The sequence below is a fragment of the Vigna unguiculata genome, chromosome 11 (assembly GCF_004118075.2).
Source record: "Vigna unguiculata cultivar IT97K-499-35 chromosome 11, ASM411807v1, whole genome shotgun sequence".
NCBI classification, from domain to species: Eukaryota; Viridiplantae; Streptophyta; class Magnoliopsida; order Fabales; family Fabaceae; genus Vigna; species Vigna unguiculata.
The window spans coordinates 5390020-5456961 of NC_040289.1; the positions used below are offsets into that span (position 1 = coordinate 5390020).

Below are 66942 nucleotides of genomic sequence, written 5' to 3' on the forward strand. Positions count from 1 at the left end.
CAATAATCAATGATACATACTAAGTCACATTAAAAAATAAAGGATAAGAATAAAATATAGGAGTCATAGTATCATTGTCCATAAAAAATAGAAAATAAAAAAGATTGTTTGATTTTCAAATCTTTAATTCTGCTGAAATTATAAGATAGCTAATTTTATTATTTGATATAAAGTTTTGATTTTAAACTTTTAAAAAGTTATATAAATTAAAGAAAAAAAAAACTGATGAATTTGGTCGGAGAGGAACCAACAGGTTTTGATGGTGATAGGTGCAATTCATTCTGTGAATTGAAAATGATGTGTCGAAATGAATGGCAGTTCAAATTTCCTCTTGCAGAAATAAAATATGTGATTTCTATTTTGTCATTAGATGTTTGGTGAGTGTGAAATGTGTGGTCAACATAATAATTATCTTATGGATTGATGGATTCATTGGTGTTACTTTAAAGTTGAGTCCTGCAACTAAGGAACCTGTCTTTCTATTCATTCTAGCACGTGAAAATAAATATTGGTACCTCATCAAAATTAATGAATCAACAAACTACAGAAACAGATGTTCTCTTCTCACCAATGTTGCTGATATGGATCGTATATTCTCATAAATGGTGAAACTATTTTAGTTGTAAAGTTGTTCTGAACAAAGCTATTCATGTACAGTCAATAAACGTGAATGTACTTGTGTTACTATCTAACGTTCAAGTATGGTACGAAGGTTGATACGTTGCAAACATGATTCAGTCAAACTCACATTTCAGATACATCAGATAAAATTAAACATTATATAAGATAAAAAGAAATTATAACTACGTTATTTTATGATTTTGGGATTTTGGATTAAAAAGTAATGTCAAATAAATTCGTGTACCATAAAATTATTATGTCGACCATTATTCGTGTAGCATAAATTTAAAGGAATGGAAATCGTGTTAGATACAATGAAGGAGCAGTAAGTTGGTGTAGCATAAAATTGCAAAGTTGAAGATGAACTCTTCATTAACGACACTGTTTTTCGCTGCATGCTATTTTTCAAGCAAACAGTAGTATTCAAGTAATGGACCCTACTTGACGAGAGGAATACAACAATTGCACTACATAGTGCTGCAGAAAGGAAAAACACCATTTTGTGAGCATTCATCTCTTACCTCAAAGTCCAACATGATGTTAACAAAGCTTGTAACATTTCAGTTTATTCTCGTCACCTTTTTCTTCTCACTTTTAAGGTTCTCTTCCTCGGAAGTTTCTGGTGTTTCTTTATCCAACGGTACTGTTATGTTTGGCCATGAAGCTGTCGAAGATAAAAACATTGAAGCAAGTGCTCTATTGAAGTGGAAAGCCAGCCTTGATAACCAAAGCCAGGTTTCCTTGTCTTCTTGGTCTACTTTCACTAGCCCTTGCAAGTGGAAGGGCATAGTTTGTGATGAATCCAACTCTATCAGCACTATAAATCTTCAAAACCTTGGACTAAGAGGTACACTTCTCAATCTAAACTTCTCATCCTTTCCTAAGCTTCTGAGGTTTCATGTAAGTTACAACAACCTCGGTGGACCTATTCCTCGTCAACTTGGTAACATGTCCAAACTTTCTGAGTTGAGAATGGATCATAATTACTTTAGTGATTCCATCCCCCAAGAAATAGGGGCACTGCATAACTTGGAGTATCTGTTCTTGAGAACAAATCAACTTTCTGGTTCCATCCCCCTCACAATAGGAATGTTGACAAATCTTGTTACACTTGATTTATCATCCAACCATCTCTCTGGTACAATCCCTTCACTAAGAAACTTGACAAATTTACAAGAACTTATCCTCTTTAACAACCTTCTCTCTGGTCCTATCCCTGAGGATTTGGGAGGACTTCATCATCTCACAACAATCAAATTGTTAAAAAATCATATTTCTGGGCCAATCCCTTCTTCCATAGGAGACCTGGCTAATCTGATGAAACTTCAGCTCACTCGTAATCAACTACAGGGGTCAATTCCTTCCTCTCTTGGAAACTTGACAAAGCTCGTCGAACTGTCCATATCTGAAAACAAGCTTTCTGGTTCAATTCCTGCTTCCATAGGAAACTTGGTCAATCTAGAAAAGCTTAACCTTGCACAAAACAAACTTTCTGGACCTATTCCCTCTACCTTCAGAAATGTGACTAAGCTTACCGTCCTATTACTTTATGTGAACAAACTTACCGGAAATTTCTCAGCAGCAACAAGTAACCTTACCAATTTAGTAAATTTACAACTAAGCTCTAATCATTTCACTGGCCCTTTGCCACAATATATTTGCCTTGGAGGGTCACTTTCAAATTTTTCAGCCAATGAAAATCGTTTCACTGGCCCAATTCCATCAAGTTTGAAGAACTGCTCTAGTCTTAAAAGGCTCAGCCTTGCAGAAAATATGTTGACGGGAAACATTAATGATTTTGGTATGTATCCAAATTTGGACTACATTGATCTGAGTAGAAATGCGTTCAACGGTCACCTTTCATCAAATTGGGTCAAATGTCATAATCTCACAAGCCTGGTTATCTCATACAACAGATTATTCGGTGGTATACCCCCAGAGTTAGGCCAGGCACCTAAATTACAAAGGCTTAAACTTTCTTCAAACAGCCTAACGGGAAACATTCCAAAAGAACTTGGGAACTTGACCCAGTTGTTTGAACTCTCCATAAGTAACAACAATCTTTCAGGCAACATTCCCATCGAAATTGGTTCCTTAAAGCAACTTCGGATCTTTGATCTTTCAACAAATGTTTTAAGTGGTCCAATCCCAAAACACCTCGGAAGGTTGCTCAAGTTAAATCACTTGAACTTAAGCCATAACAAATTAAATGAAAGCATTCCGTCTGAATTTAGCCAACTGCAACATCTTCGAGAACTTGATCTTAGTTGGAATTTGTTGAATGGAAAAATTCCAGCAACACTTCGAAAATTGAAGATGTTGGAAAACTTGAACCTCTCCCACAACAATCTCAGCGGAAACATTTCCTCAAGTTTTAAGGATATGCTCAGTTTGACAAACGTTGACATATCTAATAACCAATTAGAGGGTCCAATTCCTAACAATCGAGCCTTCCTTAAGGCTCCATTTCAAGCATTGCAGAACAACAAAAACTTGTGTGGCTATGCTTCTGGGCTGATGCCTTGCCCGCAGTTGTTGAGTCACAATCCTCATCGTAAGAAGACCAAGATGTTACTCTTCCTTACTTTGGGTGCATTATTTGTTGTTGGAGTTTCACTATACATTCATCGGCAAAAAGCAAGAAAAATCAAAAAGCAAGAGAGAGAAGAAAAAAATGGAGATCTTTTTTCTATATTGCATTATGATGGGAAAATAGTGCATGAAACAATCATCGAAGCAACGAATAATTTCGATGAAAGATATCTCATCGGAAAAGGAGGGTTTGGAGGTGTTTACAAGGCCATCTTACCCTCTGGCCAGATTGTTGCTGTGAAGAAACTTCAGGTTGAAGTTGACAGTGAAATTGTTGATTTTAAGGCTTTTACATCTGAAGTTCGAACCCTGACAGAAATCAAACATCGTAACATTGTGAAGTTGCATGGGTTTTGTGAACATCCACGCTATTGTTTCTTGGTTTATGAGTTCGTAGAAGGTGGCAGCTTGGACAAAGTACTAAACAACGACACACATGCATCAATGTTTGATTGGAATAAGAGGGTTAACGTTGTTAAAGGTGTGGTAAATGCTTTGTATCATATGCACCATGGTTGCTCTCCTCCTATTGTTCATCGTGACATATCAAGCAAGAATGTTCTCATAGATTTGGAATATGAAGCTCGCTTATCTGACTTTGGAACAGCAAAGATTCTAAATCCTAATTCACGTAATTTAACTTCGTTTGCAGGCACTTATGGATATGCTGCACCAGGTTAGGCCCTTTAACTCTTTTCCATCTTAAGAAACTCTTCATTTGTTTCAATAATAAGCATTGCCACCTTTTGTGTAACATCATTTCATGCATATGCAGAGCTTGCTTATACAATGGAAGTGAATGAGAAATGTGATGTGTTCAGTTTTGGGGTGCTCTGTTTGGAAATAATAATCGGAAATCACCCAGGAGATTTGATTTCTTTGATGCATTCACCATCTTCAACATCAGTAACAGCTAATTTGCTATTGAAGGATGTGATGGACCAACGATTACCTTTTCCAGTGATGCCAGTTGTTAAGGAGGTGGTAATCATTGCAAAAGTGGCATTTGCTTGTTTGAATGAAAGACCACTTTCTCGTCCAACCATGGAAGATGTTTATAACAAGTTTGTGATGCCTAAGTCACCTTTAACGAGGGATACACTCAACACCATTGTTCTTGGACAACTTCAAAATTATTGAACATGGTTTCCTTGTGTGTTCCAATAAGTTTAGAGTTCTTTTTTCCTCTCTCATGCTGCTTATCATGTGTTGTTTGGAAATATTTGGCAATAAATTGGTGGTGGGCAATAAATTGTTTAAGTTATGAAATTTTATCAGTATACATTATATATCAATATCTTGCAAAATAAATTTTTGCATGTTTTATCTATCGTTTATCTTTAGCTGTCTAGAAATAGAAGTTTGGAGAAAATCATAAATGGTTTTTTACCACAAGTATGTATCTAATTTTTACCCAATGTTTTATTTGTAATAAATATATTTAATTTATGCTGAAAGGCTAAAATCATTATTTTTTCCTCATATTCATTTTAATTATTTAATTTTGGTCTTTTTATTTTTTTTCCAATTAAGTTTTAATTTTTTTTAAAACGATTCAATTAGATATTTTTGTTAGATTAGGGTCAATAATGTCTTTACACAGTATTATATAATGAGATAAGATGGGTACAATAAAATAATTTTGTTAAGAAATTTGGGGTAATCTAATTTAACAAATTAGAATATCAATAATTATATGAATTAGTATTTTATTATATAATTAAAATTAGAATAAATAAATAAATTTAAACGTAAAAAACATATTATAGTTAAAAGTTGTAAAAAGTAAACATTTTAAATTATAAATTAAATTTATACTTATATTAATTAAAAGATTGTATAGCGATATAATTTATTTTAAATTATAGCTAATTTCTTTTAAAGATATTGAAACTCAAATTAAAACTAATAAATTAAAAAAAAATGTTAAAATAGTTGTATATATTTGTTGCAATTAAATTGTGTAAGAAAATCTTAAAACAGTGAAATATAGAGTATATACAAAGTAATTAAATGAAGTTGATGATAGAATAACACAGTTTTTTATTAGTGTTTGATCAGATTCATTTAAACATACAAAAATAAACAGTTTTATATCATTATGAATCAATCAGATTCATATGTAGTTTGTGTAATTAACTATCGTGTTATCTAGCATTTTTCTTGTAAAATGCATAGTACATGAAACAGTTATCTTTAAAAGAAATTGAGTTCTGCATTTGATTCCAATTCTTGACAACAACAGCATTTAAGATATGCTGCATAGCCTCTGGTTGAAAGACAGAATAGCATTAATTTTGACTGTGGATATTCAAAATGGAAAGTGTTGTTTCCCTTCTATTTCACACCTTCAATTCACTCAAATAAAACATACAAATCCTTAATAACTCAGTCAAGCACCTTATCTGATTCTCTTATTGTCCTAGGGTCTACCTAATTTCTTTTGTAGTGTCTATCTCCTCCTTTGGTTTGGTTTCCTTCTCTATTTGAAACAAAACAAAATATACTTAGAAAAATATTTCATTGGTTGAAGCCTTTAGTCAGAGGATTCATTCCATATCAGTCCACCAAACATCTTCATAGAGAGTAATTTTTATGCAGATGCCCTTGCAAAATAAAGGGTACATCATTAATTCTTTAATGCTTTTAGCTGATGAAACAGTTACTATATTAATGCTTGAAATGTGTGGTTGAACAGGTTAGAGTTTTGCTTGTTTTGGGATTGGTGCACCTTACAAAACCTGCCTTCTATTAACGTTTGCAAAAGGAAAATATCAGGTAACTACTTTTTTTTATCACTTCTCTTACCACCTAACGTGGATTGAACTTTTGCATTTTAATTTTAACTTTTAATATACTTTTAAGTTGTAAAAGTGTTAGTGGAAATAAAAAAGTACATTCCATTCCGCTCGTGGGTGATCTTTTGGACAGAAAATCTCCATTCTATTAGGCTTTTTAGAAGCTGCCACTTTCGGACCCCATTTCTTCGCACCCACCTAGAAACTTCACACATAACCCATTTTTCCCTTCTTCTTTGAACATTGTCACCCATAAGGTAAGAAAACAAAGCCCCTTCCCTTCTAATCAGCACATTGCAACCCATAAAGCTAGCAAACGAAGCCCCTTTTTGTTGTACTCATTACATTACAAACCATAAACCTTCTACCCTTCTTTTCTTTGGACTGAATTTTGCAAGCCCTAAACGAAGGGTTTTGGTCATAATTTTTGTTCGTCCGATGCACAAGACATTGGGGGTTTTGCAGAGGTGAATATTGTTATTGATTTACTTCGTCACATAGGATTAGGTTGTAAGAGGGAGAATTGTGTGTTCTTATATAATTTCAAAATCTGTCAATTTTAATTTGTGCAAAAGCACTTTCGTGGGTTACACCTTAATTGCTCTTGGGTTGCAAGATAAATTTAAAAATGTTGCAGGCTAGTTTTTCCCCAAATGAACTTACACCCAGTTTTGAAGAAATGGGATGGGGTCTGGTATTTGTGTGCACAGCTCGGGTCCACCCTTTTAGTAAGGGAGAGAATTGTGTGTTCTCATGCACTTCAAGAATTTGTCAATTTTATTTTGTGCAAAAACTCTTTTGTAGGTTACACCTTAATTGCTCTTGGGTTGCAACATAAGTTTAAAAATGTTGCAGGCCAGTTTTTTCCCTAAATGAACTTACACTGGTTTAGAAGAAGTGGGATGGAGTCTGGTATTGGTGTGCACAGCTGGTGTCCACCCTTTTAGTAATGGTGAAAATTGTGTGTTCTTATGCACTTCCAAAATCTGTCAATTTTACTTTGTGCAAAAACTTCCTTTGTGGGTTACACCTTAATTGCTCTTGGGTTGCAAGATAAGTTTAAAGATGTTGCAGACTAGTTTTTCCTTAAATGAACTTACACTTGGTTTAGAAGAAGCGGAATGGAGTCTAGTATTGGTATGCACAATTGAGGTCCACCCTTTTAGTAAGGGAAAAAAAATGTGTGTTCTCATGCACTTTCAAAATCTAACAATTTTATTTTGTGCGAAAACGCATTCGTAGGTTACACCTTAATTATTCTTGGGTTGCAACATAAGTTTAAAAATATTGCAGGCTAGTTTTTCCCTAAATGAACTTACACATGGTTTAGAAGAAGTGGGATGGAGTCTGGTATTGATGTGCACAGCTGATGTCCGCCCTTTTAGTAAGGGAGAAAATTGTGTGTTCTCATGCACTTCCAAAATCTGTCAATTTTATTTTGTGCAAAAAATCATTCGTGGGTTACACCTTAATTGCTTTTGAGTTATAGATAAATTTAAGAATAATGCAGATTAGTTTTTTCCCAAAGGAACTTACACTGGGTTTATAATAAGTGGGATAGGGTCTGGTATTTGTGTGCATAGTTGAAGTCCACCCTTTTAGTAGGGGAGAGATTTGTGTGTTCTTATGCACTTCCAATATTTGTCAACTTTTTTTATGCAAAAACTCCTTCATGGGTTACATCATAATTGCGCTTGGGTTGCAAGATAAGTTTTAAAATATTGAAGGTTAGTTTTTTTCCAAATGAACTTACACTTGGTTTAGAAGAGTGGGATTAGTTTTGGTATTGGTGTGCACAACTAGGATTCACCCTTTTTGTAACGGAGACAATTGTGTGTTCTCATGACTTCCAAAATTTGTCAACTTTATTATGTGCAAAATCTCCTTCGTTCAAAAATGGGAGGGGCTTCATTCACTAGCTTTATGGGTTGCAGTGTGCATAGTAGGAAAGGGGCTTCGTTTTCTTACCTTATGGTTTGCAATGTTCAGCAAAGAATGGAAAATGGGTTTTATGAAACTTGGTGGGTGCGAAAAAATGAGGTCCCAAAAATGGCAACTTCCAAAATACCTAAGAGAATGGGGATTTTTTACCTAAAAGATTACTCACGCGCGGAATGGACTTTTTTTTATTTTCTCTTACACTTCTACAGCTTAAAAGTAAATTAAAAGTTAAAATTAAAATGCAAAGGTTAAATCCACATTAGGTGGTAAGAGAAGCAGTAAGAAAAAAGAAGTAGTAAGAAAAAAGTAGTCAATTAATCATTTCCCATTTGATCATATATATGTTTAATTTAAGTGGCAGCAGTATAACAAAAAATTAGACTTAAAAAATACATGCATACTATTTCAACTTACCCACATATATAGTATCACTCTCTCATTCCTTCGCAAAGCACCCTCTCACAGATTAGCCTTTCCATATTTAAAGCATCCTATGAGGCTTATCTTACAGAAACTTCTGCTTGCTTTCATGCACTTGTGGTTGTGTTGGAGTTCTTCTGTTCATGTTCACGCAGCAGATGACAGTTTAAAGCCCGGTGATACACTGAATTATTCTTCACCATTACTATATTCAAAGAGTCGCAAATATTTTCTTGAATTTTATTCGATTATAATTCCGGATGAAGATTTTACTTACTTGGCAGTCCAAAGTGCATATGACAATCAGATAGTTTGGGAGGGTAATAGAGAACAATCGGTCGACCAGAGTGATGCAGTTCTGTCCCTAAACTTCTCAGGCGTGCTGAAAATAGAATCTGGATCTGTGAAGAAACCAATAATTTTGTATTCTCCTCCTCAACCTATCAGCAACACTGTGGCTACTTTGTTGGACACAGGGAACTTTGTGCTTCAACACCTTCACCCCAATGGGACAAACATTCTTCTGTGGCAGAGTTTTGATTACCTCACTGAAACTTAGGTCCCCACCATGAAGTTAGGTGTTAATCACAAAACAGGCCAGCGTTGGTTACTTGTTTCACAGATCACCATTGAGCTTGCGACCCCAGGGGCCTTTAGTCTTGAATGGGAACCGACGGAACAAGAATTGATAATAAGAAGACGAGGAAACGTTTGTTGGAAAAGCGGGAAACTGAGGAACAATAGATTTGAGAACATCCCAGGAGTTGCACAAGTAGTGTTGATCTACACCATAGTGTCGAATGAGGAAGAAGACAGCTTCTCTTTCACATCTACAAATGAAAACCTTACACGTTGGTGGTCCCTTTCGGATACTGGGAGGTTATCTTACAATAATAAAGAGGGATATGTTGCAAGGGCTGATTTGTGTTATGGATATAACACAGAAGGAGGGTGCCAAAGTTGGCAGGGTATACCTAAGTGCAGGAGTCCTGGTGATGTGTTCACCAAAAAGAGTCTTCGCCTTAATTACCAAAATAAAACATATGATGACAATCAGAATATTAGTCACAGTGATTGTGAGGCTGCTTGCTGGAGCGATTGTAATTGCAATGGATTCACCGAAATCTACCCTGATGGAACTGGATGTAGATTCTATAATTGGAATTCGTCCAAAGATTATATAGTTGACGTTTCGGGTGTTGACTTTTACATACTGGATAACAAAAGGGAACATAACCCCTCTTCATCATGGTAGGTCTAATGCCAACTTCATTTCATTTTTCATGCACAAAAAAAACTTTCATTTCTAATGATTCCAATCATACCCTATAATATTTACAGCAAAGTCTACTGATTCTAATCATAACCTACATTACATAAGAAGAGTGAATAGTTTTGTTTGTACAACTTCAGTGCGGATCTTCAGGGAATTGCGCTGAAATTGTTTTCTTCTTTTGACACTCTTTGGTCTCCATATAGAAACACAATACAGTCATATGCTATAACGCTTAACAATGGCTTTGAAAAAATTATAAAACCATAAAATTAATAATTGACTGGAAGATTTTTAATTATTGTACGCAGGTACAAAAAGGTGGATATGGATAGGTACAATAATAGCAACTACTTTGCTGATAACATGCACATCCATTCTATTGTTAGCCATAAAGAAACGAAAACATGTTCTTCAAGGTAGTTACATACTTCAAACTCATTGTCGAATAATCTCCCGATCATCTTTCTATATTTTAATATTTCTCATTTTCATCTGAACAGAGAAGAAAAGGAAACAAATGGCGGTGAAATTCTCTCTAATAGACGATTTTCGAAATGATTTGAAAAAGGGACACGGTTTAAAAGTATTCGATTATACGTTGGTTATGGCGGGCACAAATGAATTTTCATCTGAAAACAAGCTAGGACAGGGAGGTTTTGGACCAGTTTATAAGGTGATTTAAACTACTCAAATTATGCGTTCATAACTTTGCTTCAGAGGACTTGACTAATCACCTTGTGTTCTCATTTCAAAGGGGAACTTTGCCGACAGGAGAGGTGGTTGCTGTAAAAAGACTTGCAAGAAGTTCTGCACAAGGAATTGTGGAGTTTAAAAATGAACTAACACTTATATGCGAACTTCAGCACATGAATCTTGTTCAACTACTTGGTTGCTGCATTCATGAAGAAGAGAAGATTCTAGTTTACGAGTATATGCCCAACAAAAGCTTTGATTTCTATCTTTTCGGTGAGAAATGTGTTAATCATTATCTAATTAGCTGTCGTTTTGGATGACAAACAGATAAAATTTGTTTTTATTATTATCCAGCTATCCAAACACATATAGGTGAACATTGATCTTTCTAAACCGCAATTGTTTCTTACTATATATTTACTATAGTTACTCATGTTTATCATCGTAAAGAAAGTCATTTTTGCCTTTTACATGTGTATAGTATACATTCTAACGTACATATCACTATAATATGAAAGGGGAAGACTGCACAAGAAGCAAATTACTAGACTGGAATAAGCGGTTTAACATAGTACAAGGAATTGCTCAAGGATTATTGTATCTTCACAAGTACTCAAGACTCAAAGTCATTCACAGAGACTTGAAAACCAGTAACATACTTCTTGATGAGAACATGATGAATCCAAAAATTTCAGATTTTGGAATGGCTAGAATGTTTACCCAACATGACTCCATATCAAATACGAACAGGGTTGTTGGGACATAGTAAACTTGCTAAATCTCTCTTTTATTTTTGTATCAACGTGTAAATAAAATTTATTTTTCATCTAATACTTCTTTCAGTGGTTATATGTAGGACTGGACATAATTTACTAAACTATACTAAGCTATACTTAATTGTACTATATTAAACTAAAATATACTAAACTATTCATAATAATAATAATTGAATTGTATTATAAAATAGTTCAGTTTTAAGAAATTAAACTTATGTTAAGATAACTAAGTTAACTAAATTAACTATTGAACTATAGTAGATTGAAAGAGCAAAATACTTCAAATAAAATATTGGTATTAGGATAAGAATTGGACTTATATGTTTTACATCTTACGTTCTATTATTTCTCTTTCATATTGAAAAATTTATTTTATTTTGTCTTAATTTTTTTCTTTACTCTTTCTTTGAAAAAAATATAAAATATTTATAATTAATTTATTAAAAAATTATAAATTAATTCAATATCTTATTTTATTTTGAATGAATTTTACTATGTAATGTTATTTTTATGTTATGATTTTACGTAAGTTATTTTTAAAAATTAAATTTTGTGACAGCTAACATTTTTATAATTTTTTATTTATATTAATTTTTTTGTAACTTAAATATTGAAATTAGTATAATAAATATAAATATTGGTACTAACATATTTTTATTTTAAAATCTTATAGAATATTATTTTTTAGTTTTAAAATATTTATTACGTGGCATTAACTTTTTTAAAGAGAATTTATTTTAAAAAATTCTTAAAATATTAATTTTAAAACTTCATAAAATTTCTAGAAAATTTTTCACACAAATTTTAATGAATATAAATGTTAAAAAAATATTAATTTTGAGAATTTTCTAAAATAAATCCTTTTAAAACATTTTACGCAACATAATAAATATTGTAAAACTAAAAAGTAATATTACATAAGATTTTAAAATATAAAAAATAAGTTAATACAAATATTTATATTTATTATATTAATTTTAATATTTTAATTACATTTTAAGTTACGGAAAACTTTAATATAAATTAAAAAATTATAAAATGTTAATTGGTGTATTGAAGTATGATGCATATTTCAATTATTATTTTCTAAGCACTTTCAAATTATAAACTTTAGATTATTATTGCGTAGTACAATCATATGTAATTAGTGCAATTCGATTCAAAATAGTGTAATTCAGTTCAAAAATAGTGCAATTCAATTCAAAATCAATGCAATCCGGTTCAAAAATAGTACAATCAGTTCAAAAAGAGTGAAGTTTATTCAAAATCAGTGCAATTCGGTTCAAAAACGGTTCAAAAACAATGTAGTTAAGTTAAAAATTAGTGTAGTTCAGTCCAAAAATAGTGCAGTTCAGTTCTGACGTAGTGCAGTTCATAAAATAGTTCAGTTTATAACAGTTCAGTTCAGTTTATATTATAGTGCAGTGCAGTTCAGTCCAGTTTATTTTTAAGAATAACAGTTCAGTTCATCTGAATTGTTTTACAGTTCAGTGCAGTTCATGCGAACAAGAGTGAAATAGTGTCTTTGCCTAAAAGACCAGCATTCTATGTTCAAAGAGAGATGCTTAACCAGAATTTATCTTCTGTAGAGTTGTGTACTGCTTCTACAATAGAAATTACTACTTCATTGGAAATAGAATAAGCTGATTGAGTTAGCACATCATTGCACTTTATCCATGATCCCAAATAAGAGAAAAATATGGGTCAAGGGTTGGGAAATGGGTTTGTTAGGCTTATCGATCTGCTAACTAAAAAAAATAATTAATGAGTGTGAACTATATATACAATTATTCTGGGTTTTAATAAATACACACACAAATACAATTTAAAAACATACCTTGTTTGATATTTTCTTTAACAAATATTAATGGACTTACTAGGTTTTTAAATATCTATCATAATAAGTCTGACTTACTATTGTTGGTTTTTGCAGTGTCATAGAAAGTGTATATTTTCTATGACCAGTGGCGGAACTATATGGTGACAGAGGGGAGCCACGACTCCCCCATTCTTTTTTTTTATTTTTTTTATATATTTTTTTATTTTTTTAAAATTATATTTATATATTATATTAAATTTATATTATAAAATATTATAATACAAAATAAAATAAATTAAATTAATAGAGACATTGATTTATAAAAGAGATTAGATTTTTTCTTTTTTTTTCTGGCTATAAGATCTTTGTAAATTATTGTGTGAAAAGAAATAAATACAAAGAGATAGATTGGAAAATAAAGGTTGAGAAACACATAGATTGAAATTGAAGTATACATTCTTACATGATCTCTCACATATCAAGATTAGTATCTTATTATGATTTATGTATATTAAATTTATGATTCTTTTTAGGATGCTTCTCCCAAATTAAGTTTATCTCAAATTAATATAAACCCTAATTATGATTTTAAGGACTCTTTTATGAAATTGGTATGAACCCTACTTATAATTCATCCCAAATTATTATAAGCCTTAATTATGAAATTTAGGGATTTTGTGTTCTTCGGTGCCTATGGTATTTTTTTTTAAATTTTGAATTTATACAATGTTACTTATTCAATTAAAGTGGTATGAGTTTTGTTATGTTTTGCACTGTGATTTGTGAATATAAATTTTAGTTTTTCTAGATATGCGATAGGTGATAAATTTACATTAGAAAGATTATGATAAAAAGTAAAAAAATTGATTCTTTTTTTTAAAGAGGAAGGTTTATGATAAAGATGAAAAAAATGCATTTACATTAACTGAACTTGAGAAATTTCATGAAAACCAACCATTCAAGACAATCTAAAACAAATATCTAAAGTTCTTAGACTTACATATAATGAATTTAAAAATTCATTAGAACACGATCTGGGAAAAACGACCTCAAATTTGACAATACCACCAAATCAAATTGATGAGGTACGGAGGACTTATCTAAAATAATATTCATGGTTTGTTATTATGATATAATAGCGAATGATAGTAATATTTTTTAAAATTCTACTATTATGTGTCCTTGTTTTAAACATAGGAAATAAAGAGAAAAGATGATGAGTCTTTTTTTTTCTAACTAAAAACAAATTATATATAATAAATCTAATTTGGCACCCCTACATTTTTTATCCAAGTTCCGCCACTGTCTATGACTCCTGCAATTATGATGTTAGAATACCTATTATAGTAAACATGTTTTACTTGTCATAATAAACCCATTTTTCACTAGTGTAAGCCACTACTTGGATTTCATCACTGGTTATACGTATTGGCACTTGAGCTTACTATATTATTGAATATCACTACAAAAAAACATGTAAATACCGACGTTTATTTTTGTAATTTACGTCATTTTTAACTGTCGTTATTTACTTGAGCGACAGTTTCCTGAAATGTCATAATTCTTACCGTCACAAAGTATAATACGGCAGTTATAGATGAACCGCCGCAACAACCGTCATTTTATACAACGTATAAAGTGGCGACTTAAAGAGGCAAAAAGCGTCAGTTAAAGCTGACATAATATTTTTACTGGATGACAAATATAATGTGAAAAACGACGCTTTAAACTGACACTATTATCATTATATTATGACATTTTTAAATGTCACCAATTTAATTAATTACAATTTATTCTGAGATTAATTACGTCATTATCAAATGTATCAAATGACGTAATTTTAATATTTAATTATTTATTCTTTTTTAATATTTCTTATACTTTCATAATTCGATAAAATTATTTTTTCATGATAATTTAAAATATATAAAAAATTATAGCACTATTAAATAGAAATTGATAAACTAAATTGATTCATTGTCAATATAACATAACTACATCAAAGCACCAATTCAAGCATTTGGAAAAAAAAAAAAGACAACATTAAGAGTACCAAAATATTCAAGCATCTAAGGAAGAAAAAAAGACAACATTAAAAGTCCTAAGTCTAAGGTGTTTTGCTTCCACCACTTGATCCTAGTATTTCATGCAGAGATGGCACACCACTTTCAATATATGGTGCCTGCAACGAAGAAATAATATAGTATATATGAGTAAGGGTAAAGAGTAGATTACTCCTACAATACTAAAAACAAGCTTCAAGACATAAACTTCAATATGACATTTCTGCTTGCGTGGAAAGTCCCCGTGGGAGGGGGGGCCTATAGCCTATTGAAAGAAGAACAGAAAGATCCCTAAAATGGAAACCAAGATACGTAGTACAACACACAACACAGGTATGACGACGATTGTGTAAAAATATATAAAGTGCAAAGATTTAGATCACAATACTAATTGCTTTATAATTACATAAATATACCAATAGTCAATATATGATTTATTACAATTTCAAAAGTGTTCACATATGTGTGTGTCCATGAGTGTGTGCAATTTTGGTGCATGAAGAAAAACATAAATACAAAATATTGGTAAATGTGTAAAAAAAAATTAATGGTTCAACACTGCACATACATATCAAAAGTCCATAAATGTTTATCACAATTTATGAAAAGAAAAAAGGTTGTAGTCATAACGAATAAGCAAATTATATATCTTTCACCCACCCATATAAGAATGTATTTCTCCTACTACGAACATGTAACAAATCTATAACTTTTCTTTAAGGAACTCTGATTAGATCCTTGAATGCATGAGAAGAACGAATAAAATATATGAAAAAGAAAGTCCAATGTATGATAGATGGGACCTTTGGTTTGATCAACTTATTATACAAACGATTGTGTAATTGTTACTATATAAACTATATATCTTTCCTTAATTTATAGATATACTGTTAAAAATGAAATCAATAAGGATTTAAACAAACTATATTTAGAAAATAACAGTTTTAAAATGAAAATTACCAAAATACAACTAAATAACCATACAGATTAAATAATACTAATTTATTGAATTCTTGAACTAATATGGGAGCAATGTCACTTACAGTTTCAAACCCAATTGATCGCTATGTTGTATGAAATTGATATGCCTTAGTAACTCAGAAAACACTTGGATTAGATCTGGAAAATTGAAATGGTTCAGACACACCAATCATTAACATATACAATCAACACTAGTAAGATAATTTCACATAATTAAATAAAGTGTGAGTGGAAAAATAAGCAAACAAAACTTAAATGTTGTTTCTTATATATGTTCTGGTGTCTTTATTATATACATATTTGAATATTTTATCCGTGGAGAAATATTCATTTTGTTGATTCTCTCCTTTAAACAATAATTAAATGTCAAATATTGCTTCTGTGGAAAAAGGTAATTGAGATATTACCATCAACTTTAATCCAACCCATTCCATTGTTAACGCTGTGTTACTAAACAAAGTGAAATGTACAAAAAGCATGAGAAAAACAGAAGAAAAGAATAGCATCTTGAAAGCTAAAATGCACCTTTTATAGGATTTATTCAAATTTATAGTGCTTGTCCACACCAACAGGCACATCTCAAGTGCAACTCATCCCTTTGGGAAACACAACAAAGTCACCAGCAGAAATTTGAACTGATTCATTTAACCCACACCTTCACTTTTCCTTCCACAAGATAGTAAATCTCTTTTTCTTCATATGACCATGGGAATTTGCCTAGAGGGCATCCCCATCTGTTATACATCAAATGTGTGTCACACCAAATCAGAGACAGATCAAATGACACGAAAAATTGTAAATTAGAAATATAGCTTCTTGCAGCCTTTCAGGAACATAAAAATATATATTCAACCATATTGGAATACCATGTCCACGAAGAGACTGCTGAAAAATACTATTGAAGAACCCATACTAATCTTTTAGTGTACTTCTGGACCTACAAATAAATTAGTTAATGCATGCTTAAAAGTAAAATTAATAAAAAGAGCATGTTTAGGAGTTTTATTTTCATGGACAATGTTAGTGGAAAGATAATTTAATACATGATTTACCTAGCAAATATCATTCTCAAATAAAAATGGTAATGCTTAAAAATAATATAGGCAATAAACAAACCATATTAAAGTAATTTTCCAATTCTCCTCTCCACCACAGAAAAGGAGCAGGGCCTAAACATACTACTATTAAAAGATCATAACAAAACCATTATCAAGGTCTTGGAGTTCAAGAATTGATCTTAAATAGTGAAGATCACAAAGGGATAATTTAAAACAATGCAAACAAGTCGGTTGTTACCACCCAAAATATTTATACTTTGACATACAAAAAAATGTTGATTACTTCTCCAATAAGACTGCTCTGGTAAGTCAGAAACCTTAGAAAACAACTGGAACTAAAATCTCAAGATCTACAAAGCATGATAACGATAACAGAATTGCATATGGAAAGTGACGCTCAAATTTCGCCATTTGTCCTGAAAGAGGGGGAGTTTTAAGAACCCTAACCCAATTGTAATAGGATTGAAGAAAAGAAAAAAGTGTTGGTTGTTAAAGGATTTACCTTGAGGTCGATGTTGGAACGAGAAGTGAGAAAAGGGGCGAATTGGGGATCTTTGAGAATGTTCTTCCACTTTCCGAAACCGTGCTTTTCAACTCCGGCGATGAGCGCGTCTTCTTCGTCTTGCGTCCACTTATGCTTCTGATTCCCCATTCACATTCACACTCAAATTCACATTCGCGCGAAGGAATCAAACAGAAAACCCTAATCGTACAATTGGCCACTCAAATCAAAAATAAGCAAAATTAAATTAAAAAATGCAACAATACTTTGATGAATGTCATACCAGAAACAGAAAAGGAGTGGACTGAGGCGCAAATGCGAGCAATCGAACCTTTCTCCTTCAGAACGAGGTTGAATAACCCAATCGAGCAAATGCGAACGGCGGCAATCGTGGACTGAGGCGCAAATGGAGGCGAAGGAAGGAGAAAGGAGAAACGGAGAGCAAACGAAGACGTGAGGGAACGTGAGAGTGAAGTGATTTAGGGTGAAATGAAGGAGAAAGGAGAAAGAAAGAGGCGAACGGGGAGAGAGTGAACGCAGAAAGAAGAAAGTGGCGAACGGGGAGAGAGTGAACATAGAGAGTGAAGTGAGAGTAATGGTTTCAGTCATTTGGCTGTGATTTTGGAAACTAAAAATTTTTGAAAAGTTAAAAAATATATTAAATTGTTGAGTGGGAAAATGAAATAGCAAAAAGAGGGAACAAAGTTTACAAAAAAAAAGTAAGTATTGAGACAAAAATGAGACACGAAATAATTTCATAAAATTATAAAAATAATATTTTATATAAAGTGGCATTTTAAAATGACATAACTTTAAATATAATATGATAATGTAAAATATGGTAGTTAGAAACGTTATATTATACATGTACATTATGGCTGTTATCAAACTGACGTATTATACTGCGAAAAGCGACAGTTTTAATTAACCGTCGTATTTAAAACATCGTTATATACATGAATTTTTGTAGTGTATCTTCAACCATCACCCTAACATAATCTTTTTTCCAATGGTAAGAGGAGGGCAATCTTCTTTTTAACCTAATCCAACTCAATGTTCATGAATGCCATAGACAAGAAGATTTCATTTAAATCCACTACTTTCTTACTATATACCCTTTTCCCGCTAGATGCATCTTGTACTTGATATCATCATCACAAATATGCTGCAAAATGTTTAACTTCAACATTAAACATTTCAAAGTTAGAATTTCCAACCTTTTTTCTTGTAGATCCATTTTCATCCTACAACCCTTGTTCCTTAGGGTAGTTCCATTAAATCATAAATTTCATTTTTCATAAGGGACTAAAATTCCTCATGTATAACTGCAACCCAAATTATTAAAGTTAATCAAGTTGATTATATGAAGGTGTTTGAAGATTTTGATGATGAAGATCTAATAATTGTATTTGAGATATAAACAATCATGAATGAATGTGTGTGATCATGAATATAGCAAAGGCTATATATCTTGAAGATCTCACGTCGAATAAGAATAAGGTCAAATTATAACATATAATTGGGGTGCAATTATCATCTTAAAAGTTAATTTTATAAGGTTAAGTTAGAAAATAAACTCATTTTAGAATGTATTAAAGTCATTAAGTGTCTATCCTAGTCAAGTTTGTTGGGGCTTACAAACTTCTTCATGGTCCCTTCTACGAATAGATGTCGTAAGTCTTTATGTACCTTCTCCTTGAGACTAACCTCCCCTTGTTCTCACCATCTACATATATTAGACAACACATTTATCTCCGCAAGTAAAGTAGTGAAAATTTGACATACTTAATCACACAACCCATAATGTGTTTTGGGATTTTTAAAATACTGGATTCTACAATTTGGCATGAGATTTCATATTCAAAAGCTTTCCAGACTGTAGTCCGATATTTATTTGTACGTGTTGGATTGTACAATCTTGAATGCTTTTAAATCTGAAATCTTGTGTCGAACTGTAGAATCTAATATGTATTCATAATCTAAAAAAAGTGCATCGTAAAGGTTACATCCAACGAATATACCCCTAGCTAGCAATAGTACATGCCAAAGACAACAAACCATATAGCTCTCACTCTTCGGGACACAAAACAAGGACAACCTGTAACATCCCTAAGGAATATTACTTAAAAATAAATATTAAAATAAATAATTGCATTAATAGCCATCTCGATAAAAATCCCAACGTGGGAAAATTTCAATTTATTAAGATAGTGCGCCAAAACTCATAACTGAATTCATAAAGAGTTACAAGTTCCCAAAATTTGCTTTTAAAATATAAAATACATATGAGTAAAACTCTAGCTCTAATCCCCTGCTAGCCCTCACTCTGCCATCTGAACATCCTCAGCACCACCTGTATCAACATCTGCTCCCGTGTAACGAATCACACGATCATCGTCAAACACAAACAGAAAGGGTGAGCTGAGAAAATAAAATAACAAGCATATAATCACAAGATAGATCGTTTACCCATCTTATTCATTATCTATAATTATTGGCCAAGACCCTAACCCCAAGACTTAACAGTCTTTAAATCATACAATCGGTTAGCCTTGGACTCGGGAACATGATGCTCACACGAACCTGCCCGCTCGTGGTCCTGCCTCTACGAACCTCCCCGCTCGTAGTCCTACTCTACGGACCTACCCGCCCGTAGTCCAACACATGTGATCCACCAGCCCCCGTACCTTCCCGCACGTGGCATCTCTCAACGTGAGCACGGAACATACGAACCTACCTCGCTCGTATCCCCACGTGAGAGTTACTTGATATGAACCTCCCCGCTCATATCATCACATGTCACACCATCCATGAACCTACCCGCTCATGGCACAGCATCCCCCGATCCAAGCAAAACATCATTATCAGTTAAAACAACACACACAGCTCATAACCTGCCACGCAAGCGCCTGGCGCACCCACCAGTACCGCCTGGCGAAATAGGTTCAGGCCGCCTGGCGGTTTACGTCCCACCGCCAGGCGCTATGGCCTCTAACAGGAGCTCACTGTCACTCATCCGCCTGGCGGATCTTGTCTCACCGCCAGGCGCCAGCCTCTACAGACCCCCTTAATGGGTCTCCCACCGCCTGGCGCACCCAAACCAGCCGCCAGGCGCCGTGACAGTACAGTACCACTCACTGATTTCACCTCTCTTTCAGAGTAACTCACACCCTCCTAGTCTCTCCAAAGTAACAAAACAACCTTGGTGAATCCCACTCTCATTCTGAATTCCTAACCAGCCTCATGTCTGATCGTAGTGCCTATAACTCCCATTCCCAATCTCCCTATCACTCTTCCGATTCATCAATTCCCTCCAACTCTATACCATAAGTTCTCCAAATTCCTAATGAAACCACACAGTACCTTTCCTCATACCACATTCCCTACTCAGATGGCATTATCACAGTACCACACCCTCTACTCAGTTAACTTATAATTCGTTGTACGCAAATCATGGTACTACCTCGAATTTCAATCTCACTATCCCGTATTCCAGCGATACGATTTCAAAAAGTATGTTCATTCAGACCTGTGACTTGTCATTAAACTCTTATTCTTATATTTACAAACTAACCTTCTTACAATTTTCCCACATCATGCCCATACCTTCATGATTAATCCAATTTCCCTAGTTATATGCTACAGCTTAATTATCTCATACCGTTTTATCAATAGTTGACTAAAAAAAACATGACTCATCCAAGTTCTATTCCTTTCCATCATGTTCTCCCCCTTTTTAAACATACAACGCTAGACCTGCACCCATCGCCGCCTGGCGGCACGTAGCACACCGCCAGGTGGTACACCAGTGTTCTACAGCAGCGCAGATTCCCATTTCCTATGGCATACCCCATCCATTTTCCAGTTTCCATTCCTATCAATTCCAATCATCAGGACGCAACAGACCTGCATTACGCGCTAGTTCTATTCCCAATTTGATTCATAAAGGTGTCTCTATGTTTACACTCATGCGTAACCCCAATCGATTCATACACAATCGTCTCTCAACCTTGCCATACTCTAAATTGGTATTCAATTTCGGTCTAGCAAAGTATTCGATCACACCCACACACATCAATCACAGAAATCACATACACTCTTGTACAAATAGCATCAAAAACATCAAAAGGAACGCGATGTTGTCGCACCGCCTGGCAGGAATTCATCGCCGCCAGGCGGTTCAAGCCAAAACAAGAACAGACGCTCATCTCTGATGAGCCGCCTGGCGATAGGGGCCAAACCGCCAGGCAGTTTCTGGGAAAAACCCAGAAACCTAATCGAACAGTGCCGAAAACAGATGGCAAAGGTTGCAGTTTCAATCAAACAAGGCACAACGCAATATACATATATCTAAAACATCAAAGACAACTCCCCTTACCTGGATTCTTTGCCCAAATTCGAATTTGTATGCCTATCCTCTCACTAAGCCTCCTTAGCCTTTGTTTCCAGTCCAAGCCTTGGTGATTTCAGCCCTACCACTTCTCTCAATCAGCCCCAAAACTCAGAAAAAAACCTTGCTTATGGTGAGTACGAATTTTACAGTGCACTCTTCCTCTGCTTAAGGATTACACCTATGCTAGTCAAATGTTCAATTAACCCTCTGTTTTCCAGCCCTTAGGTTACCTCTTCTTTGGCTGCTAGGTTTCTAGTCCTTTCACATTCATGCAAAAGAAAAATTTGGCAAAAGGGACTTATTTAGTTCTCACCAAGGTTTGAACCCATACCCATGCATATACCCAATCAAGACCAAACCATTCAACCAATCCTTATTTCATGATAAATCCTACAATATTAAGAGTTTATCATGACACCACGCATTCAATACATAATTACATAAAAATACATAATTTAGTAACATCCAAGTGACACACATAGGACTCGAACCCAAGTCCTCACACACAATAAAGTACTCTCAACCGAATGAGCTAGCACTTTCCACGTCATAGTCCCTCACATTTATTGCTTTAGATGTTCTCGCTACCCATCCTAATTAAATAATTAATTAAATAACTATTTAATTTTCCCGGGTCTTACACAACCCACTTTTTCTCCCACAAGCTTTGAGCAATAGGTGCAGAGCCTTGAATATATGGAGGTGTAGAACGTTGCAATGGAAATGTGATGGAGGCAAAGAAAGTTACAATGGAGATTTCCACCAATGAAGATGCAAGTTGTTGTAGCCTTCCGACAATGGAAGTGTGGCTTCTAGCGGTGGAGATGCACAAGCTATGCATGAAGGTGCATAAGTTATGTATGAAGATGCGACTAAGTTAAATATAGCGGGAAATGTTACTTTCATATTATCATTTTTAATTTTTAATAATTTTTAAATTTAGGGTATTTAGGTCTTTTACTATGAGCTATGGGGTGCAAGAAGAAAATATGGGGTTGTAGGGAGAAATAGGCGAAAAAGATAATCAGAAAATGGGTATGAGCTTAGCACAATCTTGTTTCTCTCTGTAGACTATCTATTTGTTATACCTACTTTGTTTTTGGTTAGGTTGGGCCATACTACACTTCGCACACATGAGCTTAGCCCAATCTTTAAACTTTGTTTCCATCTAGTTTCTCTCTTTAAATTGTTTGTCTATTATACCTACTCTTTCTATTTTTTGTTAGGATAATGATACAATGTCTCGCTTTTTTGACCCCAATTTTACTCGTCTACGTGGCATAGGTTATTTAATTTTTTTTAAGTGTTACTGTAATTGGAGGCAGCGTGCAGACTTTTTTGCGTGGTATGCATGCACATGAAATTGAAATAACATTTTAAAAAAATAAATTGAGTTGTTGCAGTTTTCCCTCGTTCTTCTTCTTCCGCAACGTTCTTCTTCCACAAGCTTACACAAACACAAAGCTTTTTATTCCCCAAAAGCCTCTTCTTCCACAAAGGTTATTGTTGTTGATATTTGGTGTGGGTAGCAGTCAAAGCGGAGAGCAGACTTCTCGAGAGTGGTTTGGGTTGTTGGACGTGGTTGGTTTGCTGGAAATTGGTGGGTACTGTTGGGCGCATTGCCGCAGTCTTGGTGGCGTAGTTCTTGGTTCATTGAAGGCCATTCACACAAGGAATCTTTGCCCGGTAGGTTTTCATCAGAAACCCCTGTTTGAAGGCGGTTAGTTCCGAAATAGTTATTGGTTGAATGTATGATTTTGATTCCATAGTTGAATGAGTTGTTTAATTTTCTACAGTAATTTGCGGATGTGGTTGAACATTGTGTATGTGGTTGAATGTGGGTATTTTTTTTACTTTGTTGCTTCTACTTTCTTGATTTGTGGTTGAACATTGTGTGGGAAAGGATATTTAAACAGTTTAGCATCTTCTGCCATGATAATTGATAATTGTAGTAGGTATAAATGGTCCAGTGAAAGGAAAATAGTAGTGGGAGCTTTGCAATGAGTTTGAAAATAAATACAAGGCCAAATTCTTGTTTGGTGTGTTGATCGAATATCAATAATTGGAATGCAACCCTTAAAGCACTTGCATGCAGTTCTTATCCCCACCCCCTTCTCCTAACCAGTGTTTTTGTAAAAAGACACTTCAAAATCAGTTCCAGTACTGGTCGTACCAAATCTAGACTTGAAAAAGACATTTATTCACGCAAAAAAGTACAGTTCATTCTAATACCACAAATGTTGGTTATTTTTTCTATCTTCATTTTTACTTACTTCTTTGACTTGTTTATTATGATTCACGTTAATGGAATTATTTGGATGTGTTTTGCATTGGGTCCAAACCAATGTTTTTTTGTAAAAAGACACTTCAAAAGCAGTTCCAGTACCAACTCTAGACTTGAAAAAGACACTTATTCACGCAGAAAAGTACAGCTCATTCTAATACCACAAATGTTGGTTATTTTTCTTATCTTCATTTTTACTTACTTCTTTGAATTGTTTACTGATGATTCACGTTAATGAAATTATTTAGATGCGTTTTGCATTGGGTCCAAACCAGTGTTTTTGTAAAAAGACACTTCAGAAGCAGTTCCAGTACTGCTCGTACCAAATCTAGACTTGAAAAAGACATTTATTCACGCAGAAAAGTATAGTTCATTCTAATACCACAAATGTTGGTTATTTTTTCTATCTTCATTTTTACTTACTTCTTTGACTTGTTTACTAGTGATTCACGTTAATGGCTGACTGTTATTTAAATATGATGCAGAATTCAAGTGTTCCAAATTCAGGTTTCATGTCCTTATTAACCTCGCATCAAACCAATGAGTTAAACATTCAAATGTTTGCAACATCGTCGAAATTATGGTATAGTAATATAATATCAATTTCGTTAAATATTTACTCTATTACATCAATCACAACGTAACAAATTATATTCCTTTTTGCAGGTTGTAAGTTGAATTGATAACACATTTTTTGTGGATAGGACGTTGTCATGATTGAAGTTCGATGACATTGACAAACACATTCTAAGTTATGTGATTGTTGTTTGGCAATGACATTTGATCTTTTTTGCAATGAACAAAAAACCAAAATTATATATTTTGTGCAGTATTTGCTTTTCTTGGATTCAATATGTGTGTTGTTTATATGCCATTTTTATGATAGTCATTATTAAGGACAATTACCTTCTCACATTTCTAAACTTCATTGCTTTTGATTGTTAAATCACTCCACTATGGTGCCACAATAATTCAGCCTATCATTCCCAAGTCATATGAACCACCTAAAAATGAGTTCCATAAATGTTTTTTTACAATACAATAACTACCTTTTTCATATGTGCTTTATGTACAAAGAACATGTCAAAAAATTCGTTGACCAACAAGATTTTTTAATTTTTTTTTAATTTTAAATACATAAATTCTTGATCTTAATATTGTAACAACATCTAAACAATGATTCCCAAGTCATGTAAAGCACCTAAAAATGACTTCCATAAGTGTATTTTACAATACAATAACTGTCTTTTTCATATGTACTTTATGTACAAAGAACGTGACAAAAATTTCGTTGATCACCAAGACTTTTTTATTTTTATTTTTTTAAAATTTCAAATACATAAATTCTTGATCTTAATACTGTACAACAATTAAACAATCATTCCCAACTCATATGAACCATATAAAAATGAGTTCCATAAGTGTTTTTTTACATTACAATAATTGCCTTTTTCATATGTGCTTTATGTACAAAGAACATGTCAAAAATTTCGTTGACCAACAACACTTTTTTATTTTTTATTTTTTAAATTTCAAATACATAAATTCTTGATCTTAATATTGTAACAACAATTAAACAATCATTCCCAACTCAAATGAACCACCTAAAAATGACTTCCATAAGTGTCTTTTTACAATACAATAACTGACTTTTTCATATGTACTTTTTGTACAAAGAACGTGGCAAAAATTTCGTTGACCACTAATACTTTTTTATTCTTTTTTAAATTTCAAATACATAAATTTTTTATCTTAATATTGTAACAATGATTAAACAATCATTCCCAACTCATATGAACCACCTAAAAATGAGTTCCATAAGTATTTTTTTACAATACAGTAATTGTCATTTTCATATGTGCTTTATGTACAAAGAACATGTCAAAAATTTCGTTGACCAACCAGACTTTTTTATTTTTTATTTTTAAAAATTTAAATACATAAATTCTTGATCTTAATAATGTAACAAAAACTAAACAATGATTCCCAAGTCATGTGAAGCACCTAAAAATGACTTCCATAACTGTCTTGTTACAATACAATAACTATCTTTTTCATATGTACTTTATGTACAAACAACGTGGCAAAAATTTCGTTGGCCAACAGGACTTTTTTATTTTTTATTTTTTCAATTTGAAATACATAAATTCTTGATCTTAATATTGTAACAACAACTCAAAAATGATTTCCAACTCATGTGAAGCACCTAAAAATGACTTCCATAAGTGTCTTGTTACAATACAATAACTGTTTTTTTTTCATATGTTCTTTGTGTACAACATAGTTAAAAAAAATTATTCATGATGACTCTTACAAAAAAAATTTATTCACGAACATGACAATTTATAAACACATTATTTTTCATTACAATTTATTTTAAGTACATAACTTTAACTTTTGCCAAAAAATACAAATATCAGTCACATATCAACTAGAGCCTATTAATATCTCCCACAAGACATGTCTTCTTAAAATTTAATAAGTGTCTTTTTGAGATGTGGTTTTTGTACCACAGACTTATCAGATTTATCTGCTAAATCATTTCAGTACAAATCACCACAAAAACTTTCGAAAAGTCATTATTCATTAACTGTACCATAACAATACAAAAGACTGTTCCATTTCTATTAGGCAAAAGAAACTCAGATATGTCTAACAGAATGTACAACCGACAGTAATCTTCTACATCAAGACACTCACACTCAGTCAAGAGATAATTATATAGTATAGTAACTGTTACATTTTTTTCAGAAAATTTCTTCCTACAAACACTATCAATGTCAACCTCCTCTAAATCAATTCTATCTCCATAAACCAACCCCAGGCCTACACATACGTCTAATAACTTAAACACTACAAATTCAGAGTTAATCATGAAACCTCCTCTGCTCTCCACCCACACATTACTTAACTCACAAAGAAGCTTTCGACTAATCTTAACTCTTTCATGTAACAAAACAAACCACCAAAACGGTGTTCCTTGAATACATTGTTTTTGCTCCACACTTAACTTCTTGTTCAACAAACCAATATACTATGTTCTACAAGAATGTCTGAAATTAATCTGCAAATATTCATATTAAAAACCATACGTTAAACTTATTCTACTGAAATATAAATTAAGTCATAAAGCAACAAAAACTAAAATACCTGACTTATATCACTACAATCTCCAACTTCACAACCTTCACTACCTTCGGAATCTTCACTAACGTCACTCATGTCAACTGACCTGAAATTATGAAACACATTAACCAAATTTAATTTAAACAAATTCGACACAGATCAATAAAATTATCCATAAGATAGTCAAAAACCAACAAACTAACTTTCAAACATCCAACAACACAAATCCAGTTTGCTTTTTGTACCCACCCAAGCCTAAATGTCGAAACCAACAAACTCACTTTCTAACATTCAACAACACAACTGTAGTTCGCATTTTGTACCCACCCAAGCTTAACTGCCGAAACGCTTCTTCTTCAAAAGCATTCGCACATTCGAACCATTTTTGCTTACACAAATCCGTTCACATTTCGAATTAACAGTCCACAACAACATTTAGGATTGAGAGAGCATCGATTTGGGGAACAAGAACACATAAAAATGACATTTCAATTGGGGAACAAGAACATACGACAATAGGGTTTCATTTGGGGAAGAATAACATAAAAATACAGGATTGCAATCGGGGAAGAAAAACATACCAAATTGGCCTTTGATTTGGAGAAGAACAACACAAAAATTAGGGCTTGCAATTGTGGAGGAAGTTGCAGCAGCGATTGGCAATGTTGTTCGATGGAGATAACAGCCACAAAGCCCGCCTCTGTTTTCCTTTCCCAAAACCGCACTCTCTGTTTTCCCAAAATCATAGTCTTCACTTGTTTTTTCTCACTTTTCCTGTACAAGCGCGTGACCTACAAATCATTCTTAACCTCACGCGTCAGTTCTCTTTTCATATTTAACAAAACATTAAAATATACTATGCCACGTAAGCGGGTAAAATTGGGTCAAAAAGCGAGACATTGTATCATTATCCTTTTTGTTAGGTTAGCCCATTTCTTCTCACATCATCTTCACATAGTGAAGCTGCAAGGGTTGAACCAACCTTTGGTGGCATTGCAAATGGCACCCAAGTCACCAAGAATGAGAATGGAAGAAGGTGAGCTTGGATGGTTTGTGAAAAGACTCTTCCAAAATATCTTGGTTTGTTCCGTAATATACTGGTATGTTCTAGATTGGCCAATCCAAAATACACTACCGAATTCGTGAATGCATTCAAGGTTGGTCAATTCGAAAATCACACTTGAGTTTTGTATCGGTCAATCTAAAATATATTTTTAGATCCAGTGATACATTTTGGATTGGGTTAAGTATGTTTTTAGTCTCTGAACTTTGATCCAAAATTGGAATTCGTTCCTGGTCGAAACTTTGATAAATTTTGGTCCCTAAACTTTAAAAATGAATGAATATAGTCCTTTTAACCCAATTTTGTTAACTCTTTTTTAAGTTCGAACGCATTTCTCAGTAAATATTGGAGTTGTTTACACCGTTTGACACATTCTCGACTCAATATTTACTGAGAAATGCGTTCGAAACTTAAAAAAGAGTTAACAAAATTGGGTTAAAAGGACTATATTCATTTATTTTTAAAGTTTAGGGACCAAAATTTATCAAAGTTTCGACCAGGGACAAATTCCAATTTTGGACCAAAGTTCAGGGACTGAAAACATACTTAACCCTTTTGGATTAACTAATCTAAAAAGTTTCAGATTAAATAATTTGAAATACACTTTTACATTCAGAAATGTATTCCAAATCGACCGATTTAGAATCACACCTAAGTTCTGGAAATTCAGAATGCATCCGAAACATTAATTCTCTAATTCGAAACACATCCGGTGCCAATTTCCAAGCCATGTGAGTGGCTTGGTGAGGCCTTGCATGCCGATGCACAAGAGCAAAACAACATAGCTTGCTCAAACTGCTGACGTCCAAGAGCAAGATATCCTTCGCAGAAGTCAGGTTTGATTTTCAAGGCTTGTATGATTCTTTCTCGTAGTCCTTTGTGCTCAACTCATATGCAACTTTAATATGCTTCAAGATTTCCATCATGCATCAGCAACATCAGAGGCTTTTTGGCGGCAAAGATAGGATCCGGTTCAATAAGATTTCGTTTAAGTGAATAGAATTATTTTCGTACAAAATTAAAAATAGGTTTTTATATAATGATAAATAAACAAAGAATGGAATAATTTAAAAAAAATAAAAAAATATTTATTTTTTCTTGTTCATAAAGAAATTAAAAAATAATGACATGAAATTTTGAATTTTTAGATGAATTAAAAATACAAAAAATGGCTCACACCAAACTTTAAAAAAGAAACAAATAAATAAAGGAGAGAATTAATACTTTATCTTTCTAATTTCCATAAAAAAATAAAAATACTCAAATTATTAACTTTGTCGACTTTTTGTTAAAAAATTGTTTGTGAAAAAATCATTTGTGATAATGTTTTTTTTATTAGATCCAATCAACATTTAACGTTTTCATTCTTAATTTTAATTTTCTTAATATGTTTTATTCACTCCAATCATCACCAATGGGAGTCCGCCGCATGACACTGTCAGAAAATAAAAAATAATCTTAAAAATGGTTATGCTACACGGACGGACGGACGGAGGGGAGAGGAAGGGGCAAAGAAAAATAGAGAAAAATTGATTTGGTGAGAGAAAAATGCAGTGACTGCACAGAAGGAAGGGGAATCGCCATTTTGGAATTGCGCCCATCTACATACCCGGTTATGAGGAAACACACAAAACCTCTTGGTCACAGAAAAAAACACTATCATTTTTTCACTCTCTGGTCTTGAGAACACAAAAAATCGCCAACAAAAGAAGTCTGAGCATTGGCAGAGAGAGAGAGAGCGCAAAGGAAGAAGGAGAAGCCAAGGCAGAGAAAGAGGAGTAGGAGCGACTGGTGCGTCTTGTTCCCTCTACAAGTAAGTATCCCTAATTTCTCTTGAATCCATGTGATGTGAATGTCTGAGTTGAGCTTGTTTTAGTTGTATTTGGTGTTGTGTTTATCGTCTTTGTATGAATTGATTTATCCGCCCAACACCAATCATCTTCACCTCCGCTGCAATCACTACTCCATTCTCCTCATTCATTCATTTTCGTTCACCCACACATACTAGAGACGCTGCTCTCAGAAACAGATTTTCCCTCCATTTTACCAATATCCAACTCACACATAACACCGTTCATTCATCAATTCCTTGATTTATCCAACTCCCTGCATTATTCAACACCAGAAAATACACAATAAACTTCACCACGTTCATCTTCCATCTGCATTTTCATCCTGCACCTTCAAATCACAACAGAATCTCAGTAGAAAACTCAACAATCCAATTCCCCGAACACAAAAACATAGAAGAAAGAATCGAAAATCAGAATACAGGAAATTACGGTGAGGCCAAGTCGTTTCTAATAATGTTGCCGTCTTGTCAAAGTCATCTGGGATCGGAGGACAGGTGACTCGACTTGGAAGTTAGAGGAGGACATGAGAAAATCACATCCACATTTGTTTGCCTGGTGAGTCTTTATTTTCGAGGTCGAAAATTTTCTTGTTGGAGAGAATGTAAGGCCCATTTATTTCTTTTCAGCCTTGTAGTTGGGCCTAAGGCCGGCCAAACATGTAAGCCCTTAGGTCTGCCCTAAAACCTAGGGTACCCTACACTTTCAGAAAAGTTGCCCTTGCCTTGAGCTGCAGCCGCCACACATCTTCTGCTAGGGTTCCATTGCTGGGAAGTTCCGTTACTCCATGTAAGTGACTCTCAAGTTCGTGCTAGTTCCCTTTTCGTAACTTTTTCGTGATCTGTTGTAAGAGCCCTGGCTAACCCACCTGTCTGGTCCTGTCCCACTCTCACCGCAGTCCTTTAGCGCATTCTCGGAGCTGCCGTGCTCGTGGTCACGTAGTAGAGGTCTTCGCTAGGTTTTCCAGGTACGGGAAGTTAGAGTTTCAAGTTTTGAGTCATCCTTTGATCTGTGTATGAGTTTATGGTTGATTGTACGGTTTGATTCTCCGTTTTGATGCGTGTGAATAGCTTGCATGTGTTGTTTGGTTCGTTTTCATGGCTGTTATAGTGAAGAACAGTGGCGAGACTTGTTAATCTCGCCCAAGCGAGTCCATTTCGCCTAGGCGAGATGAAACAGGGAGCTCGCCTAAGTTTCTTGTGCGAAAAGTCGCCCAGGCGGCTCGCTCAACTTTTGAGCGAGCAGGCAACTCGCCCAGGCGAGAGGGATCTCGCTTAAGCGAGATCCTGCGTTGCTCATGCCCTTGTTTTTTTTCGAGCCCTCGCCTAGGCGAAGCGGGGCTCGCCTGAGCGAGCCTGTCTCGCCTGAGCGAGACCCTTCAGCCTGAGCGAGGGGTTTGGGCGAGACAGCGTGGTGTTGGGTTGCATATTTGTTCTCTTGTGCTTGGACTTGTTTGGGTATGACTGCTATGATAAGATGCATGTACTGATGTATGAATATACGCCTAATGGGTTGCTATATATGCGTGACATGATTCATGAATGATGAATGATGAGTGTGGTGGGGACTTAGCATGTGAAATGAATGAATGGATTTGAACTAAAGGATCATGGTATAAATATGAAACGAGGCCCTAGACCCATTGGGGTGGTGATGATCAGAGGTATGAATTTGAGATGTAATTGAGATGAGGATTAAACTTCAAGGGTTGATATGGAATTGAAAAAGATATAATTTATTATTCTCTTATTGCTATTTTATAAATGTTGGTCCGTGTCAGCGTGTAATTCCTTGGGGTCTCTAGGTGAGACCTCCGGGGTCACGCTTCAGTGGTCGGGACGTAATTCCATGGCCCCTGCTAGTGGGTGTTCATGGTGGTGCCCCATCTGTATAACTAGGTAAGGATTCAAGGTAAGGTTGCATCCTAACGCTCCGAGGAGCCAATTAGTCTCACTTAGAGCGGACTGACTCTTGTGGTGGGAGTAGCAGGAGGCCTGAAACTCCTTAAGGGCTAACCTTGTGGTGGGAGAGATTTTTGATTCATCGTAACACTGGTAACACATAGCTCAGGATCAAGCAGCTCAGGGTCGAGCAGAGGTATCCACCACAAGTGCAAGCATCCGCTGAATCCGACCGAGTTATACGTATCCGGATGAGTCGAGTCGAGTCGTAGTGTATTGAATGGAGAGTCATAACATGTTTGGTTGCTATGTGGATGAGATGATGAAAATATACTTGATTGCATGTTGAATATGTTATTGGCTCTAGCTTACCCGTTTTGTTGCATGGTTGTGATTGTATGTGACTGTTCTTTCTTGCGATGATCATCGACTTGGTTGATGGGAGCAGATGGGCGAGGCTCTCGTGGTCAACCAGGGAATGACGACTCCGCTACTTAGCCATCTGGGCTAGATCTCACGCTTCTTACCTTCATGTTTTCTTTAGGGCTATGGCCCCTGTACTCGTTGTCTTTGGATTGTAAACTCTTAGTTAAATTTGTTATCCTGCTTTTGTTGGCATCGTGGTGTGCCTGGTTTTGTAGGGGTGATGTCATGAACCCCAGGACTGCATTGTTGATTATCTCTGTGTGACGTTTCCTTTAATTTTATGTATTAAATTAAATGGGGCGTTACATTTATGGTATCAGAGCGATCATTCCTTAGGTCTGTGGACTTGGGTTGTCCGCTTAGCTTTCTCTGTGTGTCCCTGAGTGTTTAGTTAAAATTCTTGCCTTTATCGAGCCTAACCAAGTGATTTTCTATGTGCCAGTGGACTATGGCACCTCCTCGTAGGACTTCGCAATCATCCCAGGGAGACGTACCTGATATTGCTAGAGCTATAGAGGCGATGGTAGCAGCTATGACGCAGCAGAGTGCTGCGATGATGCAGCAGCATGAGGCATCCATGCAGCGACAGGCGGCGTCGCTTGAGCAGCAGCAGGCAGTGATGTAGCAGATGGAGGCTGCAAGGGTAGCTGCTGAGGATGCTCATAGGCAGCATATGGAGGCCCTCCGCCAGATGGAGGAGAGCAGGACGACGACACCTGTGGTTGGTCCTGAGCCACGACCTACGGTCAGGGAGTAGAGCTTGGAGGACTTTTTGAAACACCACCCAGCAAAGTTTGATGGGAAGACTAGTCCTGACGCCGCAGACCAATGGCTGAAGGACTTGGAGCGCATCTATGACGCCAAGATGTGCCCTGCAGAGGACAGGTTGGCGTTCTCGGTCTATATGCTCACGGGAGAGGCAGAGCATTGGTGGAGCAGCACCAGGTCCATCCTAGAGGAGAGGGATGAGCTAGTGACGTGGGAGACTTTCAGGGAGAGATTCCTCTTCGAGTACTTCCCAGACAACATCCGATACGCCAAGGAGGTGGAATTCCTCCAGTTGACCCAGGGAGGGAAGACAATAGCAGAGTATGCTGAGAGGTTTAAACACCTCAGCCGTTTCTACACACTGCCGCTTGACGAGGAGTGGAGATGCCGTAAGTTTGAGAACGGCCTTAGGGGAGACATTCGCTTGATGGTGGCACCCTTGTCCATCAAGGATTTTGCTGCTCTGGTAGAGAAGGCCAGGGTAATGGAGAAGATGAAGCGCGAGGTGGAAGGCCAGCGCCCACCGCAGTCACAGCCGCCCCAGAGGATTGGTGGACCATCCGGGTCCAGGCCCAGACATGAGGAGCGGAGGAGACCGTATGATAGACCACCCCATCAGCCTCAGGAGTCTAGGAGCTTTCCTTCGCAGCAGGGTCGAGTTTGGTGTTACTCATGTGGAGGACCCCACCCGAGGTATGCGTGTCCACGTAGGAAGGGTTACCGTCGGTGCAACAACTGTGGCAAGGAAGGCCACTTTGGGAGAGATTGCCCCAACCTTGCTAGGGCAACGACACGCCCTCCAGTTCAGACACCCCATCAGCATCAGGGGAGAGACAAAGGCAACAGGCCTCAGGCGACGGGCAGAGTGTACGCCATGTCAGGAGCTGAGGCATCAGACTCAGGTAACTTGGTTATGGGTAGTTGCATGATAGCTGGTTCTTCTTGTTGTGTGCTATATGATTCTGGAGCGACACACTCTTTTGTGTCTTTTGCATGTGTGGAACCGTTGGGTCTGTCGGTGCGCGAGCTGCAGTGTGAGCTTGCGGTGTCTACTCCGGCGTCGGGTTTGGTCAGGATGTCGTCCTTGTGTGCTAGGCTTCCAGTGGAGGTAGAGGGGCGCAGGTACAGGGTGAACTTAATCTGCCTACCTCTACAGGAGTTGGAGGTAATCTTAGGGATGAATTGGCTCTCTCCCAATCGCATCCTGATAGATTGTCGGGAGAAGAAGTTGTTGTTTCCTGACTTAGAGGAACCTGAGTTGGTGTCTTCCCAGGGTGTTAAGAGGGAACTACAAGACGGCGCGCAGTGCTACATGATCTTCACACATATGGAGGTGGAGAGGGGAGAGACGACGTCTGTGATACCAGTCGTCCAGGACTTTGTGGATGTGTTTCCGGAGGAGATACCAGGGTTGCCTCCCAGTAGAGAGGTGGAGTTTTCTATCGATCTAGTCCCAGGAACAGGCCCGGTCTCGATGGCCCCATATCGCATGGCTCCGGCAGAGTTAGTAGAGCTCAAGAAACAGATAGAAGACCTGATGGAGAAACAGTTCATCCGACCCAGCACTTCACCTTGGGGAGCACCAGTGTTGTTGGTGAAGAAGAAGGACAGGAGTTCACGCTGGTGTGTGGATTACAGGCAACTGAATAAGATGACTATCAAGAACAAGTACCCGCTCTCGAGGATTGATGACTTGATGGATCAGTTGCATGGGTCATCGGTGTTCTCGAAAATAGATCTGCGATCGGGTTATCATCAGATTTTGGTAAAGGCTGATGATGTACAGAAGACAGCCTTCAGGTCGAGGTATGACCACTATGAGTATGTGATTATGCCGTTTGGTGTGACCAACGCCCCAGCGGTGTTCATGGATTACATGAACAGGATCTTCCGACCCTTCCTAGATAGGTTTGTCGTGGTCTTCATAGACGACATCCTTATCTACTCCCAGACTCAGGAGGAACATGCAGAACACCTGAGGTTGGTGCTTGGTGTTTTGAGGGAGAAGCAGTTGTATGCCAAGTTATCCAAGTGTGAGTTCTGGTTGGACGAAGTTCAGTTTTTGGGGCATGTGATATCAGCACAGGGGATTGCAGTGGATCCAACGAAGGTCGAGGCAGTGGTAAGATGGGAAAGCCCTAAATCAGCCACTGAGATTAGGAGCTTTGTGGGGTTAGCAGGATACTACAGGAGGTTCATAGAGGGATTCTCCAAGATTGTGGCACCTTTGACTTTGCTTACCCGGAAGGACCAACTCTTCATCTGGACGGATAAGTGTGAGGAGAGTTTCCAGGAACTGAAGAAGAGACTGACCAGTGCACCGATACTTGTGATTCTGGATGTCGGAAAGCCGTTTGAGGTCTACTGTGACGCCTCCCGCCTTGGACTTGGATGTGTTTTGATGCAAGAAAAGAAGGCAGTGGCGTATGCTTCACGACAGCTTAAGGTGCATGAGCGTAATTACCCCACTCATGACCTTGAGTTGGCAGCGATAGTTTTTGCCTTGAAGATCTGGAGGCACTATCTGTATGGTGCTCAGTTTCGGGTGTTCAGCGACCACAAAAGTTTAAAGTACTTGTTTGATCAGAAGGAGCTGAATATGAGGCAAAGGAGGTGGATGGAATTCCTGAAGGACTACGACTTCGAGCTTCTATATCATCCGGGAAAGGCAAATGTAGTGGCAGATGCTTTGAGTAGGAAGACGGTACACATAGCACATCTCATGATAAAAGAGACAGAGCTACTAGAGAAGTTCAGAGACATGAGGCTACAGGTGGAGTTGGGGTCCGAGTCCATTAGGTGTAGTACCCTTACTATATCTAGTGACTTCTTGGGCTCGATCAGAGAGAGGCAGTTGTTAGATGCTAGTCTGAACAGAGTTAGAGAACAGCTGGGATCCGAGGAGGCCAGAGACTTTGCTGTGAGTGATGATGGTATACTGAGGTTTTGAGGCAGAGTATGTATACCGGATGATGTTGAGGTGAGAAGGTTGATCCTTGAGGAAGGACACAAGAGTCGTCTTAGCTTGCATCCTGGCATGACTAAGATGTACCAGGACCTCAAGGAATCTTTCTGGTGGTAGGGGATGAAGAAGGATGTGGCTCAGTTTGTATCCGCCTGTCTGACGTGTCAGAAGGCAAAGGTGGAGCATCAGAGACCCGGTGGCGTTCTACAGTCGTTAGAGGTACCAGTGTGGAAATGGGACAGCATCTCCATGGACTTCGTGACTCATCTTCCGCGCACTTTTAGAGGACATGACACCATCTGGGTGATAGTGGATCGGTTGACCAAGAGTGCACACTTTTTGGCAATGAACTTGAGGATGTCCATGGCCAAGTTGGCCCAGCTGTACGTCAAAGAGATTGTGAGGTTGCATGGAGTACCTTCGAGCATAGTTTCCGATAGGGACCCGCGATTCACGTCCCGGTTTTGGCAGACGCTACAGAGTGCTATGGGTAGCAAACTCACCATGAGTTCAGCTTATCACCCTCAGACCGATGGCCAGTCTGAGAGGACGATCCAGTCGTTAGAGGATCTGTTGAGGACTTGCATATTGGACCATCTGGGTGCTTGGGACGAGGTATTGCCTTTGATAGAGTTCACCTACAACAACAGCTTTCATGCGAGCATTGGCATGGCGCCATACGAGGCTCTTTATGGCAGGAGGTGTAGGACTCCTCTTTGTTGGTATCAGGATGGAGAGGCAGTGTTGGTTGGACCGGAGTTGTTAGCACAGACCACCGAGAAGGTGAGGATGGTGAGAGATAGGATGTTGGCTTCGCAGAGTAGACAGAAGGCCTATGCGGATCGTAGGAGGAGGCCTTTGGAGTTCACAGCAGGAGATCATGTGTTCTTGAGGGTGACCCGAACCACGGGCGTGGGAAGGGCTCTCCGCTCAAGGAAGCTTTCACCCAAGTTCCTTGGCCCGTATCAGATCACGAGGAGGATAGGGCCAGTGGCTTACGAGATAGCCTTACCCCTGCAGTTGGCAAACCTTCATCCAGTGTTTCATGTGTCACAACTGAGGAAGTATGTATTCGATCCGGCTCACGTGATGGAAGCTGAGGATATACAGGTCAGGGAAGATCTCACAGTGGAAGTACCACCCATAGCTCTTGAGGATAGCAAGGTTGAGGAACGTCGTGGAAAGACCGTCAGTCTTGTCAAAGTCATCTGGGATCGGAGGACAGGTGACTCGACTTGGGAGTTAGAGAAGGACATGAGAAAATCACATCCACATTTGTTTGCCTGGTGAGTCTTTATTTTCGAGGTCGAAAATTTTCTTGTTGGGGAGAATGTAAGGCCCATTTATTTCTTTTCAGCCTTGTAGTTGGGCCTAAGGCCGGCCAAACATGTAAGCCCTTAGGTCTGCCCTAAAACCTAGGGTACCCTACACTTTCAGAAAAGTTGCCCTTGCCTTGAGCTGCAGCCGCCACACATCTTCTGCTAGGGTTCCATTACTGGGAAGTTCCGTTACTCCATGTAAGTGACTCTCAAGTTCGTGCTAGTTCCCTTTTCGTAACTTTTTCGTGATCTGTTGTAAGAGCCCTGGCTAACCCACCTGTCTGGTCCTGTCCCACTCTCACCGCAGCCCTTTAGCGCATTCTCGGAGCTGCCGTGCTCGTGGTCACGTAGTAGAGGTCTTCGCTAGGTTTTCCAGGTACGGGAAGTTAGAGTTTCAAGTTTTGAGTCATCCTTTGATCTGTGTATGAGTTTATGGTTGATTGTACGGTTTGATTCTCCGTTTTGATGCGTGTGAATAGCTTGCATGTGTTGTTTGGTTCGTTTTCATGGCTGTTATAGTGAAGAACAGTGGCGAGACCTGTTAATCTCGCCCAAGCGAGTCCATCTCGCCTAGGCGAGATGAAACAGGGAGCTCGCCTAAGTTTCTTGTGCGAAAAGTCGCCCAGGCGGCTCGCTCAACTTTTGAGCGAGCAGGCAACTCGCCCAGGCAAGAGGGATCTCGCTTAAGCGAGATCCCGCGTTGCTCATGCCCTTGTTTTTTTTCGAGCCCTCGCCTAGGCGAAGGGGGGCTCGCCTGAGCGAGACCCTTCAGCCTGAGCGAGGGGTTTGGGCGAGACAGCGTGGTGTTGGGTTGCATATTTGTTCTCTTGTGCTTGGACTTGTTTGGGTATGACTGCTATGATAAGATGCATGTACTGATGTATGAATATACGCCTAATGGGTTGCTATATATGCGTGACATGATTCATGAATGATGAATGATGAGTGTGGTGGGGACTTAGCATGTGAAATGAATGAATGGATTTGAACTAAAGGATCATGGTATAAATATGAAACGAGGCCCTAGACCCATTGGGGTGGTGATGATCAGAGGTATGGATTTGAGATGTAATTGAGATGAGGATTAAACTTCAAGGGTTGATATGGAATTGAAAAAGATATAATTTATTATTCTCTTATTGCTATTTTATAAATGTTGGTCCGTGTCAGCGTGTAATTCCTTGGGGTCTCTAGGTGAGACCTCCGGGGTCGCGCTTCAGTGGTCGGGACGTAATTCCATGGCCCCTGCTAGTGGGTGTTCATGGTGGTGCCCCATCTGTATAACTAGGTAAGGATTCAAGGTAAGGTTGCATCCTGACGCTCCGAGGAGCCAGTTAGTCTCACTTAGAGCGGACTGACTCTTGTGGTGGGAGTAGCAGGAGGCCTGAAACTCCTTAAGGGCTAACCTTGTGGTGGGAGAGATTTTTGATTCATCGTAACACTGGTAACACATAGCTCAGGATCAAGCAGCTCAGGGTCGAGCAGAGGTATCCACCACAAGTGCAAGCATCCGCTGAATCCGACCGAGTTATACGTATCCGGATGAGTCGAGTCGAGTCGTAGTGTATTGAATGAAGAGTCATAACATGTTTGGTTGCTATGTGGATGAGATGATGAAAATATACTTGATTGCATGTTGAATATGTTATTGGTTCTAGCTTACCCATTTTGTTGCATGGTTGTGATTGTATGTGACTGTTCTTTCTTGCGATGATCATCGACTTGGTTGATGGGAGCAGATGGGCGAGGCTCTCGTGGTCAACCAGGGAATGACGACTCCGCTACTTAGCCATCTGGGCTAGATCTCACGCTTCTTACCTTCATGTTTTCTTTAGGGCTATGGCCCCTGTACTCGTTGTCTTTGGATTGTAAACTCTTAGTTAAATTTGTTATCCTGCTTTTGTTGGCATCGTGGTGTGCCTGGTTTTGTAGGGGTGATGTCATGAACCCCAGGACTGCATTGTTGATTATCTCTGTGTGACGTTTCCTTTAATTTTATGTATTAAATTAAATGGGGCGTTACAGAAAGAAGTGTAAGCTAGTTAAAATAATTTTAATAGAAAAGTAAATAGATTTTGAGCACAAACTACATGTGATAGCAAACGATAAAAGACCTCGATTATCTAGATACTTGTAATGAAATCATATTCACTAGTTGTTTGAACTTGTGGTGGTCTCTACTACTCCGCAGAGCCATTGCTAATGAGTTTCACCCTACCACACATAAGGTTAGACATTTAAGGCCATTATTTTTACCCAAGACTACGACGTCCTGCTACTCTCACTACATAAACCAGTCTACTCTATATGAGTCTGATTGATTCGTTAGAGTGTCAGGATGCAACCTTACTTGAATCCTTAAGTCACTACACACATTACTTTATCATCAAAATGAATTTCTCTATGAAATTCTCCCATATAGTTCACATGTTATCTCACAATATTATCATCTCATGCTAATCATATGAAATATAATTCCAAAACACCACATCATACATGCACATCATTCATCACACTCTTGACAAGTAAAACAACAAATCATAGAAGAAATCAAGGAATGAAACACTTCCCTGCACCAATTGTAATTCATACATGCACAACATCATACATCATACTCTTGTAATTTATTGGTGTTCTTGTTGATGAGTATTGGAATTTATATTGTATTAAGATCGTTATGCAACTATAAATAAACTCCATTATACATAAAAAAGTTGTTTAGATCTTTCAAGTAATTTTCGAGTTTTGATGTGAAAGTGTGTTAGTGTATAGAGTTGAAATCTCAAGGTCCTAACAAAAAGTGCTAAAATGTTGAGCATCTTTATTATATCTAATAAAAAAAACTTAGACATTCACTTTCAGATAGTTGGCACAATTTCAGTCGGAGAGACAAACTTTGACACTATTATCATCCCTTGGCAACACTTGAAGATAGGAATCAATGAGCTTACCAACATTTCTGGTTGATTTTAACTAGTGCCTGTTATCCACAACACATAAGTGGATTTTTTTCCAAAACTTGAAGAAACTTTTTAGCAATTCTAGAACTAACTCGGTGTCATAAAAAATGGTCTAAAGAAGATGTTGAAGGATAAAAAAGGTCACCTCATTGTTGCCTCCTCAAACTGTATATTGGCTCTTTAGGGAGACTCCAAGAGAGCTTAAAATGTTGAAGAGCCTTAACAAATGGCAATTGCATCATTCAACAACCACCTTAGAACCTAAAAGTTCCCCCTTCTTCGCATATGATCCAATAAAAGTACTACCAGACCGCATATGATCTTAATAATAGTCGAGCGATTTGAATTTGCAATGCAAAACCATAACTACAAAAATTTCAAAAAACCTACAGTTGAGAATAAAGAGATAATGTAAAGTTAGAGGGCTTTCAAGATGCTTCTTGTGATATTCTATTTATAATGATAGAAAACCAATACAATGAAAAGATTAAAAGACTCTTCTAGACTATTCTAGATACAACTCATAGAGTGCAATACTTCTTACATATTTCAACACTCCCGCTCAAGTTGGAGCATACAAATTGTATATCTCGAGCTTGGAACATATAAACTCAATTCAAGGTCCCCTTGAGAACCTAGTTAAGAAATCTACAAGTTGATCATTTGACCCAACATACTTAGTACAAATTTCTTTTGACAACAACTTTTCTCGAATAAAATGACAGTAAATTTCTACGTGTTTAGTTCTTTTGTGGAATATTGGATTGGATGCAATGTGGGGAGCAGCTTGATTATCACTATACATCTTCAGGGTCTGGATCTCGCAAAATTTAAGTTCTTGGAGGAGTTGTTTTACCCATACAAGTTCACAAGAAAGAGATGCCATTACCCTATATTCAGCTTCAGTAGATGATCAGACAACAACATTTTGCTTTTTGCTTTTCTATGAGATAATATTTTCAGCAAAAAAAAAAAAAACACAATACCCAGTGGTAAAGCGTCTATCCATTGGAGAACCGACCTAATCAACATCATAGTATCCAAAAACTTAGGTATTCCCTTTATCTTTATAAAGTAGCCCCTTTCCTATAGAGAACACGATGATGATGATGATGTTGACAATGATGAATATGATGATGATGACAATGACGAGTATGACGATGATGACAATAATGATGAAGAGAAAGATGACAATGACAATGATTAATTTTTAATATTTGTACTTGACATTCATCATTCACGAGTATAATTAAAATTTAACTTTTTGTTTTGTACTTTTTATGAGATGTTATCATGGTTGTTTTCATGGATCATCTATGATTACACATTTATTTAGTTATTTTTATACTTTTGAACAATGACTTAGTTATTAATTGCTACTTTATAAGGTTTCACTTACTGTACAATGTCATCTGGAGGTCCATCTCGTCTTGATAAGGTTTCATTTATAGTACAATGTCCACCTAATTCAGCTGCTGAAGTTGATCCTCCTTTCCATAATCGACCGATGATTGAACCTTACGGTCGAGGGTAATTGTTGATATCATCCTAAAATCTAATTTGTATTACATGACTTGTTTTATTTTTGGTTCTTTTGCATAACATTTTTGCATTCTATGTTTAGGTTTGTTCCTCCTAAAGTTGCTTCCCAAGCCATCACAAAGTCTATTAGGCAAAAATTTCTGAAGCCTTGGCCAACATGGGGAGTCATACCTCCAGAAGAGAATGATCATTTTTGGCAACATTTTAAGGTAACACGTCATCAAACTTATTCCCTTTTCCTTACTATATGTGTAAGAGTCAAATGTAATTTCCCACTCCTATTTTACTTGAAATACCATACATTTCATCAAAATGATTTGTACTTGATTCATTGTTACAGATGAAGGTTCAGTGGAGACTTAAGCATGAACCCCAAATTAAAAAAAATTTCCATGCCAAAGCATCTCATAGGCTCTCTCAGATGTTTAGAGATGCTAGGATTGCAGGGGAACGACCTTATTGGGTTAGCGAGGATGTGTGAATAATTTGCTAGCACATTGGAATTCTCCTCTCTATCGCAACAAATGTGCTACAACTCAAAAAAATAGAGCTTCAAAAAAGGGTGGGACTGTACACACAATTGGTTCCATTGCCACTCATGAGCATGTCATTCGTATGGTATAAACCTTAGTTCCTTCTGTTTTCATATTACTATATATCTTATGTTTTTTAAAATTTATGAATATATATATATATAACCCCATATTTTGTTACAGACACAAGAGTTGGGACAGTCTGTATTTGTTGATGAGGTATTTCAACAAACTCATCTTGGCAAGGGATTTGACAATTTTGTTCATAAAAGATCTTGGAGAACACACTTAAACAAACAATTTTACTATTATTTACCTTTAAACTTAAAATTGTACTATATTTAATTAATTTAACTAATTTCTCATTATTTTATTAACAGGAAGAATTTGAAACTAAAGTTTCACAGGTCAAATCTGAGCAAGGGTCATGTTCTGAGGCATCAGAAGAGCATAACAATAATGATGTTGCACATGATGAGATCATTAGAACTCAGTGTTGGGTTGAGGTTGCCAGTGGAAAAAATAAAAGAAGAATGTGTGAGGCGGGACAACTTGCTGCAAATCACATTGGTGGAAGAGGTAGCCTTAAGCACCGACCATCTTCTTCCATTTGCCGTTCTGAGCAGATTACATACCTCATGCAACAATTAGAAGCAAGTGACCAGGCTTATGAAAATTTGTGATGCCAATTTCAATCCCTTATAAGTCTAGTCATGAAATACTTGCCTCCTGATGCCCAAACTCATCTTCAACAGTTTCAGTCCAGCCCAATATTGTCCCAACAACAACTCATCCCAGTCCAAGAACTACAATCCCAACAACAAGAACAAGACCCTTAACAATAAGACAATAGTTTTGATGATTATGTAGATTATTAAAACTTTTGTTTTTCTTACATACTTATTAGGTTTTTTCAATGTGGATACGTTATTTAGTGACATATAATTACTTCAATAACTTATTTTCTTCTGAAATTGGTTTTGTGATATAATATTGTAGACAATTGATGTTTTGATTTTGGCAGCTGTTGTATGTCTTTGTTTAGGTAGAAATATTAATAACTTTGGGTGCAAAGAATATAGCTAATTGCATTTGTATTGCATGTTTATTTGGATAAATATTAGCATATTTGTTTGGGTGCATAGAGCATACGCCATTGATCTAGATGGATGCATTACATTTATTGACGACTTAATTTATCGTAATGTTCTATAAATTTATCAACCGGGCGAGACCAGGTGCCTTTAGTCTTGAATGGGAACCGAAGGGACAAGAATTGATGATCAGTCCAGAGAGATGTTCTAACAAAAGGCCTTAATAGATCAATCTTCCACAATTTCAAACAAGCTGAGAATGATTAATATCTATTCCTCAACTTGAAAAATTATTTGAAATCTCTGAAATTAAGTGATTGGGATTACGAGTTATTTGGTAGATTAACTCCTGATTTAGGATCTTTATTTCATGAGATTATTTTCCCTAATTAGGTTATTTATTCCTACTTAAATACCTATATATTATTTCTCAAATCATTAAGGGAAACTATTCCACAATTATATCTTGTTTTGTAACAGATAAGTACAGTAATAATAACTACGTTACTGATAATATGCGCATACTTTCTATTCCTAGCCATAAAGAAAATAAAAACATGTGCTTCCAGATAGTTTACATACTTCAAACTCATTGTTAAAAAATCTTTTGATCATTTTTCTATATTTTTACATTTCTCAATTTCATCTTAACAGAAGAAAAACGAAAGAAATGGCAATAAAATTATCTATAAACGAAGATGTTGGAAATGACCTAAAAAATCGACACAGTTTAAACGTATTCGATTATATACATTGGTTGTGGCGACAACAAATGTATAAGGTGATTGAAACTACTGAACTTATGCATTCATAAATTTACTTCAGACGACTAATGATATTTTGTTAACATTTCAAAAGGGAACTTTGCCAACAAGACAGGAGGTTGCTGTTAAAAGACTTTTATGCACAAGGAATTGTGAAGTTTAAAAACGAACTAACACTGTTAACTTCAACACATGAATCTTGTTCAACTACTTGGTTGTTGCATTTATTAAGAAGAGAAGATTCTAACACTAAAAGAAAAACCATAAATAATAATCAAATTTAGTAACAAAATTAATTAATTACTGACCAATTTAAATATTAATTTATAAACTAAAAATTATTAGTAATAACTAAATTAGTTTCAAAAAATTATAATTGGTATCTAAATTGGTAATTAAAGTAGTTTATATTATGAATTGGTCTCTAAATCAGTTACTAACATTAGCTACCTAGGTTTTGACTACCAAATGAACTGGTCACTAAATTAGTCTTTAATAAATTATTTAGAGATCAATTCATAATAAAAACTCTTTTAATTACCAATTTAGACACCAATTATAATTTTTTGAAACTAGTTTAGCTACCAATAATTTATAGTTTATATATTAATATGTAAATTGGTCACTATAGTGACTAATTATTTTTTGTGACTAAATTGGATCATTATTTAAGATTTTTCTTGAAGTGTAATTTACGATTATATACCTTACAAAGCTTGAATTTATATCTTTTTGGTAAGGAATGTGTTAATGATGATCTAATATTATGTTGTTTTGGAAACAGATAAAAATTGTTTTCATTATTATGCAACTATCCAAACACATGTGATAATTGTTCTTTCTCAACTGCAATTGTTTATTAAGATATATTTACTATAATTTCATGTTTTCCTAGGTAGAACAACATCAAGAAAAGTCATTTTTGAAATTTAAAATTTGTATAGTATACATTATAACCACATCAATACTAAATAACCATGGAGAAAACTGTACAAGAAGCAAATTACTATATTGGAATAAGCGCCTCAACATAACACAAGGAATTGCTCAAGGATTATTATATCTTCACAAGTACCCAAGACTCTAGAATACGCTACGGAAAAAGTTTTTTCTACCAAGTCTGATCTGTACAGCTTTGGACTGTTGTTGCTCTAGATAGTTAGTGGTCGAAAAATACTAGTTTTTATGATGATGACCGTCCAATAAATCTAATTGGACATGTATGTAAAATAAGCTTTGGTAAGTCTGTTTTTTGGCATGATATTCTGTGTCTAATTGCTAAAATACTTAAAGGTATGGGAATTATGGAAAGATGGAAAGTGTTTTGAATCGGTGGATCCATCATTAGAGTAGGTATTTGATTATGATGAATGCAGAGGTGTATTCATGTTAGTCTCTTATGTGTTGAAAAATATGCAAATGAGACCTAATGTGGGATGTTATATCAATGTTGACAAACAAGAGTGAAATAATGTCTTTACCTTACTTAAAAGACCAACATTTTATGTTGAAAAAGAGAATTTTAACGAAAATTTATTTTTTGTAGAGTTGTCTAGTGCTCCTATAGTAGAAATTGCTGCTTCGTTGGAAATAGAATAAACTCAGTGAGATATTTACTAATTAGAAAAAGGAAATATTGACTTGTCCATTGCAAATTAAGAAAAATTGTTATATTTTCAGGGGAGTAGAAGTTTGCTTTTATAAGACCCAACTTTCCTGCCCTAATATTTTAAGGGTTGCCTTACAACTGTTGGACTTAAAGGCTGGCCCAAAGGATAAAAACCACTCCTAGTTTGCCTTAACTCACACTTTCCACTCATTTCAGAGAACCTTGAACTGCAGTCGTCAACCTCTTTGCTAGGGTTTGCTTCCGCTGTTACGTTGAGCTAAGAGGACTCGTTGCTCCATGTAAGTATCCTTTTCTAGTTCATGTTGGTCCCCCTTTAATCACCTTTCGTATTCCTAGTTAGGATCCTCTGTTAACCCCATCTACTGGTTATGTTCCACCTTTATTTCAGCCCTGTAGTTCATCCCTAGAGTTGTTGTGCTCGTGGTCGTGCCGTCAGGGTCCTTGCTAAACCTTATTCCAGGTACAGGGAAGTTAGCACTAGTGCAGATTTGGGATTTTACCTCGCCTTATAGGCCTCGGTTATGGCGGAACCGAAGCCTATAAGGAGGCGGTGGCAATTTTGAAATTAAAGGGAACTTATAGGCCTCGGTTCAGTCAAAAACCGGTGCCAAATGCCGCTTTAGGCCTCGGGTCTTAAGAAACCGGTGCCAAAGAGATGTTATAGGCCTCGGTTAAGGAGGCCCAAAGCCAAAAGGTTGCCAGAAATTGACCTATAGGCTTCGGTTAGGGAGAAGCCGGTGCCAAAGAGGGGTGATAGGCCTCGGGTGTTAGGAAACCGAGGCCAAAGATGGGTTATATGCCTCGGTTCTGCGTGGAACCGAGGCCATATCGTTTGATTAGGGTTCAAAAACAGAACCCCTTCTTCCTCGCGCGCGCAGCTGCCATTTCTCCTCTGCAAATTCCGGCGACCACGCGAGCCTCCTGCCACCACGCGAGCCTCCTGCCACCACCACGCGAGCCTCCACGCGAGCCTCCACCAGCCACCGCAGTCTCGTCGCGCCTCCAGCCACCACCACGCGAGCCTCCACGCGAGCCTCCACCAGACCGGAGTTCTTTCTCCCGGAGAACGGCGCCACCGTCCACGGAATCGAGCTCCCGCCGCTGTGGATGTTGCCGCCGTTGCAGTGTTTGATGTAAAGAAGGAGCAGCGAGGTGAGGGAGATTATGGTGGTCAAAACGCATACCACCACCGCTATGCCAGGTCTGAACGGCGGCGAGGTGTCATTTTCGTTGTCGGGCAGCGGCGGAGCAATGATTCGTTGGGGAGTGGGAGGTGGAGTTTCTCTGGTGTGTGTTGCGTTTGTAAGGAGTAGAAGGAGAGTGAGGAGGAGGAGGAAGATGGAGGGTGCAGGAGCCATGTAGGGGCGCGGGTGGTGGTTAGCTGAGGAGGGTGAATTTTAAAAAAAAAAAAAAAAAACACCATATGGCCTCGGGTGCAACAAAAATCGAGGCCAAAGCGCCCTCTATGGCTTCGGTTCTTAACCGAGGCCAAAAGCTATGACCTTTTGGCCTCGTCCCAATATGCTTCGGTTCCCGAACCGGTGCAGAATATTAAAAACAACCGCTGCCAAAGGCCCTTCCTGCACTGGTGTAGGGTTTTGGGTCTTGAATGATTTGTGGCTGATTTAGAGTTTGTGTGTGTTGTATGATCTATATGATTGTGATGAATGTGTGAACTGCCTTGTATTGTTATTTGGGTGCGAACATGTGACTATTGCAGGAGAAACGGTGGCGAGATCTGTTACTCTCGCCCAAGTGAGACTTGTAGGAGCAAACTAGGGGTTTCGCGAACTCTTGCTCAGGCAGAGAGCTCTGGTTTTGAGCGAGGCACTGTCTCGCTCAGGCGAGAGCCATTCGTCTAAGCGAGGAGGAGTGAAAGCTTTGGGACGCTGCTATGGTTTAGCCCAAGCGAGGGACCTCACTGTTGGGTGAGAGGTTGTCTCACTCAAGCGAGATAAGGCTCGCCTAAGCGAGCCTGCGAGAACCTCCCAGCACTGGTCGCGATCTCGCCTAAGCGGGGGTTTACTACCTAGGCGAGAGCACCCCTCTCACCTGAGCGAGGGCTCTCGGCTTGGGCGAGATCTGCTGTAGGTTATGTGTTTTCTTCAATTGGTAATTGGATGGTTTGATTTATGAGCTATTCTGTATGATGCATGAGGCCTATGAAATGAAATGCATGGTATGATCTGTGGCTATAAATTGGAGGCATGTGAAACTAATGAGTGGGTTAGAAATTAAAGAGGCATGGTATTGGTATGAGATGAGGCCCTATATTCATGGATTTGGGAATGACTAGTGGTATGGATTCAACATGTGGTACGAATGAGAATTGATTTCAGAGGTTGGTATGATATTATAAGCATGATAAATGTTTCTCTTGTTGTTGGTTTATGTTTGGTTTGTGGTTAGTGCGTAATCCCTTGGAATCTCTAGGTGAGATTCCAGGGTCGTGCTTCAGTGGTCGGGACGTAATTCCATGGCCCATGTTAGTGGGTGTCCAAGGTGGTGCCCCACCAATATGGTCTGCTAAGGATTCAAGGTATGGTTGCATCCTGACACTCGAAGGAGTGAGTTAGTCTCACTTAGAGCGGACTGACTCTTGTGGTGAGAGTAGTAGGAGGCGTAAAACTCATTAAGGACTAACCTTGTATGTGTGGGAATGATTCATTGTAACACTTGTAACACATAGCTCAGGGGTGAGCAGAGGTATTCACCACAAGTGCATCATGCATTTGCTGAATCCGACCAGACTATATGTATCCGGATGAGTTGAGTCAGAGTCTAGTGTATTGTTTGAGAAGTCAGAACATGTTTGGATGATATATAAAATGCTTGGATTGTGTGATGGCATGCTACTATTTGATGAACTGTTTTATTCTAGCTTACCTTGTTTGTTTGTCTGGTTGTCTTGTATATGGCTCTTCTTTTTTGCGATGATCATCAATTTATTGATGGGAGCAGATGCGAGAGGTCATCGTAGTCAACAGGAGAACGGTGACTCCGCTGCTTAGCCATCTGGGCTGGATTTTCTACTCTGGGCTTTCTTTTAGGGCCACGACCCATGTATTGGCTGTCCTTTAAACTTCCATTTTAATTCTGTTAAATTTCTGTATCTGGTTTAGTTTGGCATCGTTGTATGCCTTGGATTATTGTAAGGCGTTATGTGGAAACTCTAAGACTACGCTACTATACTATTTTTGTGTGACGCTTCCTTTAATTACGATTATTGATTAAATAGGATGTTACAACTTTTATTTTTTTATTTGTCCCTTGTACCATTCAATGAAAATAGGTCCAGGTGAGTTAATATTTTTCGGGTGAGTTATACATAACATGTTTATGTAGTTACCTTAAGGTTCCCCTGGAGTGGACAATCATATAAGATCTCAATTTTATGGATATCATTTTTTAAATCATTGCATTCAGTTCTTATTTTTGTTCACTAACAATTCATTAATAGATATATCATTTTTTTTCATCGATTTGTGTATTTTTTTATCTTTCTTTTAGATGTTTTCTTCTTTAAGTACTCGATCTTTCGTGTTCTTACATGAACTTCTTGATTTAATGCTCACAAAACTAGAATAAGAGCTTTGGTTTGAATTTTGTTGGTGGTTGCACTTCAACAAAATTGTGATTTTTTGTGTGTATGAGGAATACTTTGAAGCTATTTGATGCATCAATTAGGGTTCCATGCAAAATTGCAAGTCATCAATTTTTTTCCATTGTCAGTGCGTCTGTCACTATCTGGTATAAACATTTTCCTTTTGCTCTTGCCCTATTTCACAAATCAATTACAACAATTTGTGTATTCCATAAAATGCAAGTTGAAATCTCTAAATATTTGTATTTGTAATATTTATTGGATTATTATTAAAGCTTTGAATCAATTTTAGTGTTAGAAATCAAACACAAGCGCACAGTTAACTCGAATATTTTCCACAAGAAGAAATACATTCGGGTTTACATGTAAGGATGTTTTGATCTAATGTACAATGGTGTTGGGTTATATATATATTTTCATATAGGATCGTCGTCATTAAGAGTCACTCTGAACCCATCGACTATGATAGTGTTGTCGTTTTAGATATATATGACATTAGTCTTACACATATAAGTCATTTGACACCACTTTTAATCCAAAACCTTAAGATAATGTGGTTATGGACCTTTTATCTTCTATAGTGTTTAACTTTATCTTTTCTACCCAATTTGATACTTTAGCTCACACTTGAATTATTCCCAATGTGGCCATGCCAATGTTCTCAGATGAGTAGAAGTTATAGGAGATGAAGTATTTGTGGGTCTCGTGAGTGATGAGGAGATCGTGGCCAATAAAGGACAACCCGTTTTCTACCAACTTCTCAATGTATTGTCCAATTTTCAAATGGCAAGGTATTTTTGGTTGCTTGTGTCATGCCTATTCCTTCAAAGAACACATTCGGTTTACAATTTTCTCTAGTGAATTTTCAGTTGAAAATATTCTTGTTGTCTCTTTAAGAGCTACCGTAAACCATATCAATATTTATTTTGATTTACTTAATGCAACAAAAATTGTTAGGAACAAGACAATAAAGGAAAGAATAAGAGAGAAAAAAATAAACGACAAAAAAAATTTAACGTGGTTTGACGTACAATGTGTATGCCTATGACTATACTAGGAAGTATTTTTTTTGTGTATCAAACTTTACAGGGTCTCATATATAGCAAAATAGAGAACCATATCTCACAATCGTAAGCGACGTAGGACTAAATCTAGCACCACAATACTAACAATTCTCCCACTTGGGGTTTGATTTACATTACCACCTAGTGTAGTGCCTTCATCATCAATTTTCTTGAAGGCCAATTGAGGCAATGCAAAGCCTCAACTTAGTTGTTGTGACAATCTTTGTCAACATATCAGCTGGATTCTTTGCACCTGGAATCTTCAACAAAAACAAGTCTCCATCATTTATCAAGTTTCTGATGAAATAATACTTCAATTCAATGTGCTTGCATCTGGAATGAAAAATTAGGTTTTTAGCTAGACAAATAGCACTTTGACTGTCACTGAACAATGGAGAGTCATCTTGTTGTTTTCCTAATTCTTTTAGAAGATTCTTCAACCATATTATCTCCTTTGCTACTTCTGAGATAGCTACATACTCAGTTTCAATGGTTGAGAGAGACTCTTCCTTAAAGTTTGGACTTCTAGCTAATAGCTATACCACCCAACGTAAAAATGTAACATGTTGTGCTCTTTCTACTATTTAAATCACCTCCCAAATCTACATCAGAAAACCCCTATAAAGTGAGATTACTTCTTCTAAAAGACAAATGCATCTTTGTAGTGCCCTTCAAATATCTCAATATCCATTTAGACATGTGACTTTCTTCTTCCTTTGTCTGAGAAAATAGCCTTTTTTGAAAACTTTAAGTGAGTTCCCAAAGGTGTATTCCTAGTTTTAGCATTTCAAACATTAAACCTGCTAAGCAATTTTTCTATATATTTTTCCTGAGCTAAGTTCAGAATACCTACAGATCTATCCTTGGAGATTCCCATACCAAAAATTTGCTTGGCTGGACCAAGATCCTTCATTTAACAATTTTCTGAAAATTGTTTCTTCAAACTGTCAATTCCTGCCATATTAGCACCAACAATCAACATGTCGTCAACAAACAAGGCAAAAATGATATACCTGTCAACATATTTCTTAATGTAACATCTTGTACCATTGTCTTAGTGCTTGTTTCAATCCATACAAACTTTTATGAAGCTTGCATACAAGATTCTCTTTACCTTGTACTTCAAAACCTTTTGGTTGTGCCATAAAGAAAAATCTTCCTCAATATCCCCATGTAGGAATGCATTTTTCACATCTAACTCCTCTAGATGAAGATTTTCTACAACTACTATACTCAAGATAACTCTGATGGTAGTCATCTTGACAACATGAGAGAAAATTTCTGTGAAGTCAGTTCTCTGTCTTTGTTGGAACCCTTTCACTACGAGTCTAGCCTTATATCTTTTGTTGCCATATGGTTCTTCTTTTAACCAATAGACCCACCTATTTTGCAAAACCTTCTTTCCTTCTGGTAGCTTGGTTAAAGACCATGTTTTATTCTTTTGAACGGACTTTATCTCATCTTCCATTGCTAGCTCCCACTTAATACATCTCCTTGCATAGCCTTAGCAAAATGCTCGGGCTCACCAACATCAGTCAACAACAAGTAATGCAATGAAGGAGAATACCTTTATGGTGCTACAATTGTGTTGCTAGATCTTCTAATTAAGACTTCAAGAGTTGTTGTCTCTACTATTTGTTCAGGTTTTGACTCAAACTCTACTTTTGTATTCTGCCTTCTGTTGACTACATCACTTTCTGAAATTTCTTCTAATGATACTTGCTCTTGCTGTTTATTTGTATTTGCAAATTTTGCAGTTATGTCTTTATAGAACATGTTTTTATTAAATGTAACATTTCTACCTTTGATAATTTTCTTGTTTCGGTCATTCCAAAACATGTAGCCATACATGTCAGATCCATAACCAATTAAACAACATCGCTTTGCCTTAGGGTCCAATTTATCTCTACTATTAGGGTCTAACTAGATATATGAAGCACAACAAAGAACTTTCAGATGTGAAAGGTTTACCTCATTTTCAGACCATACTTCTTTAGGTAACTGATAGTCTAAAGGAATCGATGGTCCACTATTTATGAGATAGGCTATTATGCTCATTGCATCTGCTCAAAATACATTGGGTAATCCTCACTGGATTCTCATACATCTTGCTCTCTTATTTAAGGTTTTGTTTATTATTTTTGCCATACTATTTTGTTATATATGGTGTTCGTTGAATCGTCTTGATCATTTTGATCTCGTTTTGTGAACAAAACTCCTTGAATTGACTACTATCATATTCTCCACCATTATCAAGTTTCAAACATTTAACCTTTAAACCTGTTTGAGTCTCAACCTCCTCTTTCTACCTTTTAAACACAGAAAACATATCGGATTTATTTTTAAGAAAATAAACTCATACCTTTCTTGTAGAGTCATCGATGAAGGTTACATAATACTGTGAACCTCCAATACATTTCATTGGAGCTAGCCTCTAAACATATGTATGCACTAGTTGTAGTCTTTCAACTTTAGATGACTTACTTGTTTTGGAGAAGCTAACCTTCTTCTGTTTTCCAAAGATATAATGTTCGCAAGGTTCAACGTCAATATGCTTCAAGTTAGGTATTTTACCTTTTGAGACGATGAGCTTCATTCCTTTCTCACTCATATGCTCAAGCCTCTAATGCCACAAAGATGAATTGTTGCCAACTTCTGTAACTGATATCATATCCTCATTATCGCAACCAAGATCTTGGCAGGACGACGAAAATAGTTTAAAAGGTACAGAGGAGTCGCCACCATAGTTTATTATGAAAAACTATAAAAAAAAAACTTAAGAAAAGAATAGTCTTTGAAACCGAATTTGGGTTCGGGAGTCAGTTACATGTGGGAAAGGTATTTACACACCACAATGCTCGTCCTAACCCTTTAATTAAGTATGCAAGATAAAAGTAAATTTTTAAAATATTTGTTATTCCCTGAAAATCAAACAAAATAAATACATATAAAATATAATAAAGATAAAAAAGATAATTATTTTTTATCTTTCTAGCCTGACAAGAATTGTATCTCGCTCCTACGTATTTTCATTTGAAAAATCAGGGATCACGTAGTTCTCTGTAAAAATATTTGTTGTTTTATATTTTTTTTTAATTTTAGATTTTAATATTTTTATTATGAAGAGAATCTGAGATTCAACCTGATTAAATTATCAAACAAATCGAAGACTTGACATGATATCCAAAAATGGTAAAAAGAAGCATAATTTATAATTTATAATTTTTTTATTATCAAGAAAATGCGAGATTCAACATGATAAAATACTTTGTTATCAAGCAAATTCGAGACTTGACATGATCTTCAAAAATTGTATAAAAGAAATAATTAATTTCTTTTTAAAAATAATAGAATTAAAAGCCTACAAAGGAGTATTTTAATTACAAGCAAATCCAAGACTTGACATAATATTCAATAAGGAAATATAATTTATAATTTTTCTTTTTCTTTTCTTTTATTTTTTATTTCCTAAAATAAGAGAATTAAAAGCCTACACATGAGTGTTTTAGTTATCAAGCAAATCCAAGACTTGACATGATATTCAATAATATAAAAGAAATAATATAACTTAAAAAAAATTATATATATTTTTAAAATAAGTGAATTAAAAGCCTACGAAAGATTTTCTAATTACCAAGATAAAAATAATGGCATCCCATATAGAAGAAAAGAGAAAGGTGGTGCATATAAATTAAGTTTCACGTGAATTAATCACTCAAATAGAGATGTTCATTCACAATCAGAGTTGTTGCCACAATCAAACATTAAACATTCAATCAACACATATCAATCATGAATCCAAACCCAAAGTCACCTAACATCTGAACCCTAAACGCATTTAGCCATATAACGGGTCAATCAATCACACACTTGCTATTATGACATAGTAATAGAGTCAAGATTCACAAACCATTAATTTTATTATTATCACCAATCTTGAATAACATTAGGAGCAAAAAATAACTTACCTTTCAAGCCAACGAATAGAGCAAATCCCAACTAAGAGGATAGTGAGGTGATCCCGTTTTCGTGTTTGTTCTAGTAATAAAAAAAGAATAGGAGTGTCAAATTTTTTTTTTCTGTCTTGTATTGGAGAGATTTTGTGGTTATATAAACACCTTGGGATACCACTGAAATCCTAGTCTTTAATTATAATGATATATATGAGGAAAGAATTGGTCACAATGAAACATATTAAAGGAATAAAATCATGAAATAATATTCTGGGTATTGATTATAATTATTATCATAAATATTGTCTCTAATTATTAGAATAATATATTCTCTAATTTGAAAGAAAAAAACTCAATGAGACACATCACATAAGCATAAAATCAAGATATTTAGTCTAATTATTAGGAAGAATATTGCTTCTAATAATTAAAATAATATCTTCTTTGACTGAAGAAATCATAATGAGATACATCACATAAGCATAAAATCAAGATATTTATTCTAATTATTATGAAGAATATTGCTTCTAACGTTAAAATTATACCTTTCTCTAAAAATAGAGATTATAAAATATCATTTTCTAACACATGATATGAGGACTGTAAATAACAAACAGTGGGGGTGAAAATATGTATAAAAAATTTGGTTCATGAAAAGGGTGTGATAATTAAAAACAAATTAGATTTTCCTTCTTTTTTTTATATTTTTTTTCCTTTTTCTCATGGTAGAATTAAAGTTTGAAAATTAAAAAAAAAACCTTATTTCATCTCTTTTTTCTTACCTACCATCAATCAAAAACATATTTTCTTATTTTATTTTTTAAAAAAAAAAATCAAATGCATTCACTTAGACAAAATTGGGTGTTGACACTCATATACAATCATGTGAAGAGATCATTGCTTCTTTCCACGAGCAACAACAAAATTACCTCTCATTACCTTCCAATGTCCATCTCTGAAAGTAGTGCAATGTCCTTCATCATCCAACTGCTTTATATATATTAAGTTTCTCCTTAAGGCAGGAATATATCTAACATTATTCAAAGTCCACACATTTCCATTAGAGGTTCTGATGTTAATATTACATCTTCCTATAATATCAAGAGATTTTCCATCTGTTAGGTAGACCTTCTCAAACTTTCCTGAAACATAGTTAGATAATAGTTCTAATGAAGGTGTAGTATGAAATGATGCACCTGAACCAGAACTAGAACTGGAAGATTCCCCTGAATTTTTTCTGCGAACATCTTCGCTTAACATCAAGTCACGGATGTTATCAAGCTTCAACTTGCTATTACTTGCAGAGTTACTAACCGTAGTAATAGTTGCACTCCAACTTTTCAAAAGAGATGAGAATAAAATTAATGCTTTTACCTCATCATCAAATGTTATCTGCACTGATGTCAACCACGCAATAATTGTATTAAATTTACTAATATGATTAGTAACCGAGTTACCTTCACCCATTTTTAGGTTGACTAGCCTACGAATCAAATACATTTTATTCGCTGCATATGACTTCTCACACATATTTGATAATGCCTGCATCAAATCTACGGTTATTTTCTCATTCATGATGTTGAACACAGCCAATCTAACAACTCCCATTCTGACTGCTCCATGTTGATTGACTTTTGCCCTATTAAGGGTAGATACAACTTCTTCTGATACAGGTAGTCCATTGCCATCAAACTTCTCAATCCTCACCTTCTCTTCTTCCAATGCCTTTTGAAGAAAGCTCTTACTGCCTTTGATGAAAGCTCCTACTTCTTTTCACAAAAGCTCCCACTACTTCTCTAAACAAAGATTTCCAAGAAGAAAAAGAAACCAAATCTTTTCTGATGTGGAAGATCAAACAATGTTGTAACCATAGAGCATACCAAGAAAAAATAGCTCTGATACCAATTGTTAAGAACAAGCCAATAAATGAATGAATAAAGGAGAGAAAAATAAACGACAAACATAATTTATTGTGGTTCGGCATACAATGTGTATGCCTATGTCCACAACTACACTTGGAAGTATTTTTATTTTGATGTGTATCAAATTTTACAAAAGGTCTCATATATAGCACAATAGAGAACCAAATCTCACAATCCTAAGCGATGTAGGACTAAATCAAACACCATAATACTAACAAAAAATGCCTTAAATTTTATGTTACAATTAAGCTAAGAAAACTAGGTGCAAAGATACTATGAAGAGAAAAAATTTGTCTCTGAAAACTACATATACACATTAATTTGGTACTTCCCTTTAAGCTTGGCTCTGTCATAAGAATACTACATAATGAATCCACACACACTTTCTGAAGGACAAATAGTTGTAATATCACATTATTATTTTAAAAATTATTATTATTATTATTATTATTATTTTCTCTTTATGCCCCTGAGATCATGAATAAGTGTACTTGCAGAATTATTATTAAAAAGTTCAAGAAAGAAAGAAAAGATACTTAATTTTATACTTTTACACGACTTTGTTTGATCACATAGACCATGTCTAATTTTTGACCAACCAGTTAAGTTTAACTCCACATACTCAGGATGCGAAGAATGTATAAATATTCTTTCTCAAGTCACTTCTAATTCAAACCATGTCCTCTTTTATAAGTCACTCTTGGCACCCATATTCTTTAGGTCCTAACCACTTCTGCCTAATCTCATTCTAGTATTCTTTTCCTATTTCATTTTTGACTCAACTAAATATTCTTTTGAAAAGTCCATAATTCATGAGTCAATAACACTATCTACACTACACAATAATTTGCTATTACTTGCAGAATTACTATCGAAAGAGATTAGAATAAAATTAATGCTTTCACTTCATCATCAAATGTTATCTGTACTAATGTCAACTACACAATAAGGAGACAATGTTGTAACCACAAAACATACTAAGAGAGGCAATGTTGTAACCACAAAACATACTAAGAAAAAGTGACTCTGATACCAATTGTTAGGAACAAATCAATAAAGAAAAAAATAAAAGAGAGAAAAATAAACAACAAAAGGAATTTATTGTGGTTCGGCGTACAATGTGTATGCCTACATCCACAACTACCCTCAGAAGTATTTTTATTTTGTCGTGTATCACAATTACAAAGGGTCTCATATATAGTAAAATAGAAAACAACATCTCACAATTTTAAGCAATGTGTGACTAAATCAAATATTATAATACTAACAAAAATGACTTAATTTTATGTTACAGTTAAGCTAAGAAAACCAGGTGCAAAGTTACTATGAAGAGAAAAAATTTGTCTCCGAAAACTACGTATACACGTTCATTTGGTACTTCCCTTTAAGCTTGGCTCTGTCATAAGAATACTACATAATGAATCCACACACACTTTGTGAAGGACAAATAGTTGTAATATCACATTATTATTATTATTATTAAAATTTCTTCTTCTTCTTATTATCATTTTCTCTTTATGCCCCTGAGATCATGAATAAGTATACAAGATTATTCATCTAAAATGTTCATTTTCATTTATAGAATAAGTAGAAATGGAACTTTACTACAAATCTAGAATCCTACCAGTTTAAAAATTTAAGTAACCGTATTTGAACTTGAACATTGAATAGGTGCAGGGGATTGAAATCCAGTGAGTTAGTTAAAATAATAATTGAACTAGGATAAGGAAATAAACTAGGATAAGGAAAGTTAGTTGGAGTTGTGTGATTAAATTGAGGTTTTCAGTAAAAGTTCCATGCTTTCTAGTACTTGAAGCTTTGCATTTTAATTAGATTTTTCATCAATATCTACGTTCTCTTATCTCTCTAGTACGAAGTCAGGAATTGAGGAAGTTCAAGTTATGTCTCAATTTCTTTGTAAATTTAGCTAGAGAAAAATCCAGTAACAGAACAACTTTAATAGTGTTCTTCTCTTTCCCGAAGTGCAATTGAAACGCTAGAAGCAGAAATTAGAGAATCTGCTTGCAATTTGAACACTTCAATGGAAGAGATATCATTCTCCAAACAAAATCTTCCCATAACTCTTGATTTTATGAAAAGACATGAATTTGATATTGTAAGTGTTCGATAATCCGTTTCTGATTTGATTTAGTTAAAATCGTAATTTACTCAAGACACTATAGACCATGATTCATTTAAAATTTTAGTCTATCTCACTATATACTATGATTTTAACTGAATCATAGCCTATTCTTTGTCATTAATTTAAAAAATGGCACTATTTTAGTATAGACTTTTTTTTTTGAATAATGGTAATCTATTTGCATAATAATTTTACATATTTGTACTAATGTTTTCAGAAATAATATAACTTTGTCAAATAATTAAAGAAAATTTGTCAACCGTTTCTGTAAAAGAATCCAGAACATAGTGATAAGTCCACTCTAGTCACATTGGTGATTAAGAAATGTATCTTGATATGAGCTACTATAACAAATATAAGGATTTCTTATTTATTTTTATTTAGTGTTAATAAAGTTATACTATACTTAATTTAACCTTGGAAATAGTGTTTAATATAATGTGTTAAATATGTTTTTGGTCTCTTAACTTTAAATGAAAATTGGAATTAGTCCCTCTTTGAAACTTTGGCCAAATTTAGTCCCTTAATATTAGAAATGGGGATTTAATCTTTTCAACCAAATTTTATTAAGTTTATTTGACGTTTGAAACGTTTTTGAACCATTTATATTAATTATTAACATGATAACGTTTGACTTGTTTACATTTTTTGACATATTTCTACTTCAATGTTAGTTGAGAAACACGTTTGGAATGTAACACCTAATTTAATTAATAACACTAATTAAAGGAAATATCACACAGAATAATATTGGAAACAAAGGCCTGGAGTATAGACACTACTTACAATTTATCCAAGAGAAACCAGAATAGAAGGTTAGGCACACCAAGATGTCAGTAACCCAAGTAGAGTAAGAGTCGACAATTTACAAAATGAAGTGCCAAACGAGGCAATACATGGGTCGTGGCCCTAAAAGAAAGCTGTAAATCCAACCTAGAAATGCTAAGCAGCGGAATCTCCTTCACCCAGATGACCACACACCAGTGCAGGAAGGGCCTTTGGCAGCGGTTGTTTTTAATATTCTGCACCGGTTCGGGAACCGAAGCATATTGGGGCGAGGCCAAAAGGTCATAGCTTTTGGCCTCGGTTAAGAACCGAAGCCATAGAGGGAGCTTCTGCCTCGGTTTTCACTGCACCCGAGGCCATAGACCCTGCCTTTTGCCTCGGTTTTCACGGCACCCGAGGCCATATGGGCCTTTTTTCTTTTTTTTTTTAAATTCGAGAACCCTTTTGGCCTCGGTTTTTGGTGCACCCGAGGCCATATGGGCTCTTTTTGGCCTCGGTTTTTGTTGCACCCGAGGCCATATGTGTTTTTTTTTTTTTTTTTTAAATTCGATACTCTTTTGGCCTCGGTTTTGGCTTCACCCGAGGCCAAAAGCACCCTTTTTGCTTCGGTTCTGGTATGAACCGAGGCCTAATACTCTGTTTTTTTTTAAATGCAGTTTCTGTTTTGGTGTTATTACCACATTTAAACCTGCAAATTTTGTTCAGCACCCAGCACAGACCAGAATAGACCAGAACAAAATATTTTAAAACACATCCACAATTCAAATTCATTTAAAAGACAATTACAAATCATTTACAATCAAGATACATGTTCTAATCAATAGTATTGTACATTTCAATTATATATTTGGCACATGCTATCCTACCAAACTTGATGGACTTTGCGGGAATTGCTGCAGGACTCTTGAATGTCTACAAAATAATAGATTAAGTTAAGTTAGTATATAAAAAGGAAATATTGCAAAGTATTCATTTTAATTCAAATATATATTACCGTTTCCCAATTTGTTGTAATACGAGCACGCACAGTGGTTGTCATCCATTGCATTATATAGTAACCGCACTCATATGAGCCGGTTTGTCTATTACACTACATTATATTAACAACGTTACAATTAATTAATGAAGAATATCAAGCAAACAATCATGAAGATATGGATAGAAATATCAAACCTGGAGAGAACACCATACAAGACCTTTTGTCTTAGCCGTTGATCTCCCTAACAACATGTTATGTGCAGCAATTGAACTATGATATAGGGAATAAGTTAGGATATTTTTATATAACATGTCATATTCATAAGATTGATATTGAGGTTCTTACCAATCTATCACTTGTCTAAGATGGTTGGGGGGAGGGCGATGCAAAGAGCAAAACCACACAGCAAGGTTCTCCCTTAGGGAAACCACAAGTAACTGCCAATGACGCCTGTTAAGAAAATAAATTCATTGTTATGCATTAAAATGACTTATTATATTCATAAGTTAACAAAAATGATTTACCCAGCAAGATAAGGGACAAAATAAATTTCTTTTCCACGTTGAAAGCATTTGGTCACATATGCTTGGATGTCATCAAACTTGTTGCCTTCATGGGTGAGTTGGGGGTCTATAAACCCATATACATCATTCAGCCCCATAGTTTCAGTGACACCAGACAGATACCTAAACCAAAAATTGATTTGATATAAGTAAATACATAAATATATCAAATAACTATATATAATGACTAAAAGACTTACATCATCCATAATTGAATAATGGTAATATTGAGTTCTTCTTGTCCTCGTGCAAGCTCCAAGACATCTTGGGAATGCAAGTAAAGTGGGATGTCAAGATCTCTCCCAAAAATGTTAGCATCCCAAGGAACCTGCATCGACTTATCAGCTATGATTTCTGCAAGTTGGAGCAATGCACCAAGAGGATCATCCAAAGAGAGAAGAATCTTCTTTGATTGAGGTTTTTCCTATATTGATGCAATTTCAGTTAAAATGGAATATAATTTAAGTTTGAATATAATAAACATGTAAACTTAAAAATGTTGTATATTTGTGGGTTTAAGAGTCTGTACCGGGAGGTCAGTATCAACCAAATCTCTAGGCCAGGCGAGGAAACACTGCAATGCCTGTGCCACAGTATACACCTCATCTGTTGGCACAGGAACTAAAGCATACGGCATGAGAACCTCCTCAAAATCAACCAAAAATCTCATCAAAATGCAAAACAATTACCTAAATCATAAAAAAATATACAAAACGAAAAAAAAAATAACGCGTTTTGAATTTACCCCGGACAGAATTGGCGAACGAGGCGCAAGATACTCGCCGGAGCAGTCACACGGAGCAGCAGTGCAAGGTGGCTGTGGGGAACCGTGGCGAAGTGGGGCGAAGAATGCACGACGGAGGGGGCGTGACGTACGCACAACGCAGCGGTGGCGCGCAGGAGGCCGCAACAGAGGAGCGACGGTGGCGCGACGGTGGCGCGACGGAGGCCGCAACGAGAGCTGGACGGTGGCGCGACGGTGGCCGCTTCCTTTTCGACGGTGGCGCGGTGGCTGCCTCCTTTTCGCCTGCTGTTCGGTGGCGGAGCAAGACCGGCGACCCAAACTTCGTGGACGGAGGCGCAATCGGTGATGGAGATGTCGCTGACGGAGGTCGCTGATGGAGATGGAGAGGTCGCGAGAGAGAAGATGATGAACAGTGAGGGTTCGCGCGATTTGGGAACATAAATAGAGGATATGGCCTCGGTTCTGTAAACACCCGAGGCAGAAACAGCTATAGGCCTCGGTTCTGCTCCACCCGAGGCCAAATCTTCCGTTATAGGCCTCGGTCCATTCACACCCGAGGCCAAAAAGTGTGCTGTCAGTGGCAGTTTTGGAAATGTGGGGGCCACAGATGGGTTATAGGCTTCAGTTGGTTGAGAACCGAAGCATAAAACTGGTTATATGCTTCGGTTGGTATGGGACCCGAGGCAAAATGCTGAGAATAATTTCAAAAATGCCACCGCCTCCTTATAGGCTTCGGTCCCGCAGTAACCGAGGCCTATAAGGCGAGTTAAAAACCCCATTCTGCACTAGTGACAGGGAGTTCTCGCATCTGCTCACATCAACAAGTTGATGATCATCGCAAAGAGAGAAAACCACACACATAAATCAAACAAACAGAGGATAAGCTAGAGCAGAAAAAAAGGAGCTATCATGCAGTTACATTCAATTTCACAGTCCAAGATGCACATGTCAACCAATCATGTTATGACTTTCAAACAATACACTAAGACTCACGACACGACTCATCCGGATACATATAATTACTCGGATTCAGCGGATACTTGCACTTGTGGTGGTCTTTCCTGCTCTACCGAGCCAATTGTTACAGTGTTACATCCCCCCACACAAGGTTAGCCCTAAAGGGGTTTCAGGCCTCCTGCTACTCTCACCACTATAGTCAGTACACTCTACGTGAGACTAACTGACTCTTTAGAGTGTCAAGATGCAATCATTACCTTGAATCCTTATTAGATTATATAGATGGGGCACAACCATGAACTCCCACTAATAGGGGTCATGGAATTACGTCCCGACCAACTGAGGCCCCACCATGAGGTCTCACCTAGAGGCTCATGGAATTACGCCCTAACCAAATGAGGCACCACCACGAAACTTCGTGGAATTACGTCGCAACCATATCAATAACATATTCCATCAACCAATATAACTTTCATACTCATACCAAACCCATGATCACATATATAACCAACCATTCATTCATGCTCCATATTAAGATCTGGTCAAACTCATCATTCACCACCCATAAACCATCTGTACTCATGCATATTCACCCATCTCATGCTTTAATATAGTAAATCATTCAAACATATGCCAAATATCCAAGAACAGAGAAACCACAAAACCAGGACGCATTCTCGCCTAGCTTCTCGCTCAAGCAGAAAGGTCTTGCACAGGAGAGAGGGATCGCTCAGGCAGGCTCCTTTCGCCTTAGCGAGGGCTCAAAAAGAGGAACAGTGGTGGCATCGCGTTCTCTCGCTTAGGCGAGACCTCCTCACCTGAGCGAGATGGCTTGTCGCTCAAGACTAGAGCTCGTAGCCTAAGTGACAGCTCACGCAACACCTAGGAGAGTTTTCTAATACTCTCGCTTAGGCGAGCTCCACTCGCTTGGGCAAGATTATCAGACTTCCTCCATTGTTCACGCATACAACAACCGAAACTCTTTCAAACAGTACCCAAAACATTACCATACTATTATAAGTGTCACACAAATATCATAATCACTAAACAGAGCTAAAAATGAACCAAAAAGATGAAAAGGCGTGGAACCCTAGCTTCCCTTAATTGCAAAGGTTACTGGGGGTTTGAGTATGAACAGAGAAGCACCGTAGCTCCTAGGGTAGTCTAGTGAGCTGGAAACAAGAACAATGGGGCAAAGACAAATTACTACAGTTAGCCTTAGTTGGAACCGTGCAACTCAACTGAAAAGTAGAGAGTATGGGTTGGAACAACTTACGTGGAGCGGAAAAATGGGTTGAACTCACTTGAAGACGAATGGGTTTCAAAATCCTAGCAGAGCACAGTTGTTGTTCTAGAGAGAGTGCAAGGGAAACTGATGTCTGAAAAGTGTAGAGAATGAGGGTGTTAGGGTTGTTTAGGGTCTTGGACACCCTTTGCTCCAGTCTTAGGGCCAACTGATTAGGATAGCCCCTACAAGAACAAACTTAACTATGTGCTTCTCCTTCACCCTTAACCTCAAACCGTCTACACTGTTCCACTTCAAACCTCAGACATTGCCACGACATAAATCCAAGTTGATTCCTCAAACCTTGCTTCACGAGCACGCACCGATATCTTTTTATACAAATCTCTGAACTCAACTATTCATTTAAAACTTGTGGTATACGAGCTTAGAACTCGATCTTGTAGCTACCTCGGCCCAAAGCGTTGCTTCTTAACTTCCAACATCATTTCATAGTCTTCTAAACCAAGACTCAACTTCCATCATCCATCGATATACAACCCTCTACATCTTCACATCGTGGAGACAAAAGATTATCTCATAGGCCCTACCAATCCTTGTAAGGGTGGGTAGGTCAAGTTGAGCTTGAATTTGCATTCCCTCATCACTATAGACACCAGACACAAAACACTGAGGCATAACAGAACAACTAGAACATACAAGGCAACACTCCATCATCTACAAACAATCAAACCTTTTGTCTGTCACACTTCCTTCCCCAAACCATTATAATTAAGAAAGGAAAAAATAACCTTTGATCTAGTCATGATTGTGCACCCTAATCACTTTATCAAGACGTTTTTTTGTTGTTAAAAACTTTGGTTTCACTAACAAACTCGATTGAACTTGAATACTCAAGCTCACGAGACATGACAAACCCACAACCTAAGGTCACACCAAGATGCAGTAACCCAAGTAGAGTAAGAGTCAATAATTTACAAAATGAAGTGTCAAACGAGGCAATACATGGTTCGTGACCCTAAAAGAAAGCTGTAAATCCAACCCAGAGAGGCTAAGCAGTGGAACCTCCTTCACCCTGATGATCATGGAGAGTTCTCGCATCTACTCACATCAAACAAACAGAGAGTAAGCTAGAGCAGAAAAAAAGGATCTACCATGCAGTTACATTCAATTTGATAGTCTAAGATGCACATGTCAACTAATCATGTTATGACTTTCAAACAATACACTAAGACTCACGACACGACTCATCCAGATACATATAATTACTCGGATTCAGCGGATGCTTGCACTTGTGGTGGTCTTTCCTGCTCTACCGAGCTAATTGTTACAGTGTTACATCCCTCACACACAAGGTTAGCCCTAAATAGGTTTCAGGCCTCCTGCTACTCTCACCACTAGAGTCAATACGCTCTACGTGAGACTAACTGACTCTTTAGAGTGTCAAGATGCAATTCTTACCTTGAATCCTTACTAAATTATATAGATCGGGCACCACCACGAACTCTCACTAACAGGGGTCATGAAATTACGTCCCGACCAACTGAGGCACCACCATGAGGTCTCACGTAGAGACTCATGGAATTACGCCTTAACCAAATGAGGCACCACCACGAAACTATCATGGAATTACGTTCTAACCATATCAACAACATATTCCATCACCCAATATAACTTTCATACTTATACCAAACCCGTGATCACATATATAACTTTCATACTCATACCAAACCCGTGATCACATATATAACCAACCATTCATTCATTCACCACCCATAAACCATCTATACTCATGCATATTCACCCATCTCATGCTTTAAATAGTAAATCATTCAAACATGTGCCAAACATCCATAAACAGAGAAACCACAAAACCAGGACACATTCTCGCCTAGCTCCTCGCTCAAGCAGAAAGGTCTTGCTCAGGCGAGAGGGTCTCGCTCAGGCGAGCTCCTTTCGCCTAGGCGAGGGCTCAAAAAGAGGAATAATGGTGGCATCACATTCTCTCACTTAGGCGAGACCTCCTCGCCCGAGCGAGATTGCTTCTTGCTCAAGACTGGAGCTTGTCGCCTGAGTGACAGCTCGTGCAACACCTGAGAGAGTTTTCTGATACTCTTGCTTAGGCGAGCTCCATTCGCTTGGGTGAGATTATCAGACTTCCTCTGTTGTTGACGCGTACAACAACCAAAACTCTTTCAAACAATACCCAAAACATTATCATACTATTATAAGTGTCACACAAATATCAGAATCACTAAACGGAGTTAAAAGTGAACCAAAAAGATAAAAAGGCGTGGAACCCTAGCTTCCCTTACCTGAATAGGCAACTGAGGGGGTGTTTTTGAGTATGAACAGAGAAACGTCGTAGGTCCTGGGGCAGTTTAGTGAGTTGGAAACAAGAACAGTGGGGCAAAGACATATTACTATAGTTAGCCCTAGTTGGAACCATGAAACTCAACTGAAGATGAATGTGTTTCAAAACCCTAGTAGAGCACAGTTGCTGTTCTAGAGAGAGTGAAAGTGAAACTGATTTCTGAAAAGTGTAGAGAATGAGGGTGTTAGGGTTGTTTAGGGTCTTGGACACCCTATGGACCAGTCTTAGGTCTAACTGATTAGGATATCCCCTTTAAATTTTTAGGACAGAAAAAAAAGGGTTAAAGGAGAATTAAACTAGGTCGAAGTGTTAAAAAAACACTAATTTTAACTTTTACTAAAAATTAAGGGAGAACAAATACAAGTCGTCAATGAAAATTTGTAGTTAGATCGATGAAAACTAAAATTACACACTTATAAAGTTATACACAACAATAGAAAAAGTATATATT

At 36.6% G+C, this 66942-nt stretch overlaps 1 protein-coding gene, 3 long non-coding RNA genes and 1 pseudogene across 6 annotated transcripts; 4 read left to right on the forward strand and 1 right to left on the reverse strand.

Annotated features, from left to right (window-relative positions):
• The first annotated feature begins 1155 nt into the window (after positions 1 to 1155).
• Positions 1156 to 4486, forward strand: LOC114169223 (MDIS1-interacting receptor like kinase 2-like). The gene is made up of 2 exons (XM_028054276.1): positions 1156 to 3889; positions 3989 to 4486. The coding sequence occupies exons 1-2, from the start codon at positions 1156 to 1158 to the stop codon at positions 4351 to 4353; spliced, it is 3099 nt and encodes a 1032-aa protein (XP_027910077.1). The 3' UTR covers positions 4354 to 4486.
• Positions 4487 to 8445: 3959 nt separating this feature from the next.
• LOC114170126 lies at positions 8446 to 46127 on the forward strand (annotated as a pseudogene).
• On the reverse strand, positions 14882 to 18149 carry LOC114169236. 2 transcript variants are annotated; one of them, XR_003600861.1, is made up of 6 exons: positions 17824 to 18149; positions 17541 to 17741; positions 16847 to 16917; positions 16506 to 16714; positions 16043 to 16118; positions 14897 to 15118 (listed from the first exon to the last, which is right to left on the reverse strand). It is a non-coding gene; the product is annotated as an uncharacterized LOC114169236 (long non-coding RNA). The 2 variants fall into 2 exon arrangements; XR_003600860.1 differs by lacking the exon at positions 16847 to 16917 and having other exon boundaries at positions 14882 to 15118.
• Positions 29864 to 43663, forward strand: LOC114169237. Of its 2 annotated transcripts, XR_003600862.1 has the most exons (8): positions 37575 to 37602; positions 37674 to 37833; positions 37943 to 38011; positions 41984 to 42125; positions 42220 to 42346; positions 42478 to 42755; positions 42854 to 42889; positions 43051 to 43663. It is a non-coding gene; the product is annotated as an uncharacterized LOC114169237 (long non-coding RNA). The 2 variants fall into 2 exon arrangements; XR_003600863.1 differs by lacking the exons at positions 37575 to 37602; positions 37674 to 37833; positions 37943 to 38011 and adding an exon at positions 29864 to 30219.
• Positions 30871 to 33145, forward strand: LOC114169238. The gene is made up of 3 exons (XR_003600864.1): positions 30871 to 31045; positions 31155 to 31223; positions 32606 to 33145. It is a non-coding gene; the product is annotated as an uncharacterized LOC114169238 (long non-coding RNA).
• Positions 46128 to 66942: the final 20815 nt, after the last annotated feature.

Bases quoted from the DNA above. Each gene is read 5' to 3' on its own strand.
- LOC114169223 (XM_028054276.1), top strand. From the start codon at position 1,156: ATGATGTTAACAAAGCTTGTAACATTTCAGTTTATTCTCGTCACCTTT. The intron at 3,890-3,988 runs GTTAGGCCCTTT...ATGCATATGCAG, and splicing joins TTATGGATATGCTGCACCAG to AGCTTGCTTATACAATGGAA.